The sequence below is a fragment of the Andrographis paniculata genome, unplaced genomic scaffold, assembly GCF_009805555.1.
Source record: "Andrographis paniculata isolate CXL003 unplaced genomic scaffold, ASM980555v1 Contig55END, whole genome shotgun sequence".
Classification (NCBI taxonomy): Eukaryota; Viridiplantae; Streptophyta; class Magnoliopsida; order Lamiales; family Acanthaceae; genus Andrographis; species Andrographis paniculata.
The window spans coordinates 1,253,896-1,321,205 of record NW_026137590.1 but is presented as its reverse complement, the minus strand read 5'-3'; the positions used below and the strand labels follow the sequence as shown (position 1 = coordinate 1,321,205).

Here is a 67,310-nt window from a genome sequence, read left to right as displayed (position 1 = left end):
GATCGGTGAATTTGGTTCTAAAGAGCAGCGAAGATGAAGGGAGCTATATGTGTATGTTCCCGGCAATCTCCAATGGCCGGTTAAGAGATTCCCATGAAGAATAAAACGATCAAACTGCACGTCAACTGTGATTTCTGTTCATTGCACCGTCATTTTTACCCTATAAAATGGTGGGAAATGTTAGCTCAAGAGGTTAATCAAAATTTCATTTTGATCTGTAAATTCATCGTTACGTTTGCTAATAATAGTGTGTCGAATTGCAATTTAGGTACTGTAATGAGATAGCAAGAAGTTGAAAACAGTACCTTTGAATTTGTTGGCAATGGCAGCTATCCATGATCGATCTTTATCAGTATATGCATAATCGATGTTAGAAGCCAACAGAACAAAGCCATTGCTTTTCTCTGTTTCGCCGGAGCCTGGTTTCGAGGCTTCGAGGATAGGTTGCACAAGAACAGATCTCGTTCCCCGGGGAAAAATCTCCTTCAGTTCAGATTCTATCATTCACACATTTCACAGATATTAAGATACAAGAAAAATCTCACGACTGTTTTCGATTGATATCTAGAACTAAATTCCACAAATCAGGACTATAATCTGCAAGCGGCATACTGAGAAGATCAAAACAACTCAGATAAAAACATTCTCTTCCATACGGAAAATCTCATGATTATGAAAGATCAGTTAAGAAATGTTTTATATTCGTGATACTCAGCACAACACTATCTGCTAGAATAGATCTCTTGACGATAAACTGTCTTATTGCAGCACGAGTTCATCCAACTAATCAAATTTGAAAGATAACAATCCACGAAATCAAATTCATTAATAAAATAACCACCTTTCCGTATTTCCCTGAAAGTTTTCAATGATCTTCAACATTCTTAAACCTTGCGGAATTCTATTTACCTTAAGAACTTCTAATGGCGGCTTTATCATTAGTTTCTACTTTCTACTAAGTTGGGCCATTGTGTTAGTGAAATTTTGTTAGCCATACTTCCTATCATGTCGACATACTTTAAGAACTTGTGAAACTATAGGTTTTAGCTTATTAAGAACAATTTCTTCATGCTTGGCTCTCGAGACAGGTAAATGCGTTCGGGGTGAGTGTTCAGTAATCGCTTTGCAACTTATGTGAGCAGTCTAAATAAATACATCTACTTATACACTAGAAAGAGAAGTAAAATCCCCACCATTATTGAACTACCTTGCTCCTTTTAATATAACCTGTCGAAGGTATTTTGGTTTGAAATACATATAGACCATCACCGATAATTTGCATTAGTATAAAAGTGACGTACCAGCAGCCTGTTGAAAATACATAGAGTCCTTCAGGTAGGATAATCCAACCCTTCGAATCTGCTCTCTAAACCAATCTGAAACATCTTGTTTTTGTAAATCTTTCGGTATGTTCCAGTAGCCACGCACGCATAATGCATCGCCAACTGAGATGAGCTACAAGCTTCAAATAGTTAGAACTATTATATAATGAAAGCAAAGATACAAATTTCCACAACACAAAATTTGATAAATTGTTGTCCTGATTATAGGCAAATTCAATCTTCAATCAATACAAGATTTTTAGTATACGATTGCATCGTACCACTGATATGGAGTTAGTATTCCGCAACAGTGCATATGTTCCCCAAGCCAAATCTTGCTTCAAACTATCACTAATTTCCTGTGACATGACGAAGATCTGCTCGGAACCTTCTGGAATGGTTTTCGGTTCAGTTAGTTTAGCCCCCTGCATAGCCATAGCAATAAACATTTTACAGCTGAATGCAGTGGCCTATGAACCAGCTCAATACTCACATGGAAAAAGAAATTAACAAACATTAACTTATGCTCAAATCGATATACACAAACCCTATGATCACTACATTCTTCAAAATATCATAATTGTGCAGCCATGGCATCTTTGCTCATCTTTAAGAGTGGTGTTTGTGCATCAATCAAACAAGATATAGAACAGAACATATATATACATGCATTTGAGTATGAAAATCTATCCATCTCCTAACAATTCCATACCAAATAATTCGCGTCATTCTACACAATTCAGAATACACCATGCTTACCTTGAGAAATTTTCCAACATAAGGAACAAAAGCAGAAAATGCAGCCAGAGATAGCCCTAACGCCTCTGTTCTCTAAGAAAATCAAGTGTCGATTAAAAACACAGAATAGGTATATTACCAAAGCTTCAACCAAGAACAGAAATAACAATTTATAGAAAAACTAAAAATCGAACGCATTACAAGCTGAGCTGGGGCAATTGATGAAGAATCCGAACGCAGAAAATGATTCGCAACTAAAAGCGCCCCAAAAGCATACCCAATGTATCTTGGCAAGTAAGATTCGTCCAATCCAGGTATCCCTAACACCAAAGAAACCGCATTTACCAATCAATGGCACAAAAAATTGACAACTCACGCCGCTATAAAACAATAAATTGGCGAAACGGATACGCACCAAGTGTGAAGCGAAGAACTGATAAATTAACTTGCTGCTGAGGATTATTATCCTTTGAGCAGCAAATTTTCGCAATCAACAATGGTTTACGAGCACCAAATATCGATGGAAAGTCGAATTTTGCTCTAGATGTCGAGAAAACCAACGAATTGAAGGCCATATTTTGCCTGCAACGATGGCCGAGATGAATCAGATGAAAAATGCAATATGCAGAAATGGGTTTGTCCTGTAAAATCCTTTGGACAGAAACGAAGCTATTTGGGCCAGCCTATTTACTATTTGAATTGGGCTGTCAATTGTTTCCGAAGGCCCAAAATATTTGGGAGTAACAAGTATTTATTATGATTAATATAAATTAATTTTATTAAAAATAAAAAATTTAAATCTAAATAAAAATATTTGTTTATTAAAAAAAGATTGAAATAAAAAAGATTTTGAGTGAATCATATTTATCATATGTTATAAATTTATTAAATTGATTTATAGTATTTGATAAATATATGTAAGATAAATATATTTATTAAAAACAAAAATATGTCGGCTGTTATAAATAGGGGTGAGCAAAAAAAATCGAATTGAACCGTCGAACCGTTGAACTGAACTAAACCGAACCAAATTTTTGGTTAACCGAGTAAATTCGGTTCGAATACAAATACTACATATTTGATATTTGCTCGGTTCGGTTTCAGTTTTTTATATTTTTTTTCGGTTCGGTTAACCGAACCAAATATATTTATGTTATTATATTTTAAAAATTATATTAATAATTATATTCGGTTCGGTTTCGATTCAGATATTTGAAATATTTGCAAATATTTTGATTTAATTATAATTTTAATTATTTTTTTATATATTATTTTTTAATTTCGATTCGGTTCGAATTATTTGCAAAGATTTTCGGTTAACTTTCGGTTCGAATACGGATTACGATTTTGGGCATTTGTTCGATTTAGTTAAGATATCAGATACCTGCATATTTGCAAATATATAAACCGTGTCCACCCCTAGTTACAAACAACTTAAAATAAAAAATATGTAAATTGTTACATAAGAAAGAAAATATTTATTTTTGTTATATCTAATGTTAAATTTAACAAATATTTCACCTACTAATAATAATAATAATAAATATTCCCTCCATCAAAGTAAGAAGTATAAAAATAATAACTTTATACATTTATTTTTGGCATTAAGTTTAAAAAATAACAGTGAGTAGATAAAAGTAGTGTAATGACATTTTTGTCTTTGGTTTAAAAGTAATGAGTTGATATAAAGTAACAGAATTTATAGAAGAGAAGTGAGATATTTAATAAAAAAATTACTTTGTAATTAAAAGTCACAAAATATAAGAAATATATATACTTTTTAGAGACTAAGAAAATATTATCTTACATCTAAGTATATATTTATATTTTCATAATAAATTAATAAATAATAATATTGTATTAGTTAATAATAATAATTTTTATTTTTATTTTTATTTTTATTTTTATTTTTTATTTTTTATTTTTTCATATCGTGTTCCAATTTACAATTCTACGTTTGAAATTGGGTTTGATTCATATTTGGATTTGAAATTTTATAATACCCAAAACTCAATTTAATATGAATATGACCCAAAATCACAAATTAATAATACAAGGGAACAAATTTCACTTTTTGAAAAGTCCATTGAGTAGATTACCCATTTTGCCCTTAGGTTAGAATATTACTATTTTTTTTAATTTTTTTTTGATGACACTAGAACCGCAGTCGCTATAAAGTGTGCACTGGATAAATCATCGGTCGAACTTAATACCTTGCAAATCAGGCGATAAACTGAAGTGTCGGGAGTTTGAACCCATGACCTCATGGTCACAAGTTGCGACGAAGTACTATAAAATTCCAATTGTAGAAATTAAAATGTGACGAAGTACTATAAAATTCCAATTGTAGAAATTAAAATGTAATAATATACATATATTTTTAATTGACTAAATTTAAGAAATTATATAATTGGTTTGTTTTCTCATTTTAATTTAAAAAATATTACTCCCTCCGTCCCACATACTATGTCCATTATGTCCGTCTCACATTCCATGTCACTTTCATTTTTTTAAAAATGATTACAAACTTTAATCTCATTTTAAACTTTTTAATTTATTTTTTAAATTTTTTTAATTAAACTAATTAGTTATATTAATCTTAATTTATAATTATTTATATTATAGGATAATTATTTTCACTAATACATTCTTAATTATCTACTAATTATATTTCTCCTAAAATATCGTATATACCGTGTAGCAGACACGGTACGTGGGACGGAGAGAGTAGTATTCTATTTGTACTATTCTCGGTATATATAAATATTATTTAAATTAAAAATAAAGTAAAAAAACTTACACTAAAATGAAACAAACCCATAAATTTTTATGTAAATAAAAGAATTAAAATATTTTTGATATTTTTTTTAATAGGAAAAAAAAGAAGTTATGAATAATTGGAATGTACAATCAAACACAACCTTACGTAAAGTTGATTAATAATTAAAACGCGGGATCAAGGTTCATCTTCTTTGATTTAATAATACATTATTTTATTTATTTTTAAGGTGAATTCTTGGAAGCTCCGGGACTCTCCCCACAGAATAAATCCCTACCGCGAATAAAAGCGTGGATCCCTTCTGGTGTTCGAAGTCCCTGGTGTAGATTTTGTCCCCCTTCGATTCCAAATATTTTACTATTATAATTATAATTAAGGGTGTAGATTCTTGTTAATACTCCCCATCCCAAACATCATGCAATATTTGTATTTGACACAAGAAGAATTTAGGTGGAGAGTATTAAATATAATAATTTGAGATAATTTGAATATTAAGTGATGTGATTAGAGAGATAAATAGATATTTGTTTTTTTTTTATTTGAGTGATGTGATGAGATAAAGTGAAATGCATATTAATATACGTATAAAATTACTATTAATTATTTTTAAATTTGAAAATATTGCAATGAATTTGAGACAAACAAAAAAGAAAATATTGCATAATATTTGGGACGGAAGGAGTACTTATTTGCTCAAATAAAAATAATATATACGGTATTAATTAGTTATTTTAATTTTAATTATAATTATTTTTAATATACAATAATTATTTTTATTAATTACTTATTATTTATACTCTTTTTAAATTCTGTCATCTACTGTAAAATAAACGTTATATCTATAACGGAGAGAGTACAACATTAAATTTAAATTTGTGTCTAAATGGAACGAATATATTTACTTGTAAAATTTTATTTTCGATTTTAGTATTTCAATTCTCTTTTTCTCCAAGAAAGTAAATCAAACACTTATTTTTTATTTATTATAATACACTAAAATTAATTTTTATATTTCTATATTTGGACTACAATAATACACACGGACACATCGCAGATCTAATCTCCGCCTTTAATTTTTGCGTGGACCCCACACTAATCAACGGCTTATATTCACCTGACGTTGCGGTTGTAAGGCAACCAAAAATAAATGTGGGTGCGATTAGTCGCCCATGTATCTCTGTACTAAAAATAATTTTATTAAAATTAAAAAATTATATGTGACTTATATAATACAGTATGCAGCTATTTTTATATTTTCTATACAATTTTTTTTAAATTTTTTATAAAAAAAAAAAATTTTACGATAATTTCACAAAACAAACAACATACATATTGAGCTCTTACAATGCAGCCTCCCGCACGCAATAACAGCCTCAAGACTTGCCTAATCCAACTTCCATTCTTCAAATCCAACGGACCATGGGCCCCGTCAAACCCAACGACCTCACTTCACCACCGTACGATCAATCTGTCACCGACTATTCACATACAACTTTCAACCGACACGTGTCCATTGACTCTCCGCCTCTCCGCGGTCACTCACGGTTCTGCCACAGGCTACAGCCGGTAGCTAATCCGCCTCGCCTCCCGCTCGGGTATATAACCACAGATCAGTGACGGAACAGTTCCCTTTTTTTTTTTCCCTTTTTTTTTTTTCTTCAAAATTGTCTTGGATTTCCTTCTCCCAAGTTTCCAGGTTTGCATTACCAATCTGTGTTCATGTTCCTTTTGATTGTTGTTTATGGCTATTCCTTAATTTAGAAATGGTTGTTAGAGCGATTTTAAAAAAATTGATGTTCCGAGTGGATTTTTCAAGGCAAAAAGCTTCCTTCTTTTTTGTAGATTGCAGCTGGAAGTGTAATTTTTTGTGGTTTTTGGATTGAGGTTAGTTAAGTACTGTGGTGATGTTAATTAGAAGCTTAATTTCATTGTATGAACTTGTAATTACCCTTTCGCGAGTGTAAGGGTGTAATTAATATTAGTTTCAGCTTGATTGCTTTTTGACATTGGAGACCTTAGATTGAGTGGCGGATGTTTCTAGGGCTAATTTCGTTGCTGTTATTTGACATGTTGTTTGATTCATCGCCTGCTGCCCAATTTCTGAGTCTTGTTCGTTAAGTATTCGTTCTTAATTGGAAAGTGGTTTAATCTCACTTGTCTTGAAATTAGGGTTTTATCGAATTGGTTTCTGACGATTTCGAAGTGAATTTTGTCAATTTTAGTGTCCAATTTTGAAAATTGATGCCCTGTAGTTCTTTCCTGTTTTGATTTCATATCTGGTGATGGGTATTGCCTTTTAACTCTATTTTTCAGATTCACATTTCATCTTCTACTGTTCATAGCAGAATCCTAACTGATTTCTTTTAATTTGTTTGTTGGATAATGTCATTGTGAAGCAGTAGTGAATTACATGAAGTTAAACTGTTGATTCTCCGTAGCCGGGACAATAATAATTGAAGAGCTATCACTTTTTTGAAATTTGGAGACCGATCATTAAGCTTGGTTGCTCCAATGGTGCCTTCTCGGGTGGCCGGGGGAATGCCACAGTCATCTTCAAGTTCAGGTATATTTTTTCAACCTGATGGGCAGTCGGAAGCTGCTGGAAATGCTCGGATGGCTACAAATTACGGCAACTCTTTGCATTCGGTACATGGAAGTATGCGCGCCAATATGGGACAAATTTCAGGGGATGTTAACAACATGGTCTTAAATGGCGTCGCCAGTTCTGGGCCTAGCATCGGGACTAGTTCTTTGGTAACTGATGCTAACTCGGGCCTTTCAGGAGGTCCCCATATGCAGAGAAGCGCGAGTTTTAATACAGATTCGTATGCACGCTTGCCTGCTTCTCCGATGTCATTCACATCCAATAATATCAGCATTTCTGGTTCTAGCGCAATCGACGGATCCTCTATGTTGCAGCAAGGCTCGAATCAAGAACAAGGCATAGGAGCGTCGAGCGTGACATCATCGCGGATTGGGCAAGTCCCGATTCCAGGCGGCGCTAGAGTCCCTAATTCTCTCATTCAGGACCCGACTTCGTTATCTCATTTACAGAAGAAGCCGCGATTGGATATCAAGCAGGAAGATATTTTACAGCAGCAGGTTTTGCAGCAGCTATTGCAGCGGCAAGATCCTTCGCATTTGCAGAATTTGAATCCTCAGTTGCAGTCGATTATCCAGCAGCAGAGATTACGGCATCAACAGCAACGTGAACAGCAGCTTCTTCAGTCGATGCCGCCTGTGCAACGAATGCAGTTATTGCAGCAGCAACAGCAACAGCAACAATTAAGACAGCAGCTTCTGCAGCAGGGAATGCAGCCTTCTTCTGGGATAAAACGCCCGTTCGACGGCGGTGTCTGCTCGAGACGACTTATGCAGTACATGTATCATCAGCGGCAGCGACCTACTGTGAGTTATCTAACAGGATCTCTTGGATCTTATGTATGTATTTATCGAATAAATATAACTTGTTTACTTTCAGGAGAATACTATTGCCTACTGGAGAAAATTTGTGGTTGAGTATTACTCCCCACGAGCGAAAAAGCGTTGGTGTCTATCCTTATATGACAGCGTTGGGCATCACTCTCTCGGGGTATTTCCGCAAGCTTCAATGGTAATTGTGTTGGTTCGTATGTTATTTTGCGGCTATGACTTTTACTTTTTAGTGGATCATATGCCGAAGCACCTCGTTATTGTTATGTGTCTCTGCTTCGGATTTACCCTGAAGTAGCCTTTTGTATATGTATGTATGTCTAATCGGCGGCATTTTTCGTTGGCAGGATGCATGGCAGTGCGACATATGTAATTCAAAATCAGGGAAGGGATTTGGTGAGATTGATATCATTTTATATACATGTTTTTGGTTCGTTTCCTCCCGTATGCTAGGCTCAGTTATTAACTGCTATTTCTGTAGCTTAATACCGGGTAGTGATGATTGAATAATATATTCTTTTTATGACATATTCTAGACTTTGAAAAATCCAAATTTGAATTACCTTTTAGAGAAAAAAACAAACGGCAACAATTCTGTTACCACTTCTTGTAAACTTTCTCGAACACCTGTGATTGCTTGATTTTTCTTTTATATTTTTTAGGCTTTAGTTAGTTTCTATATATATATATATATTTAAAGAAGTTACTTTTTCTTAACGTTTTTCGATGAGTGAGATGGCATGTACAACGACATATGGAATAAAGCTTACGAAATTTGCTTCACCTAAACTTTCAAAATCACCAAATTAAAAAGGGTTTGATACCATGTTGCTGTGCTTTTTATTTGTTCTTAACCAAACGTGAGTCGGTAAGTCATTTAAGCATCCCCGAGATGAACCTGTTTTGTAAGTGTCCATCTATGCAATCTAAAAATCGTCTTTTTTGTTTGTTTGTTTTGGATCAGAGGCAACTTTTGAAGTGCTCCCGAGGCTCAATGAAATCAAATTTGGCAGTGGTGTTGTTGATGAGCTGCTGTTTCTGGACTTGCCTCGTGAATCTCGGTTCCCTTCAGGAATGATGATGCTAGAGTACGGAAAAGCTATTCAAGAAAGTGTGTTTGAGCAACTCCGTGTGGTTCGTGAGGGGCAGCTTCGTATCATTTTTACTGCTGACTTAAAGGTAAATTATAAGGAATTGTTTGAAAGAACTGTTGGGTTAATGATATATCTACTCATTCGTATTAACTTTGCACATGTTATTTCGAACAATTTAGATATTGTCATGGGAGTTCTGTGCGCGCCGTCATGAAGAACTTCTTCCTCGTCGATTAATTGCACCACAGGTGGATTTCTGAAAATCTCAGCTGCATTTGTTCTCAAATTTATGATTCTGTTGTTATGAATAAATGCATGCTTTGATGATTTCATGAACTTTTGTGATAATTAGGCTTGATTGAGTTATCCGGATTTTATGCTAAATGCTGCGGTTGTTAGATGAAAACATTTTGTCCTTTTTCTTGTGTGGGCAATACATGAAAGAGATGAAAAGAAGACTTTTTTGGTCGTTAAATGAGTTCTAGTGAATGCAATTATAGCAGTCGGATAATTGATTTCTATTGATACTTCAATGAAAGATTTTATGTGAAATTGATCTCTACATATATAGATTCAGTTCAGATTTGAAATATGATCAACTGTCTCGATGAAAACATTCAAAAATTACCTTGTGACGACCCTAAGATGTGATTTCATGTAGCAAAATAGTCGATCGGGCGTAAATTCTGAGCTTGGAAATGTATTGCAGGTGAACCATTTACTACAGGTTGCGCAAAAATGCCAGAGCACAATATCCGAAAGTGGATCCGAGGGAGTTTCACAATCCGATTTACAGGCAAGCAGTGTAATGTAAGTAATACATCCTCTGCCATTGATCATACCTTGTCCAAAAATTAAAATGTAAATAGCAACAGATTTACGTCCATTAGAGAAAGTAGGCGGTCGTTTGGCTTGTGTATATGACTTTAAATAAATTTAGCAATTTTGTCGATGCTATTTCAGGGTGGTAACAGCCGGGCGACAGCTTGCGAGAAGCTTGGAGTTGCAGTCGTTAAATGATTTGGGCTTTTCAAAACGATACGTTCGATGCCTACAGGTATTCCTCTATTCTTTAGTATTCTTTTTTAGTTTGTCTGCTAAATTTACCTCATTATTAATTCTGGCAAAGTCAACATTTAACTATTATGTTTCATTCAACACTTATTTATAACAGATATACTACCTTTATTACATTATCTCCACATTTTCATTAATTTTAACTAAATTTTCAAAAATACCTCAAATTATCTTTTTACTTTGATAACTTTTTCAATAAAATATTTATTTTTCTTAAGTCGATAGCTCAATGTGTTTGTGTTTTTTGTTTTTCCTATGTATTCTCATCGTCTGTCGCTAATAATAGATCGCGGAGGTCGTCAACAGCATGAAAGATCTGATGGATTTTTGCAAAGAACAGAAAGTTGGCCCTGTTGGTAATAAATCGCTTTACTTTCATGTTCTTTAGCGCACGTAATAACAAGCCGATATTCATGTCCGGTTTCGTCGATGAGATATAAATTCGTGTTCATTGCAGAGGGCTTGAAAAACTTCCCCGGACGCGCCTCGGCGCCGAAGATTCAGATGCAAAAGACGCAGGAAACGGAACCCCCGCAAAATGATCGAAACGCACTCAACAAACTAATGACGAACAACGGAAACATGGCGAGTCGAGGCGTTCTGACCGGCTCGGCCCAGGCCGCGCTTGCGCTGAGCAACAACCAAAACATTCTGATGCGACAAAGCTCGTCGACAACGACGACCTCGACCCACAATAGCTCACATGCCCAAGAGGCGTCGGCATCGGCGCCGTCTGGTATTTCTCCGGCGGGCGGGTTTTCCGGAAGCCAGGCGATGCAGCAGCGGCAGAATTCGACAAACGAGAGCGGCGTGATGCAACAACAGCAGCAGATGATGATCCAGCAAATGTTGCAGGAGATGAACAGCAAAAACAACGGCTCGGAAATCCCTCATGGGGCGCAAAATAAAGATGGTCTCCCGGCAGCTGGAAGCAGAGTGGTGGCAGCAGGTGGTGGTGGGGGAGGAGAGCTTCCGAGCAATAACAATAGAGGTGGTGCAGGTGGTGGTAATGGGGAATCTCCGGTGGTAAGCCATAGCGGTTTCGGGCATAAAGTGTCGGATTTGGCGCAGGATATTCAGTTGCCGGATGAGTTCGTCTCGGATGTCGCCCAGGAGTTCGTTGCCAACGGTTTTTTCAGCAGCGAGTTAGACGACAACATGAGCTTCAGCTGGAAGGCTTGAATGGGTGTTTTCCGGCGGCGGTGGAGGTTTCCGGTGAGTGTTTGGAAGTGAATCTCTGATAGAGTTGGGGTTTTGTTTTGTATAGGCTGTTGAATTTTCAGTTATTACCCAAGAAGAAGAAACTATTGTATTGTGTGTTTATTTAATTTAGACTTGTGTTTTGTTTTAGGATTTTCGACTGATACATTATTACTATTATTATTATTGTGTTTGTTTTTGTCATTGTCATGCTCATGTCTGTCTTGCAACTGTAACTGTAATCTATATACTCTATAAATTTGGTTGCTTTTTAACTCTGGATCATTTTTATTTTATTTTATTTCTTTAATTTTTAATTCAGCAAGCAATAAGTATGATAAAACAAGTCACGTTATACAAACTATCTATGTAAAATCTGTACATAAAGAGCAGCAGAATTTGGATTTCATTTCATTTGAGGGAAGTTTCAGTTATCTACAATATCACGAAACCTTTCTATCAGATCATTCACTCTCCAACCCTTAAAAAGAAAGAAAGAAAAAAGAAAGTGGAAAAAAGGCGGGAAAACTTCCGGCCGGGCCGACTTCAGTTAGAAACACCGGAAATTATAACAGAACCGAACAAAATTTGCCGCTAACCAAAAGAAAAAAAAAAAAAACATACCGGCAGCAGCTAATCGAGCAACTCGTAATCAGAGTCATAGTCGTCGATCATCAGAGGGCCGGCACCCCGGAAAGTGTTGAGGATCATTTGCTCCCAAGTCCGAATACTTTCGCTGAACCTTTGCAAATGCGACCAGCTACTCGGGCCAGCCTCCAACAGTTGTGCAGGCGACGACAGGTTGAAGGTGCTTTCCGGGGTGTATTTCAGCGCACAATGTCCCTTTTCATTGATCATTTCGACATCAAACACCGGATAGAGTGGCCTGCCGACGACTTGGACATGATTGATGCTGCAGAGTGTTGAGAAATTCACAAAACAACTTTCAGACATTTATGGGAAAATGATTAAAAGAGTTCGAAGAAGAACCTTTTTTTGATCAAGCGCGCGCTCAAACAAGTGCAACTTACCATATGTAGTACAGCCCATCCATTTCTTGCGTTTGGACGCGGCCTAACAGCTCGACTTTCAGGATTCCACCGATGCAAAGTATCGGTTCCGGCAGCTTAAACTTTTGCAAAGAGTTATCCTAATTTGCATAAGAGAAAAAATTACGTTGACCAAAAAGAAGATTGCAATAACAACACTGCACTACTGTAAACATTTTTTGAGCTTTTCCATCGTAAACTAACAACTTCTGGTGAATAGCATGTAACCCTAAACAAGAATCTACCATCATAAATTCTGAACAATTTTTTTAAAATCTGTATCAACAACTGCCCATGTTCGTACATGTAATTTGAAATAGGAAATGATAAAAAAGCTATTCCCTCCGTCCTCCAAATTTATTTTCACTTTCCTTTTTAATCTGTTTGATAAATTTATCCCATTACTAATTTTCTCAAAATAAACAAATTAACATTTAATTTTTACCCAACATTCAACCTTTATTTACAACAAATACCACTAATTTTATTAAGTTCTTTCTTCATTTATTTTAATTTCCAACTAAATTTCCAAAAATACCTCCAACTATCTGTCACTTCTTCAGTAAAATATTTATTTTTAATCTTTTGCCGGATCCAAATAGGTTAATTTTAATGGACTGAGGGTGTAAGGCTTTGACAACTAACACTAAAAAAAAAAAAAAAAAAAAAAAGACATTATAGCTTCTCGAAGAAACTCACCTGAGCCATCGGAAACTCCGGGGAACAATAGGTCCATACAAACTTGTCGTCGGAAAAATCTTGAACATCCAGAAACCCTATTCCAACTTCACTCTCTATGTCTAAATTAACCTTGGCGTGGCCCATCCGAAACCTCACTGCCTTGGCTGAATATATCGGGAAACCAATTTGAAAATACGCTGCGACAAAAGGAATTCTCGAGTCAGATGGAACTTCTGTAGGGCGAATAAATAACTAAAGATGGTAAAAGATCAACCTTGAAACGGATGCACGTGAACTTCGGTAATCAGGCACAGCTGTGAAGCCAATCTATAAAGCAACGTCTCGGGGGCAGCAGGGTTAGCTGCGCCCTTGCTCGACCAATATGATGCCCTGTTGTCGAGCCTGTCGCTCGGCTGCAGAGTATTCTTGACGCTTTCTTCGGGATAGTTATCTGTACTCGATGCAAAAAGAGCATTTGATATGCAATTTTCTTCGCTGAAAACTGTTAAACATCTGATTAAGTACGAAAAGGCTCTATGTTCCCTCTGCAGACGCGCCGATTCAGAAGAATCATCAACCTCTGCTACCACAGGTTTGAACATGTTTTTAACTTCAATAACGCGAGTAAACATTGAGGTTTCCGGGAACATCCTCAGACACATACCCTTCGACAATCCATTAGAGATCACTGCGTGTATGAACAGAATTCAAATGTATGAGCGCAAAAATCGGACAAAAAATAAATGAAATGAAATGTAGAAAGCATGAAATGAAATTCATCTCCGACCTGCAAAAATCGACAAAAATATCAATCAAGATGTAAAATAGGGATAAGTCGCGGGACCATTTGCTTAATTAAACTCACAAATCAATATAGTTTAATTTTCTTTTGGCAAAAAATTGATCATAACCTACATATGATCACTCAAAAAGTTCACTAATTATCCATGGATTCTTTCCCCCTCTAGCAGCCAAAATGGATCGAAATTAAGCATAAAAAAGAGTCGATGACTCATCCATTGATCTCAACAAATAATACACAAAATTGATACACAAATCACCATCATTTCATACTCAAAAGGTTTGCTAATTGTTCTTAGTTTATTTTCCATCTCTCCAATGGCAGAATCTGCTCAAAATTAACCACAACACAATTCCATAATTCATCCATTTCTCTCGAGAAACATTCACACAAAATCAATACCAAATCGATCAAACTACAGAATATACACCGAAAAAAAACCTAGAATTGAAAGCCAAATCAAGACATTGAATATCAGAAAAGCAAGGTAGAAATTGTGGTTTCCTAAGCTCACCAAAATGGCGCCATGAACGAGAAACAGCACTTGCACGAACGAGATCAGAAGGATCTTCCAAACAATTGAGGATATTCACAGACATGTCCTGTCCAACCCATTCTATGAAATCCCTACTTTCATCCATCTTCTCCACCCTTCAAAACCTAAACCAAATTTACAAAATCAATACCTACGAATCAAAATTACTCGCAGCGGAAGAACCGATTCAAAATTACTCGCACAACCAAATTCAACCAAACGAAATACCGAGAGCTAGGAAGGGGAGATTTCACCTCGAAAGTTCTAAACCTAGCGTTAAAATTCCGGATCGACAACCGTCCGCGGATATTTCGTGCCCAGATAATTATGGGAAGATTGAACAAAATCAAGCGAAGGAGACGGAAGGTGAGAGAAATATCCTCGTCGATGATGGTATAAATTGGGTAAATCGGTGGACAGGAAAATTGGGGGCGGCCTTGAATGGATAACGACGAGTAGCAGTGTCGTGTTCATGGGGCGATCAGATTAGGGATTTGAGACATTAGCAGGCAGGCAGCAAATTGCCTCCTCCATCTGACATTGCCATCGCCATCGCCATCATTAAGCAAAGCTAATTGAAGAAACTGATTGGATTGAATGTTGGATTGGGCAAAATGAATTTATCTTATTAACTGTACAGACAGACCCCTCCTAACTACCTTCTCTCAAGCTTGTGTTTGTTTGTTGATTTTTTTATTTTTATTTTTATTTTTATTTTTTTTTAAAAAAATATATTTCATTTTTCTAAAAAGAAATGTTTGGATTTTGAGTTGAATGATACGACAGTGTTATAAATAGGTATTGTATTTTTTTTCGTTGGTTTTTAAGGCGTCTCATTTACCTGTATTTAATATTTAAAATATTCATATATTTGTATAATTTTTTTTTATAAATAATACTAATAAAAGTATTTTTGCACTTATTTCTTAATTTGTACTACTTGATATAATAATTAATATTTAAATATATAAAAAATAAAAGGATAAATATTTGATTCAATCTTTTTGAAAAAAAAAAATGATCGAATAATAAAAATATGGATAATCTTTGTAAAAGAATTTACCCTAAAGGGTTTGTTTCGTTTTCTCTTTATTTTGAATTTAAATTTTTTGTGTCCATAAGTCATACCCTAAAAATTCAGCACATGCTCAACGCTATGAAATCTTTTTTATATTAATTTATTATTATTTAATTATATTTAAAATATAATTAAAATTTTAACTTGTAGCTAATTAGCACAAATGCTGAATTAAAGCACATGATTTATGCCATTTTTTTTAATGTAAATAATAGGCTAAATTGCACAAAATTCACATGTGTTTTATAAAATTGCACCGTACTTTTAATATTGCGTCAAACTCCCTCGTGGTTTCATAAAATTTGCGTCTAATCCCCTTAGTGGTCCTTATTTAACGGTATTTGACCTTAATGCGCTCAAATTGCGAATAAATTTTAGAATCTCAATTTCTAAACCCTAAAATTACAAATATATTTATTTTTTATATATATATTTAGTCTAAAAAAATAATAAAAATAAACTCTTAGAAGTTGAAAATAACTATTTTTGAGTATATTTACTATTTTTTTAGAGTAAATATAAAAAATAAATAAATATATTTGTAATTTTAGGGGTTTATAAATTGAGATTCTAAAACTTATTCGCAATTTGAGCACATTTAGGTCAAATACCGTTAAATAAAGAATGGGGATTTGGTGCAATTTCATAAAACCACGTGTGATTTTTGTGCAATTTAACCTAAATAATATATTGATATAATATTTATAAAAAACATTTTTGAAAATTGTGGACTGAACCGATGGCAATTTGGATTTGAATCCAAATAAAAAATATGTTTGTTTGTTCGATTTTGATTTGAATTTTTTTTTTTTAATTTAAATAGTATTTTAAATTATGATTTTCTAATTTATTTATTTTTTAATTTTTTATCTATTTTCTTATTGATTGTAATATTTGATTGCATATTACTATATTTTAATTGATGTTATGTTTCGATTTCCTCCGTGTTTAAAATTATCGTTAGTAGAAATAATTATTGTATAATACAAATAATTATAAATTAAAATTAAATCAATTAAATAATTAAAATTAAAAATTATTAAATTTAAAATATAACTAAAATGTATAATAATTTTTAGAAAAAAAAAAAAAAAAGAGAAGTTATATAAAACGTTGGGAAAACAATGAAATTATTATTGAGTTGAATCTATATAAATCGTCAACCATGTGATATATTTGAGATTTAACAACAATTAATTATGTTTTAAATTATTTTTACAAATATATTACGTTATATTTATTACAAAATTCATTCAAACACCTTTTACTCTCAATAAGAAATATAAATGAGAATTTAAAAAATGATAAATTGATGACTGAAGACATCCTTAAAAATGTTTAATTTGAAACAATCTTTCCCAATACATGATTTTTAAATATTTCATTTAATATATAACAATAATAAAAACTACCCTATAAAAATGAAATAATTTTAAAAAATAAGTGATAAGTTTAATTGATACTACATGCAAAATTTAATGAAATATATAACAAATAGCAACATATTTGTAAATACAATATTTTCAAATTTGACATTTTCTAGAATAATTTGCTATACGTTTATTTTACAAATATATATATTGCATATACATATACTACCTCTGTCGGATTCTAAAATCATGTGCGTTGATATTTGAATATTAATTATTATATCAAAACGTATAAAAAATTACAAAAATACTAATAAAATGACATTTGTACAAAAATAATTATACAAATATAAGAATATTTTTAATGTTCAATGACGCCAAAAAAAAAAAAAAAAAGTGAATGCGACTCTTAGAGGGGGACGGAGATAATATTACATCATTGTATATACATATATTACATTACTATAGAGAAACTACCGATTTCTACCAACAGTGTATAGCTCAAGCGATTGAACCTTCCATCCGACATATTTGAAGTTAGAAGTTCAATCCCGTCGGGTGTGTACCCAAATAGGCAAGTCTCATGAATTCAAGCTTGATCGAACAATTGGGGAAAAGGGTGCATAGCCCGATTTGAAATCAGGCGAATATTGACACAAATTTTACATATTTGTCAAGATTGGAGAAAAATATATTTTCGCACTATCCATCAATAGCTCATTTACAAAAAAATCACATCAAATATCTATTTTTATTATTTAGAACGAATTCTCTGTTCAAAACATCACATCCAACGCATATTTAAGCTCGAGCAATTGTTCTATGACCAACCTACTATGCAAAAATGATCGGTTAGAGACACGGGGTGATATTAAGTTGGCGGAAGAATTGAGAGCTCATTACATGGAATGGTGGTCGGATGCCTAAAGGGCGGGCATAGTCGAACAAAATATTTAGTATCGTAATGATAAAAAAAGAGTAGGAAATATGAAATAAACATGTTAGCATACTTTTTTCGCTATTCGAATTTACACACAGTCAAGAACTACATAACAACTAAGTTACAAAAAATCCGAAAATAAGTCCCTAAAGCAATCCTCAATGTTCTTGTCTTATAGGGTTACGGTTAAACTAACAAGTTACTCGACAACATTTCCTCTAAATCAGAAGTCGAAAACACAAAGGTACTTCAAGATATCGATAAAAGAAAAAAAAGGCCATAAATAGCAATTCTCGACAATAGTAATAACATGCTAAGCAATCAATATAGAAAGCGTACCGAGAGGGCGTTCACGAGTTTACCGAGGTTCATTATAGAAAATATGTTGCATATCAATGATACGAAGAAGATAGCAAGCATGGATTCAGCATCATCATACTCAATTATCATCGTGTTCGATTATCCTTATGGATGGATCATGTTGAACTGGAACCGGGATAGCTGCTGGGGGATGGTAGAGATAACGGGCCCGTATCTCTGAAACAAATTAAAAACGATGATTTATGAAGAATGACCGCAACTTTATCATCGACTCGAGAATATACATATGCAGTAGCACATCTCAATTGCATTTGGCATATTGACGCACCTGAACATTGTCATAAAGTTCAAACAATGGAACGGCGAGAAGCTTCAAGTTTTTTGGCACAGCAAAGTACTCCCTCTCGGACAGATGAACAAGGAAAAGTTTCTTGCATTCCTGCAGCATCATCATTATAGTTAAGGCACGGGTTACGCCTGTAAGACGTGTTTGGTTGGGGGTTTTCTAAAATTTATCCTACAATTCACTACCCACCCCCCCCTCCCAAAAAAAAAAAGTTCAAAGTTCGGCAGTAAGGGTACATGAATGTATGTACATACCTTAGGCTTTTTAATGTGTGGCGGACAGTAAGGGTACATGATTGTTTCAAAGTTCGGTCTCCACCACATAGCCACACACTCACCGATCTGCCAAAAATTTAGGTTCTCATAGTTAGCATTGTGAACATAAAGATTTGACTGCACATTTCGAGCGAGCAAACGGACAATTCATGTTTATATGCTTACAAGCAGTATATCTCACGACAGTAAATAAGCTTTGACACCACAACTTTGATAGGATAACATTTGAAAGCTCCGGTTTCTCCAATATAGCTTCAGATTTTTATTTTATTTTATTTGAAAATTTAGTAAATTCTCTACATGAAAAATACAAGTAATGCATCGTCTATTACCTGCCAATTTGGCTGTAGAGATGGCGAATTAGCCGCAAGTTTGCTAGACAGCTTCCTTCTCAATCCCTCAATTTCTGCAAAAAATTAGATAAAACAGTCACCACATAATCGAAAAGATTAAAATGAATAAAAGCTATCATACCATTCTCTCCTGGTTTCAACCTGCCGCCTGGAAGTTTACAAAATGTGTTTCCAATTTGCAAAAGAAGAATATGGGGGTGATTATGCTCTTGCACCTGAGGAATTCGAAGAGAACAGTGAATCCATTAACTCTCCAAAACTTTGCAGTTTGCTCCAATCAAGCCAAAATTAATTGAATTCACCACGCATTGCAATAAACTCTTTCAATTTGAAAGTCATCATGATCAATGGATCAATTCGCAATTTATATTCAATCAAAAAAGAAACAGTTTTTTACATCCAACACAAGGCTTTGTTCACGTGTGATTTTATCCCTGCTTTTTTTTACTATTCGATCTACCCTTTTTTCTCCAAAAAATTAGCTCCAATGGCTCATTTTCCGTTAAAAAATCACATCGAACAATAATTTCCAAAACAAAAATAAAAACTCCTTATTATTATAAATAAATAAACATCGCCAAAAACAAAAAATACTTTTGAAACACAACAAAACACCGATGAATATCAAGATACACATCTTAACTCCAGACCAGAAGTTTAATGTAGGAATTCCACTAGCACAGAGGCAATAACCAGAATGAACATATATATCCATACATATACATACATACAAATATATATATATATAACAAGCATTGAATTCAATAGCCTACATGATATGTTCTTTCCACATTGATAGGTTTCATTCCACAGACTTCACTGGAACAGAAAATGAAAAGCATCGAACACTCACATCTAACAATACCGTAGATTCATAACAAACATAGCTAATTTACCTTGAATAATCAATCATTATCATGCTGAAAGCAAGGGGAAATTTGGGGAATCGGAAGAACAACAAAATCACTTACCAATAAAATCCCCTCGACACTAGTCCTCATTCCTTCCTTCATGTAGCTGCCGTCAAAATACCAAAACAAAGCTCAGAAATTAAACCAAAAATAGATATAAATCAAACCAAAGGACCTAAATTGAGATCAAGCGACAAACCCTAGACAGAAAGTTAGAATTTGATCGACCGCCATGCATATCAAACTAAAACCAGAAATTAAGCCAAAATAGAAGAGATTCCACATACTTCACTTTCATCCGAGCAAGGCGATCGGCGACGGAGGTATCCTTCTCCAATTTGGGCTCCTTGGTGCCGAAAGTGTAGCTCGAAAGAGGGTATGTGTTCACCACCTGCGACCCGACCATCGTTCTCTTCTTCTCCTTCTCTGGATCCCAATTCAGTCGAACTCTTCTTCTCCTCTCCTCTGTAGCCGCAGAGCTCTCTGGTCGAGCGGGGGAAGAGGGCAGAATGTTCTCAAGTCTCACCGGAGGAAATCGTGTTTTAATTGGAGGAACCGGACAAAGAAACACTGTAGAGACATACCTAGTTGGGCCATATTTGGGCCCTACTCATCGGGCCTATATTTTTAAGAATATAAGCTATGTTTATATATACATTTTAATTTTTTTTTATTATTTTTTAAAATTTTCTAAATTTCGAAACATAAATAGTCTAGTATATATTTTTTCTTATATGAATTTCTAATCGAAACATGTTGAATGATAATTGTATAATTATTATTAACTATTAATATTCAATTCTGGTGTAGTTAAAAATCTATAGGTGTTTTCAGTGGCATAAATTTTTCAATTTTTACTAATTAAACTCTACATTTTCGGAAAATCACAAAAATATTATATCAAATATTATATAATATATTTTAAATAAAATAATCGATGAATATAATATTTTATATTTTAAACATAACCAATAGCCTCAGTTCCCTCGCTTTTCTCTCGTGTTTCCGGCAAAATCTCGTTGCCGGGAATAGCTCTATTCGATCACGTCGACAGATCTCGATCAATGCTGCCGACGTTTTGATGGGTCTTGAAGCTTCAAGTCATTCTATTACTACCATGCATAATCTAGAAGAACAAACACGGACAATGGGTTACCTTTGAATTTTTTGTCACGCGTGTAAGCTCATTCGATGGTTCATTATGTCGATTTCCGGCATCCAGACGAGGCTGCAATGAGTAAAGCAGTACGTAAGAACAAAGCATCCCAATTCCAAAAACAAAACATCGAAAAGGAACATCTAAAGAATCACCAAAGCAAATCTAACCTCCTCGCTATCGGCATTTAGGCTTTTATACTTTCGATATTGATTGCTTAGAGTCAATTTTACCTCTTAAAGACGAGCATTCCGGTCCTAAAAATATTATCCACCTATGCTACTAATCCCGGCTCTTTTCCATATCCCTTTCTCCTCCATCAATCTCCTCGCCCTTTGGGAATCCGACCATCGACCCATAGAAGCAAGCATGTTCGATAAAAGCACATGAACTCCCGACTCTTTCGGATTCAACTCGTCAGCAATTCGCACAATCCCCTCTGCAAAATTAATATCGCCCCTTTCTTTGTACCCGGCGAGCAAAGCTCCCCATACTGCAGTATCTGGTTCGTCCTGCATCTCCTTCATCAGCACTTGGGCTTCTTCCAAATGATCATTTCTGCAGAGAAGGTCGATCATAGAACAAAAATGCTCGAGCTTTGGCCTCGTTGATGTATCTGTTTTCATATCTTCGAATATTTCTTGCCCTTCCTTCACTAAACCTCCATGGCTGCAAGCGAAAAGCGCCGCCAAATAAGTGTGTTCGTTTGGAGTCAAATCGCTTCTTTTCTGCATCAGACGGAACATTTTAATTGCTTCCGATGTTCTTCCGTGAAGGCCTAAACATTTGATCATTACATTGTACGAGAAAACATCTTTGTCGCCAATCTTGATAAATATCGTAAAACTTGTGTCGATATCTCCACAGCTTGCGTACATTTCTACCAAAGCAGTGCCGACAATTACACCCATCTTAGCCCAATCTCCGATCAATCTATGCACCCATTTCCCCGACTGGAGCTCGTTCAAGCTCGAACACGCCGTCAGCGCCGCAACAAATGTGAAAGAATCCGCCTGCACGTCGCGTTTCTGCATCTCGACAAAGAGATCCATCGTCTCGCGAAACTTCCCTATCCGATTATAACTTGACATCATGCAATTCCAAGAAACCACATTCTTATCAGGCATTTTGTCGAACACTATCCTTGCTGTTACAATGTCTCCTGCGCCGGCATACGCCTGGACCATTGTAGTCCAAGAAACCACATTCTTCTCCGGCATACACTCGAACATATTCCGGGCATTCGCTATGTCCCCGGCTTTAGCATAGCCGGAGATCATAGTATTCCAAGATACCGAATCTCTTTCAGGCATTTCATCGAACACCTTCCTCCCATTCGTCAAATCCCCTGTACTCATGTATTTCCAAACCATTTTATTCCACAATTCAACTGTTCTATCTTCCACGCCATCAAAAATCCTTCTAACATCATCCAAGCCCTCGTTTTCCCTCGATCTAAACTTTAATGACTCAGCCATTTTCACATACAAATCAAACAGAGCATTGCCGACTGAAAAGACATTCTCGAAACCTGATGTTATAACTCGGCAATGCACCTTCTTGCCAGCTCTAAAATCTCTTAATTTCATGCAGGAGTTCAACAGGTATGGGTATGTGAAGTTATTTGGTGTTAGACCTCTCACAGTCATTTCATCGAACAGAAATAAACAATTCTCACAGGGGCCATTATAGGCGTAGCCTCTGATCATGGCATTCCATAAGGTGACGTCGGAGCTGAATAATTCCTGCATTTTCTGGAAGATCAGCAACGGATACTCCATTTCCCCGAATTCAGTGGTGCGCCGGAGGAACTTTAGTCGAATTTCGTGGACTTGATTTAGAGATGCAGTGATGAGTAGGGCATGGATCTGCTTCAACTGCCTGAGTGTGCATTGCTGCAAATGATTCACAATTTTGGAGCTGTTGATCATGATTCGACGAGCACAAAATTTGATCAGATCGAATCTATCCAATATTGATTGGCTAAGATACTATCGATCGGATCATTCATTATCCAAACTAGCAAAGATGTTGGGCACCAGATTATGTCCAGATATTTGAACTATTGGATACTTCATATAATCAAATAGTTCAAAATGAAATCCAAGTCAAAACAATTCGCAGCTGAACTATCCGAAATTTTGGTATCTGAAGCAATGCCAACCCTAACATTACCTATAGACTTTCAAGATCAGTGACGGATACTTGAAAGGACACTTGATGTAACACAAGCCTTCAAAACACGAAAGAAAACGATAAAACGAAGATGTCCTGTCTAGGAGAACGACGTCGATGACCGGAGAAGAAAATTACGACGAATCCAGAAGAAGATGATGATGACGTTAGGAAAGGTTCCAGATGAATTTAGGGTTTCGAATTGAAATTGGAATTTGTCCGGCGAGTTTAGTGCAAAAAATAAAAATAATAAAAATTGGAATTTATTGCAAAAAAATTATTAAAATAATTATAAAAAGTTAATAGGAAAATTTTAAAAAATTAATAATATATATTTACTTCAAATTTAAATGAATTTTAAAAGTTCTAAAAATTATAAAAATATTTTACATAAAAAAAAAATAAAATTACGTAGTATATAATATAAATATATATAAAATATATTATTGTAGTATATAATTAATCTAAAGAAGTTTATAAAAAAAATAAGATTTTAATATATGAGTAAAATTTTACAATTGAAACTACTTTTCATTACAATTCATATCCAATTATATTTATCTAAATATATTTATATTTAATAATCTAAAAATGTGTTCAATTCATAATTTCAAGTTAAAATCAACTATTATCAAAATATTATTTAAATAAAAATTAAATTTCAATATATGATAAATAGTAAAAAGAAAATTAAAAATAAAAACTCCAAATCATAACATTTCAACTTACAGATGGCTCTTACATTTCATCTCTAATACTGGCTACGAACAGCCTCAGCTCCCTCGCTTTTCTGGCGTGCTCCGGCGACGCGCCGACGTCGGAATCGGTCAAATCGATCACGTCGACGGACCTCGCCCGATGCCGCCGACATTCCGGCGGCGGACTGATGAGATCGATGACCTCTGTTTCCGAAGAAGAAGCTTCCTTACAGATGCCGTCTTCGCCATCCTGGCCACCGGAGAAATTATGAATGTGTCGGCTTTGAAGGGCCCGGTCGATTCCGGCGACAGGCGACAGGATCTTCGTTGAAGATAATACTCCGAAACTAATAGCATTAGTCGCCGTCGTCCGAGCTTGATCAATGTCGAGAAGCAGTTCTTGAAGCTTTTTATCGAGTTCCTTCATCTCGACCTCTTTCGTTTTCGCTCGTGGTTTGCGCGCGGGTTTCTGTTTCCGAGCCTTTCTTTCAAAGAATTCGACAATCTTTTCGGGACAAGCACTGCAAAAAATAACGAGCAAAACGGGCGTTTCTTTTGAGTCTCTACAACTCTACGTTTCCCAAAAATATATATATTTTTTCTATCATAAAACATCAAATCAAAAATTATCGAAATAAAAATTGAAAGACGGTACCTTTCTATAAGATCGGCTGGAACCACGGATGATTCGAGGCCATCCATGGCTTCCCAAGAAACCTCGAAGTAGTCCCGACCCTGGATTTTCCGTTGCTTGACGATGCTAGAAACAGGGCATTTGACCGGCATCTGCATGAGCGAGCAAAAACTTTTACATACTATCGAAAATTCGGAGTAGGAGAAAATGTGGTGAGCGATCTTCGTACCTCTTCAATGGGAAGATTAAGCTGTAATGCAGATGATGAGGAACGAAGGTTAGCGAATCGCCTTAAGTTTCTTTCAGCGATCTTTGGAAGAATGTACTCATCTAAACAAAGAATCGAGAGTAGTGTTATTCATTGAATATGTATATGCATCGTGAAATTTGGCATAAAGATATCTAACCTGTCTTTTCGGGAGGCCACTCGAAAAACTTTGCGCAAATCTGATGGAGCTCGGAGCGATCAAATGGATAGAGAGCAAGAACCCTATACGAAAGAATGAAGCAAGAACATGAGAACAATTTAGTCGTAAAAAGAGTGACACTTTTAGTTACTAGCGATTTCTGATGCGCCGTAGACCTGTGCACGGCGACTGAGTCTGCTGAATGGCATTTAGGCCTCAGGTATGCATCGATCACTTGCAAAAACGGATTATCTGTTGGCAAATCATGTTCACGTCCTAAAATAATAAGTTACAACTCAGTTATTTTTTTAACATTATGTATCGAAGTTCAACAAAACTCGAAAAACTTGAGAAGAAATGGCAAGTCTCCAGTTGGTTCTAACTCACCTTTAACTTTTCTACGGTGATCAGCGTCGTTTTCTTTATTATCATGTGTTGAATTATGACTCCTTTTTGAGCCTTTTTGCTTCTTTGTAATTGACAAGCCCTCGGAGACAAACCGTTGAAGAACAGATGAGTCGCCAATGGCTTTCACGATCTGACAAGCCGACTCCTGCATCGAAAAAAATGAAGTGCGATGTACTTGAGAAACGATAAGTCACTGAATGCTATACAGAAATTTTCATTTCATCTCATATTACCGGGCCAAATCCGCGGACGCCTTGCGAATAATCACTGCCTAGAAGCACAGCAAGAGTAATCTGAAATATATGAAATCGAAAAGCACATTGTGTGTTTACAGAGAGTGGAATACACCAAATTATACACTCAATCTATCCAAATAACCGGAAAATTGATTCCCCAAATTGCCGTTGTTGCTAATTACAGTTTGGAAGTTCATGTAGCCACATGATTATTCGTGTCGTCAAAAACTATCATAGACTAAAAAACTTGCTGAAAACTCGACAAATATGGCAATGATCGAACAAATAGAAAATACCATATGAAGTAAAAATAAGAACTTGCTGAAAACATTCATTGTTTCGATGAACAAGTTTGAGAAGATTACCAATGAATTCCTGCCAAACCCAAGCTTCGCCTCGATATCGTCCATTTCATAACATACAACATATCCGCCATCCGCTAAAAATCAGAAAACTGCATCACCATATGCATATAAACATAAAAGAGTAGGGGGGGGGGGGAGGGGGGGAGAGTGTAAAGGTAAAAGAACTTCACAAACTCACCCAGACATATATCCCGATAAACTGTTCTTGCGCCAAATAAGAACACATCAGAATCTAAAGTGAAACATCCGTCCTGATGATTGCCGTAATTACAAAAAGAAAATGAAAATTGCAGCGTCGACTATCAGTCCCATGAGACAAGTAAATTTGAAAACAAGCATTTCATATATCATCAGAATATATCGATACAAAATAGGAGCTTCAACTTACACACAATGATTCTGAGTTTAAGAATGCACATTGAGCTTCAGCCTCTTCGATCCTGAGTGAATAGATAATGTGTCAAATTTCATTTATTTCGATTACGGAGAATTTAGAATGCTCATTCTGAATCAAACTTCTCTTTATCAGTGTACTAGTATGAGAAAGCGAGAAATGAACAAAAGGTAAATGTTTCGAACAAAGACAAATAGATATGACCTGAAGCAAACAAAAATTACAATCGAAGAGCGATCTTCAACTCACTCTTAAAGCCATTGTTGCCGATTCTAACAATTTGCAATAATATATACAAATTCTTACCATCACAGCCATATGTCCTTTTTTATTATTATTATTTTCATCAATTCCATCCAAATGTATACATACCATATTATAGTAAAAACAATCTCATGCTAATATCAAAATACCATTTAATTTTTAATTAAATTACAAAGATACCATTATATGGTTTTACAAATGTATACATACCATATTATAGTAAAAGCGATCTCACGCTAATATCAATATATTTTTTTATTTTTACATAAATTACAAATATACTATTACACTTGTTATTATTTTATACATAAAGTACAAAGAGACAAAATCGATGGTTAAATCTACTAGTTTTGTATGTAAATTGAACATGGACAATAAGTTACCCATCTAAGCACGGAATACCAAGGGCACCGCCGAGAAGCTTGGCATCTTTTATCATGCAGGAAAATTCAGATCCCATATTTCTTTTGACCGATGATACATTTTGTTGATTTCCAGCATCGCGATGAGGCTGCAACGAGTAAAGAAGTAGGTCAGAATAAACTATAAAGCATCACGATTTTAAAAATAAAGTATTGATAATGTGGAAAGGCACATCTAAAGAATGATCAGAGCAAATCTAACCTCACTACCAGCATTTAGTCGGCGCCTATAAGTAGACACTTTTATAGCAGGTATCGACCCATCTAGACAGCCAACACTAGGTCTGTAAGTCACGGAAAATTTACTGAACATAAAACACTTCAACAAAAATTTCTATAAGATACATTGCAGAAAGGCTTCCATGTAAGATATATTGCCTTGGTGGGGTTTGTTTGTGTTTTCGATATTGTTTTGGCACTGTGGAATCGACATAAATATATTTTTTTTCTTTCCCTAAAAAATATAACATTCATTACCTATTTTCCATTAAAAAAGCATTACAACTAACAAAAGTGTATTTCTCTATCTAAAATGTTATATCATAAACTTATTTTCTATTCAAAACATTTCGTATCCAAAACTGCCGAAAACACAAACGAACACACCTAGCTTCAAGACTTTTGAGATTTTGAAGCATTCAAATTGAAGCCATTTGAAAAAAAAAAAAAAAAATTGTTGAATTCAATGGCTTGAGTGCTTGTTTCACATCATACTTTTTTCATTTTGCAATGATCTACTAGAAAGCAATGCATTTATAGAGTCGAAAACACTAAACAACAGAATAAATAAGCCCCAACTAAAAATAATTGCAAATTTTTTAAAAAAGAATGCCCAAAAAGTAGAACCTCATCGATTTGAAGACCTAAACAATCTCGGAAGAAAAAAAAAGAATACCGTACATACCATACATCATGAAAGTATGGTGAAATTTTATTTCCTTTCAATAATCCATTCTGAATGCAAAACATTATGGCCATAAAAAATGAAAAAATAAAACCCTCTTTCACTCAATTTAAGATAGGATTACCAACTTACATCGACACTTCTGTAATTTTTTATACTATTCACCAAGAATGACTTCTCCAAAAAAATAAACATCAAACCAAATTCCAGTGTTATTATTCTCAAAATTTTCCCAACTCCATAATTCCAAAACTTCTATTTAAATCCAGCCAGAAATTAAAGAACTAGGGTTTAGCAGGGTACCAGTAACGAAGATGAGGCTGCAATTCAAAGCGATTAGAGCTCTAAGGCGATGGAACAGACTCTTCAGATAGAGCTTTTCTTTAACCACACAATGAGATTTATTCGCATTGCAGAGTTGAACTATCCAACACGACAGATCCACACACACTCGCTTGTTCCTAATCGATCATCCAAAAGCAAAATGGAGCAACAATTATTTCGAACTGTTCACAAAATAATAACAATGGCAACGAATCGAAACCCTAAAATGAAACTGACTCACCGGAGATGGTGAAGAGGAAGCCGTTTCTTGCAAGATTCCAGAATATCCCAAAGATTCTTCACCCCCATTTTTCAAAAAACGACGATCCAAGCCATCGGAGAGACACGAAGATGTTCTTGTTGCCCTCTGATTGAAAGCGCAAACCCTAATTTTGCAGCAGTAGCGTCGAGGAACGGATTGGTCCGAGCAGTTGGTGAGCTCAGGAACACGAGTTTCGTTAGGGTTTGGGTTCAGACATTTTTTCAAATTTAAAAAATGACTTCAAACGGAACTCCCCGCCCGCGATGGTTGTTGGTATGTAGCCCGATCCGGATCCGTTTAAGGTTGGGCCCAACAGTGGGCTTGTATGGCTAAATTGGACTCGATTGATTGGGTCGGGCCGGGTTGTATGTTAGATTGTTGCATTCAGCGGTGCTTAAGATGTTAATTAAAACTAGTAAGTACACAAGCTAAATAGTTTTTTGAATAAATAAATAAATAATTGATTAATTTTTTTTCTTTATAATTATTTTAGACAAATTGTTATCTTATTTTTGGAGTGATAGATTTATTATTTATACTTTATTAAATAATAATCAATTTGTCATTATTTCTTTTATATATTATATCATATTTTTATCTATCATTTAATAATTTTTATAATATCTTTATTTTTTTACATATTCTATTTTATATAGTTATACATATTCTATTTTATATAGTTATTTTTATTTTTTAATATTAGAGTAAAAAACAAAATGATATTGGTGGTGAGTTTAGTACAATTTTAATTTTGATTTTACTGTTTCAAATTTGTTTTCTCTATCTATTTTCATTAATCATATTGCTCTAAAATTTAATTTTATATTAAAAAATCACGTCAATACATATTTAGTCAAAAAAAAAAATTCAATTCAAAATTTTATTATTTAAAATCAAAATACTACAAATAAACACATTAATATAAGAATGAAGAAAATAATCAGACTTTCATTCAACATTTTTCAACGACACAATTTTCATAAATATTGTTAAAAAAATATAAGGATACACACATTAATAAAATATATATTATCCATTCATAAAAAATCAATCGTTCAACAAAAAATATAATTTTTTATATCACCAATGCTATATATTATTGAAGCGGTGAATATGCATGACTATATATAATTATTTTATAAAATATTATATAAATTTAAACTCTAATTCAAATCAGTCGAACAAGCAAATGCATATATAATTTTATCTTTCAAAAAGTGATATATAATATGTAATTATATATATGAGTTATATTGTAAAAATAAATTAAAATTGGGGTGTAATTTATATAAAAAAAACTTATATAAAATAATATAAAAGAAGAATATACAGAGAATATACGTTTTAGAGTGAAAATTGAAGTTTATAGTTAGAGTAAAATTACTGTAGATTAATTGCATTTTTTTTTATTATAGATTTGTTAGACCATTTTTATTACTGAAGTTTATAGTTAGAGTGAAAATTGAAGTTATATAGTTAGAGTAAAGTTGTATTTTTTTATTAATATTATAGATTTGTCAGACCATCTCCAATCCATTATTTCATTATTATTATTATTATTATTTTTTCAGTAGCTACAGTAAAATTATTCTAAATCAACTGCATTTTTACTGTATTAAAAAAAAAATAACAAAGTAATAAAATAATGGATTGAAAATGGACTGACAAATCTATAATATTAATAAAAAAAAAATACAACTAAATTATTAATTATAGGAGTACACATATTTTTTTTGCTCCTCGCGCGACTCATGCGATTATATAAAGCATATTTATGCGGCCTCCGATGGTTGGAATATTCCAGAATTTAGTAGTATATATTAACAGGTCCAAAATGCATCAAGTGGGATATTATTTATTTATTTATTTATTTTAGCAGTTTATTTTGAACATACACAATCTTAAGAATTCAATTCAATATTACGGTTTATTTATATGATGTAAATTGAATAAGACTCAAATAATAATAATATTTAACTGATATAACAAAATAATAAATATCAGATTAAAAAAACCATAAAATATAAAATATAAAAGGTATTTCAACAATCCCAATAAAAAAAATTTAAAAAATGAAAAATCAATGGAGTATTTAATGTAATAATTAATACTAAGATTTTGTCGTAATTAGCAAACCAAATTAGACTAAAACTATCTGAAACAAAAGATATAGCACAGGTTTTCTAGAAAATTATTCAATTCCAAAGACTCCCGGACTTGGAGTCCTGATAAATCTACGCCCCACAATTAAAACATCAACGGCAATAAGTCACCAAGGCTTCAAGATCACAGGAGCCAATAAGATAACCACGTATTCATTTCATTCACAAGAACTCCTGGATTACAAGTCCTGAACAATCTACACCATCCATTTAAACCTTCAACGGCAGTGATTCAACTAAGGCGTTGAGATCGAAGGAGCTCTCGAGAATCCCCATAAATTTGAAAATCCCCAATTCCAGTCCCGCAAAATTCCACAAATTCGATTTCAATTAATCTTTCGCCATCGATTCCCCCTTTTTAATCGACGTTTCAGCTCGAAATCTCCTCAGTCCTTCACAAAAATGGCGACTCAATTGTGGGAGGCTCTGAGAGAATCCATCTTCGCTTACACAGGCCTGTCGCCGGCTGCTTTCTTCACAGCCATTGCTGCAGGACTCGCTCTGTACCACGTGTGCTCGAATTGGCTGTCGCCTTCGGCGGCTTACGAAGTGGAGCGCGACGGCGGAGAGGAGGAGGAGCAGTCAGTGCCTCTGCCGCCTCCGGTAGAGGTCGGAGAAATCACCGGCGAGGAGCTGAAACAGTACGATGGAACTGATCCGAATAAGCCTCTGCTCATGGCTATCAAGGGCCAGATCTACGATATCTCTCAAAGCAGGTATATATATTTATATATATAGTTTATAATTTTAACGTAATTGAATTTATTCAAAATCGAATTGCATGACGAGCTATAATATGAGTTTGGATATTGATTTTAGTGTAGTCGAAATTTATTCGAAATCGAATAATTGTGACAAGCTATAATATGAGTTTGGATGTTAACTTTAGTGTAATCGGAATTTATTCGAATTCGAATCATTATGTTGAGCTATAATACAAGTTTGGATATTAAGTTTTCGACTTTTTCAAAAAATCACATCATATATATTTATCTCTTACAAAATATTACATCAAATACTGATTTATTCGAGACCTAATCTTTTTGTCGAGCTAGTTTGGATATTAATATTTTCAGTCTTTACCATTGCATTCGTATGAAAACAAGATCGAAAACATAAACGAACATGGCTTTGAATACGTTCTTCGTATATTAAGTTTTCGTGCGCACGCTTATGATTTTTCTTGCTACATATGTAGTAACGATGATTTACTTCGAGTAAGTGTTCGAAAAAAGCAATCAATACAAAGAAACCTTCAATATCGCGGTTGAAATTATTTTGTCGCGTTTGCAGGATGTTTTACGGACCAGGCGGACCGTACGCTCTATTTGCAGGAAAGGATGCGAGCCGAGCTCTTGCGAAGATGTCTTTCGACGACAAAGATCTGAACGGCGATCTTACAGGCCTCGGCGCTTTTGAACTCGAAGCATTACAGGATTGGGAATACAAATTCATGAGCAAATATGTAAAAGTTGGGACTGTCAAGAACGATCGCAATCGATCGACAGAGACTTCTGAGGCTGTCGAAAATGGCAATGCCGATGTCCGAAAGCCGGAAGAAGAGCTGACAAAACAATCAATAGTCGATGACAAAAATAAAGCTTAGATTCTTATTCGCCTTGTAATAAATACACGAACTTAAAAAAAAATGTATTAATATAATACAAAGACTAAATAAAAATAGATCTTCAATGTACCTTTTTCTAAACATACACTTTGAAGGGTAAATTTTATTTACCGTCGACTTTGGCGATGCCCCGCCGCGGGGCTGCCGGAGCAGAACCTCGGGGCCTGGCACCAGTAGGAATGTCGACAGTCGGCGTCTTGTCTGAAAATGGATTGTCCAAGACCTTCGCCGTCAAAGCCGAGGCTGGATTAGGCGACGCAAGGCTAGGACAATATCCCGTTCTCGTCAATACCTCCTCGACGTAGATTTTGTCGGCCAGAACCTTGTAAGCAAATTCGATGCACGGTTCCGACAAAATTTGTTGCAGCAATGAATCCGGCCGCAGATTTTCGACGCTGTTCTTGCCATCCTGTTTATCGCTGTCGGTTTTCACTTCGGTGGTGTCAATCTCGGGCATTTTCTGTTCATTTTCGTTTCTTCCTTAGGGGAAAATCAAGGGCCTTTTCGGACCATCGTCGTTGTTGTTGTTCCTTTCCGCGTCGGATTTTCCCTCATTCGATGCTGCGGCTTTATGAGTAGCTTTGGCGGGTTTACGGTTAAGAGGATGTGCTTCGATTTCGACTTTGACGCCGGCGAGTCTTTTCGAAGTTCTCCGAGGCAACTCGATTTCCGACTTTCTTTTCGACGTGTTCGGCACGGTGGTGGTGGTGGTGACGGTGTTCTGAGCATTACCTCCTGAGTTTGCAGACAGACAGCATTCGAAGACAATTTTTTTAAGGTTACGATAAATATCGATATGGGATTTTAAAAACGCTCGTAAAATACATCAATAGACATCTTATTTACCTGTTTGGGACAACGACGAGTCTTCCATGCCACGGTCTTTCAGTTTATTCGCCACCAATCTTAGACTCCTTCTCCTCTCTCCCGTTTTGACAAATGTCGCTTTCGATCCTAAAGTGTAAAATCGAATCGCGACAACATCAGCCAACTAGAGGAATTATAGAAAAATGCATTTTGTTAAAAAGCGCTGACGGAATTCTATAATCTAGGAGCATAATTCGGACAAGCGCACGTTAGGACATGCGTATTACCTGACTCTCCCGAATTGACGCACAAAAAACTTTCATCGGCTTTCTGGCTTAATGACGTTTGTCCTTTAGCCACATTTGTCGCATTGTATTTGACATCGGTGGCAAGTTTCAGACCTGAATGCAGGTAACAAAATGCAGACGCCGTTACATAATCTAGGAGTATTATTCCGACAAAAAGCACACGTTCAGACAACGAAACATAGTACCTGACTTTCCCATCTCATCGCCCGATAAACTTTCATCCACATTGTCGCTGATTGACATTTGTCCTTCACCCTCAACACACGACTGGGGAGAAAAACACAAAGCAACATAAGTTCTAAGAAGCTTCCACAACATTTATTTCTATCTAACATTGATCCAAAAAACGACATAAACCATAATGTAAGCATATGTACAAACAACATACCTTATTCGGAACGTTGGGGTTATCATCCTTTGTAGAACTTTCTAGATAACGAAGCACCTCAGGCTTCGAACTGAATTTGAGGCCATCGACGGGATTGATGTAATACTAGAGCAAATCCAAAGAACATAATTTATTACAACACAAAATCTAGAAAACTATAAAAAAAACTGAAGATTAAGATTCGCCGTAATCATGCCATTTGGGAATAAAATCTAGCAAAACTACAAAGACAGACAATTAGCGGTAATAATGCTATTTGCGGATTAGTTCCATTTTCAGTAAGTGATGAATAGCAAAGCACAGATCAAACAACACACATGATGTCATAATCCAATTCAAGACAATCTACAAACACTTGATGCTCATTCGAACTAAGATGAAATCGAAATTAACAAAATCATTCTAACTTCAACATTAGCAACAATTCCTCTACACGCAAATTCAATCCAATCCAAATCTACAAAGGCAGCAGAAATATACCCGAAACCCGATCATCATCTACATCACCATCATCGTCTTCATCATGTGTTGTTCCAATTACCCTAATCTAAAGTTCTTCAAGTTTTCCACATTTCACATTTAAATTCAACCACATAACACAGAACTAAGCAAGCATTTTCAAGCCCTAAAAACACTAAATTCTCAATCTATCGCAAAAACAAAGAATCCATAAAACAGGCAAAGCATACAGATCTTCAATCATCAAAATAAAACCCTAAATCTCAACCAAAACAAGGTCATCAAATTTCGATTATCTTCCAACACAATTACACGATTACTTACCTTATCTTTCTTCCCAGAGCTTCGAATCTTCACTCTAACTTTCCAACCAGCGGGAAGCCAATCAGGGTGTTCGCAGCCCATTCCCAAATTTCACTCCGATGAACTCTAAATCCCAACTCCACAAACCAAGAAAACTCACCCAACAACACCAACAGCAAGGGGCAACCACTAGAATCAAGCAATTTCGCAATTCTCCACTCCAATCGAGAAATGCGCGATTTGAAAACTGAAGAGTAAAGCAAGTATTCACCAGAAAACATATATATAAAGAGAGAAATGAAAGGGCTAAGCAGTGGCGAGGGTGGTGTGAACGATGGAGGGTGGGCTCGCACAAAGACGCAGAGTGGCGACGGCCACGTGTAGCTAGCACACCGGGAGAGCCGCCGAAACGGTTCCGACAGGATTCCATTAAATAGGGGCGTCATGGTTTCGATTTTCTTGAATTCTCCCAATCCCTGATTTCGTTTCTTCTTCTGTCTGCTCTGGATTTTGCACAATCTCTGTGAATTTAATTTACCCTGTCTGCCCAGATACCATCGACCCTTTGTCGATTCACGAAATTAAAGAAAATATATGAGCAGCAAAATTAGGTTTTCTTTCTTTCTTCCTTTCTTTCTTTCTTTTTTGGATTTCGAGACAACTATGGCTGCCTTCGATTTCGACCAACAATGTGTAATTTGTCCGAGGAGCGTTAACGGACAAAATGAAAATTGCGGAGAACCTGAGAAGACGGGCAGGCAGAGCACGCCGATCTGGAGGCGGTTCTGTACGGAGGGTTGGCTTTCGATCATTCCATGGAGCTCCACAATTGCCCATACTGAACAGCTGCACTTCACCTGGATCTGCATTGCTGCTTCGCGATCTCAGTTTATGTAATGACGATTGAGATTTCTATCACTTTCGACCTGGCAATTTGGGGGAATTTTGAAATTAGGGTTCTTAATAATTGGGGGAGGGAAGGCGATTGAAAGTTTTTGCGGGAGTGCGGAGTCGAGGGTTGCTTTTAAAATTAAGGCTGTGTTTGTTTGAAGTTTTCGTATATTTTTAACTATTACTGAATTTACAACAACATTAATTTTAATTATTTATTTTTTATATTATCTTAAAATTAATTTTATATTAAAAATATTATATTAATATTAATTTATATCATATCAAATAATATTTAAATTAAAATTTTTGTTACTAAAATTTACCTTAAAATTCAAATTTTTAAATAAATATTTAAAATTTATATCAATACTCATATTTTATTTTCTATACTCTCGTTATAATTATAATAATAGTAGTAAAAAATTTTATTCTTATATATTTTTCTTAAAACTCATCTCCGATCAAATGACCACACAATTGGATAAAGGAGAGTACTTCCTGTCCCATAATAAAAGTTTTATTTTTCATTTTATTCCGTTAAAAACAAAAATATTATTTTGTGAATACCATTTTTATTGTACTATTTATCTATTGTAATAAAACACAATATTAATATAAATATTTTTGTTTTTATTTTTACTCCAAATCAATATTATATTAATATTAAAAAATATAGATAAAAAAAATGCTATTTTTTTAGTAAGACCGAAAAAGTATCTTTAACTTGATATATTATTTAATTAACATGATATATATATATATATATAAAAACTTAAGTATATAAATTTAATTTACTATGAAATTATACTCCCTCTGTCTTATAACTATGTATGCATTTGTTTTTTGAGTATTTGTAATATTAGTTAGATAATACATTTACTTTTAAAAAAATGAATACTTTATTACGAGTCAGACCAAAATGAAAGAAATAGATACTTTGTTATGGAATAACGAGAGTATTAGTATTATATATATTAGTTACTAAATCAATACATACCAAACACTAAGCACAAACAAGACTACTAGTATAAAGAAACTCATCTTCTTAATTCTATCTAAAAATTTAAATTTATATTAAATCCAAATCAAATAGTACATATTATTTATTTACTTTTTTAAAATAGTACATATTATTATAATATATAACAAATATTTTAATAACAAATTATTTATCAAAATACATGCGAATCATTAAAAATAGCCCAAATTTCTAATTTTTTCATCTGCACAAGATGTAATACATTTTGTTTCAAATAAAAAGCTACCAAACAAGTCATGAGAAGAGATAATTTACAGCGCTTGAAATTATTACACTCAGCTGCAATAAGAGTAACTGTGCATGCAATCCAATTTTACCAATATATATTCAATTTTACCAAACAATTCAAATTGAAGTTGAAAAAATCAATTTTTACCCGTGCGCACTAGCGGTCGCAGATTTTCAAGTCAAAAAAAAAATAAAAATCAATTTTTACTACTGTGAATCATTTGTCTTACCCTGTCCTTGATCATCCCCAACGGCTGGTGATTGTGATTGTGAATGTGTGATTTCACAGCATCACCACCAGCTTGAGCGAACTTCTCGACCGGAATTTCACCGGTGAGAATCTTGACAGCGAAGGCGATGCAGGGATCCTTCATCAGAATTTGCTGCAGCCTTTCATCGCTGGTCTTGCTGCCATCGATCCAAGGCAGATGCGGTTGATTATCATCCGGAATAATTTTCCCCATCATCAGTGTCGATCTGGGCATTTTCTGTTCATCGTTGTTCGCCCCTTCGGAGACACTCAATGCCATTTTCTGATCATCGTTGTCGTTTCTTTCAGTGTCAAGCTTTGGCTCATTTGATAGCAACACAGCTTTGCAAGTAGCTTTGGCCGGCCTAAGAAGACATGCTTCTAAATCGACTTTCACACCAGCGAGTCTTTCCGAAGTTCTCTGAGGAAAGTCGCTCGCCAATTTTCTTTCAGAGCCCTTCGACTTCTTGATTTGCACTGAAAGACTCGAACCCTAGTGACCTTCCGCAGAAATCTGTTCATTTTCTGTTGCCATTGGCCTGTTCATCATCGGAGGCGCAGTCAGTGTTCTGTACAGCACCTCCTGAGTTTGCAGACAGACAGCATTATACGACAACTTTTTAAGGTTACGAAAAATATCGATATGGGATTCTAAAAACACTCGTGAAATACATCAATAGACATCTTATGTACCTGTTTGGGATGACGACGAGCCTTCCATGGCATGATCTTTCAGTTTATTCGCCGCCAATCTTTGACTCCGCCTCCTTTCTCCCGTTTTGAGTAAAGCCGTTTTGGAGCCTACAGTTTAAAATCCAAATGCAACAACATCAGCCAACTAGAGGAATGACGGAAATGCATCTCGTAGATAAATGGAACTCATTACACACTAAACATAATGCAAAATAATGACGTGCTAATGTCTGTTGAAGAACAGACACTACGGCGCCTGGTGTTAAGTCTTTCCAAGTTTTTATCTACTCTCCTGTTTGCCAAGTTATAAGTTTCCTCGTTGTATTTTATCGCTACTTGTCTATTTTCCAGTTGCACGTTGTCAGAAAGCTTCATTTATGATTGCCTGGTTTTGTTGCTTAACATTTTAAATCGGTAGCAAGATTCAGACCTAAATGCAATAAAAAAGCGCAGCTGCTATTCGGTAATCTAGGAGCATAATTCAGACAACCACGCATTAAGACAGGCATATTTTACCTGACTTTCCCATATCGTTGCACAACAAACTGTCATCCTCTTTCTGGCTTATTGGCATTTGTCCTTTAGCCATATTTGTCGCATCGCATTTAACGTCAGTGGCAAGTTTCAGACCTAAATGCAGGAACATTGTTCAGGAAAAAGGCACATGTTCAAGAAACAAAATGTAAATGCCTAATTAATACCTGAGTTTCCCATCTCATCGCGCAATAAACTCTGATCTACATTGTCGTTGATTGACAGTTGACCTTCAGCCTCGGCACACGACTGGGAAAAAAGCACAAATCAAGATGAGTTGTAAGAAGCTTTCACAACATTTATTTCTGTCTGGTATAGATCCAAACCGCGCAATAAAGATAAAAGAATTATACACTTTTTTAAAAAGCCGAATTAATGAGGACCCACCAAACCTTCGACGGATACCAAATCAGTATAAACCATAAAGAATGACATAAATATACTTCGTTTTTGAAAAGCGACAACCATAATGTAAGCATATGTACAAACATACCATATTTGGACCATTGGGATTATCATCCTTTACCGAACTCTCTAGATAACGAAGCACCTCTAACTTCTAGCTGAATTTGAGGCCATTGGTGGGATTGACATAATACTAGAACATATCCAAAGAACATAACTTATTACAAAACAAAATCTAGCAACTACAAAGACGAAAGATTCAGATTCACCGGAATCATGCCATTTGTGAATTAAATCTAGCAAAACTACAAAGACAGAAGTTTCCCCGTAATAATGCCATTTTTGGATCAGTTCCATTTTAGAAAGTGATGAATGGCAAAGCACAGATCAAACAAAACACAGAATCCAATGAAAGACAATCTACAAACAGTTCAAGCTCCGTCGAACCAAGATTAGAATTAGGAAAATCAAAATCCCGATAACTTCAACATAAGCAACAATTCTTCTACATACAAATTCAATCCAAATCTAAAAAGGCAGCAGAAACAGTAGACAAAAGCTAATCTTCATCATATGTTGTTCCAATTGCCCTAATCTAAAGTTCTTCAAGTTTTCCACATTTCACATTTAAATACAACCACATAAAACTGAACTAAACAAGCACTTTAAATCCCTACAAATACCAAATTCTCAATCCATCGCAAAAATCAAAGAATCCATAAAACAGGCAAAGCATACAGAACTTCAATAATCAAAATAAAACCCTAAATCACAACCACAACAAGTTCATCAAATTTCGTTCATCTTCCAGCACAGTTACTTACCTTATATTTCTTCCCAGAGCTTCGAGCCTTCACTCTAACTTTCCAACCAGCAGGAAGCCATTCAGGGTGTTCGCAGCCCATTCCCAAATTTCACTCCAATTAACTCTAAATCGCAGCTCCACAAACCACGAAAACTCACCCAACAACAACAGCAAGGGGCAAACACTAGAATCAAGCAATTTCGCTATTCTCCACTTCAATCCAGACTTGCGCGATTCGAAAACTGAAGAGTAAAGCAAGTAATCGCCAGAAAATATATAAATCAAGAGAGAAACGAAGGGGCTAAGCAGCGGCGGGGGTGGTGTGAACGATGGAGGGAGGACTCGCACAAAGCCGCAGAGTGGCGACGGCAACGTGTAGCTTGCACACCGAGAGAGCCGCCAAAACGGTTCCGACAGGATTCCATTAAATAGGGGCGTCATGGTTTCGATTTTCTTGAATTCTCCCAATCCCTAATTCGCTTCTTCTTCTGTCTGGTCTGGATTTTGCACAATCTCTGTGAAATAAATTACCCTATCTGCCCAGATACCATCGACCCTTTGTCGATTCACGAAATTAAAGAAAGTATATGTGCAGCAAAATTAGCTTTTCTTTCTTCCTTTTCTGGATTTCGAGACAACTATGGCTGCCTTCGGTTTCGACCAACAATGTCTAATTTGTCAGAGGAGCGTTAACGGACAAAATGAAAATTGCCGAGAACCTGAGATGACGGGCAGGCAGACCACGCCGATCTGGAGGCAGTTTTGTACGAAGGGTTGGGCTTCGATCTTTCCTTGTAGCTCCACAATTGCCCATTCTGCGCAGCTGCATTTCACCTGGATCTGCATTGCTTCTTCGCGATTTCGTTTATGTAACGACGATTAAGATTTCTATCAATATCGACCTGCCAATTTGGGGGAATTTTGAAATTAGGGTTCTTAATAATTGGAGTGTTGAAGGTTAGCAGTCAGATGGAAAGTTTTTGCGCGAGTGCGGAGTCGAGCCTTTCTTTTAAAATTAAGGCTGTGTTTGCTTGACATTTTCGTACAATTTCAACTATTACAGAAAATTTAACAACATTAACTTTAATTATTTTTTTAAAAATTATTTTATATTATAATAAAATTAATTTTATATTTAAAATATTATATTAATATTAATTTATATTATATCAAATAATTATTTAAATTTAAAAAATTATTATTATTAAAATTTATTTTAATATTCAAATTTTCAAACCAACTTACCAACATTTTATTTTATTTTTACTAATATAATTTTTAATTATTTATTAATTAAACAATATTTAAAATTCAAAGTCTAGACTTAAATGAGACAAAATAGTTGAAACAAATATAGTATTTAATGTACATACAATACTATACCAAAAATTGGATATTTTTCAAATAGAGTATGTACCTCCATAATACTACTACCCATCAATTCTCCGCATTGGCATTACATCCAATCTTTGTTACCAATGAATTCAAATTTAAGTGAAAAAATAAGAATAAAAATAAAAATCAATTATTACTACTGTAAATCCTTTCCCTTTCCCTTTCCCTGTCCCTGATCATCTCCAAGGCCTGGTGGTGATTGTGAATGTGAGTTCACAGCATCATCACCACCTTTAGTGAAATTCTCGACGGGGATTTCGCCGGTGAGAATCTTCACGGCGAAGGCGATGCAGGGATCATCCATAACAATTTGTCGCAGCTTTTCGTCGCTGTTCTTGCCGCCATCGTCCTCCTCTTTATTGCCATCGAGCCAAGGCAGATTGACTTCATTGTCATCCAGATTTTGCCCGTCATCAGTTTTCCGTTGAGTGTCGATCTGGGGCATTTTCTGTTCATCATTGTTCGCAGTGTTGGTCCCTTTGGAGTCAATCGCGGGCATTTTCTCATCATCGTCCTCTGGCTCCCTCGATGCCGCCACAGCTTCGCGACTAAGTTTGGCAGGCCTAAGATATGCTTCTATGTCGACTTTGATACCCGCCAGTCTTTTCGAAGTTCTCCGGGGCAGGTCTCTTGCCCACTTTCTTTTAGATCCCCTCGTCTTCTTCTTCTTCACGGAGAGTCTCGAATCCTGCTGATCATCCACCATGTTGCTGACGGATTAATGTTATTAATCGAAAAAGAAACAGAAAACGTAATGATGACACAGATTACAGAGCCGAGCCTGTTTGCCATTTATAGCATAAGTCTATGCCAATAATATACAAATCGTATCTCTAAATCAGTATATAATATCTAATATCCAATTCATATCTCTAAATTTAGAATATAATATCTAATATCCAAATCATATCCCTAGATTTAAATCATATCAAACACGCCAAAATCTGTTCGTTTTCTATTGGTAATGGCCTTACAGGCAGACACACAGACAGCATATGACAACATTTTAAGGATACGATAAATATTACAGGATTCTACAAACATGCATAAAATGCATCAATATTCAATAGACATCTTATGTACCTGTTTGGAACAACGACGGATCTCTACTTGCGCCATCCTTCAATTTATTCGCTGCCAATCTCGGACTCCATCTCCTTTCTTCTGTTCTAAGTAAAGCCGCTTTCGAGCCTAAAGTTTAAAATCCAAACACAACGACATCAGCCAATTAGAGGAATGACGAGAAAAAATGCATCTCGTCAATAAATGGAACTCAATACACACTAAACATAATGCAAAATAACTAATGTGCCAATGTCTGGTGAAGAACAGACACTACGGCGTCTGCTGTTAGTCTATCCGAATTTTTATCTACTTTCATGTTTGCCAAATTATTAATTTTCCACGTTATATTTTATCGTTGTGCTTTTCTATTCTCCGGTTGCGGGCTTTCAGAAAGTTTAATTTATGATAGTCTGGTTTTGTTGCAGAACATTTTAAATCGGTAGCAAGTTTCAGAACTAAATGCAATAAAAAAGTGCATAATTCAGACAACCGCGTAAGGACAACCTTATTACCTGACTTTCCCTTCTCATTGCACGACAAACTCTCATCGGCTTTCTGGCTTATTGGAATTTGTCCTTTAGCCACATTTGTCGCATCGCATTTAACATCGGTGGCAAGTTTCAGACCTAAATGCAGGAGAATTGTTCAGTAAAAAAAGCAAAAGTTCGGGCAACGACGCATAAATGCCTTTAAGACATTCCTAATTAATACCTGAGTTTCCCATCTCATCGGGCGATAAACTTTCATCCACATCATCAGTGATTGACATTTGTCCTTCAGCCTCGGCACAAAACTGGGAAAAAATAAAATCAAAGCACTATAACTTCTAAGAAGCTTTCACAACAATTATTTCTATCTGATATTGATCAAAATAACGGCCCGAGAAAAATCTAAGTATACATTTTTTTTATAACGCTGACTTAATGTGGGCCACCATAGATTCAATGCGTCCCAAATCAGTATAAAGCATAAATAATGACATAAATATCTTTTCCTTCATGTCGGAAAAGTGACAACCATAATGTAAGCATATGTACAAACATACCTTATTTTGATCATTCGGATTATCATCTTTTCAGAAACTACAGCAAATCCAAAGAATATAACTTATTACAAAATAAAATCTAGAAAACTATAAAAACGGAGGATTCAAATTCACCATAATCATGCCATTTGTGAATAAAAGTCTAGCAAAATTAATACAAAGACAGACAATATGCCATAATAATGCCATTTGCGGATCAGTTCCATTTTAGTAAGCGATGAATGGAAAAGTAAAGATTAAAAAATAAAACAATATTCAATTCAAGACAATCTACAAACAGTTCATACTCATTCTAGCAAAGATCAAATTGAAATTAGCAAAATCTCTCTAGATTAAGCTTTAGAAACAATTCAAGACAATCTAGGAAAACTACAAACACTGAACATTCGCAATAAAAATGCCATTGGCGGATCAGTTACATTTTAGTAGCGATGAATGGCAAAATAAAGATCAAACAAAGCACAGATCAAATTCAAGACAATCTACAAACAGCTCATGTTCACTTGAACTAAGATCAAATCAAAATTAGCAAAATCATTCTAACTTCAACATAAGCAACAATCTCAACACACAAATTCAACCCAAATCTACACAGGCAGCAGAAACAATAGCCAAGTTTCCATTGTTTTCATCATCTGTGGTTCCAATGCTCCTAATCTCAAAATTTCCACATTTCACATTTCAATTCAACCACAGAAAACAAAACTAAAAAAGCATTTTCAAGCCCTACAAACACCAAATTCTCAATCTATCACAAAATCAAAGAATACATAAAACAGGCAAAGCATACAGAAGTTCAATCCTCAAAATAAAACCGTAATCTCAACCACAACAAGCTCATCAAATTTCAATCATCTTCCAGCACAATTACTTACCTTATCTTTCTTCCCAGAGCTTCGAGCCTTCACTCTAACTTTCCAACCAGCAGGAAGCCATTCAGGGTGTTCGCAGCCCATCCCCAAATTTCACTCCAATTAACTCTAAATCCCAACTCCACAAACCCCGAAAACTCACCCAACAACAACAACAGCAAGGCGCAAACACTAGAATCAAGCAATTTCGCAATTCTCCACTCCAATCGAGACTTGCGCGATTCGAAAACTGAAGAGTAAAGCAAGTAATCGCGAGAAAAAAATATATATATAAGGAGAGGCTAACCACTGGAGAGGGTGGTGTGAACGATGGAGGGAGGGCTCGCACAAAGCCGGAGAGTGGCGACGGCCACGTGTAGCTAGCACACCGGGACAGCCGCCAAAACGGTAACGACAGGATTCCATTAAACAAGGACGTCATGGTTTCAATTTCCTTGATTTCTCCCAATCCCTAATTTCGTTTCTTTCTCCTGTCTGCTCTGGATTTGCACAATCTCTGTGAATTTAATTACCTATCTGCCCAGATACCATCGACACTTTGTCGATTCACGAAATTAAAGAGAGTATATGTGCTGCAAGATTACCTTCAGTTATTCTTTCTTTTTTTGGGATTCGACCATTCACTGAGCTCCACAATTGCTTATTCTGCACAGTGCTGCACTTCGCCTGGATCTGCATTGCTTCTTCACGCTTTCAAGTTACGTATCGACGGTTAAGATTTCGATCCCTTTGGACCTGCAATTTGGGGGAATTGGTGAAATTAGGGTTCATAATAATAATTGGGGGAGTTGAAGGCTAGCAGCCACATTATTGAAGTTTTGGCGGGAAAATTAAAAGGTAAATGCGGCGAATCGAAGCGAAGTACGGAATCGAGTTATTTGTTTGCTTTAAGGCTTGTTTGTTTCAGTTTTTCAATAGATTTTTTTATTATTAACATAATTTTTTTAAAAAAATCAAATTAAATATTTTATTTTTTATATTAAAAATATTGTATTTTATATATTTATATCATATTAAACAATTATACAAATTAACAATTTTCTATTCAAATATTAAACCTAAAACTCAAACTCAAAACAATATCCTAATTTTGTTTTATAATTTTTATTTTTAATTTAAATACAGTATTTTACTCTCTTTGTCCTCACATAATTTGTCTTTATTTTTTATTTTCGTCTGTCTCGTATAATTTGTTTTTTTTTTTTGAAATATGATTATACACTTTAATACATTTTATATTTTATAATATTTTAAATCTTAGTTAAGCTATTTATTTATTTTAATCTTAATCAATAATTATTTCTATTATACAATAAATATGTTTATTGATATACTTTTTAATTACTTAATAATTATACTTTACCTAAACCTAAATTCTCGTATTTAGCTTAATAGACTCATATTTCTTGGGACAAAAGGAGTATGATTTTTTTTTCTTAGTAACATATATATATATCAAAATTAAAAATTAATAGTATTTAAATAATAATTTGTTATATTTTTGTTTGTAAATTAATTACATTGACATAATAATATAAATTTAAAAATATTTATAATACTATAATATGATCAAATTTACATATATATATATATAATAAACTATTTACTTTATAATTAGAGAGAATCATGAGTAATAATTTTTTTATATATAATAACTATAATTATAGATTTAAAATTAAATTTTAAAAATACTTCTTAAGGTAGCTAATCTCTCTATGATATCAAGCATAATATTTTAGATATTCATATTACAAATATTTTAATTTTGTTTATTTTATCAAAAAATTCAGACATATTTTTCTAAAAAAGTAATATATTACACATATTTGTAATTTTTATGCTATCTAAACAATATTTTGTCATATCACAGTGAATATATAATATGATGTTTTACCATCTTGCCATCATCGTCACCATCGCGCCTCCTTGCTTTTTTGTAGTCTTCTCATGCTATGACTATACACCCAAAAATATATTTCCAGTTTCTAGGCTTCATCGGCACAAGATATAATGCATTAGTCAGTAAGGGATGACCTGTGAAGATTGGACTTGTGACCATGAGGTCATGTGTTCAAACCCCGACGTCTCAGCTCACTTGTCATACATGGTTCGCTCTTATGTGTCAGGTCTAACTTGCAGGGTATTAGGTTCGACCGGAGATTTACCCAGTGCACACTTTCGGATAGCAATTGCGAATTCTCACGTCATAAAAATAAAAAATAAAACACTACCAAACAAGTCAAAAGAAGGAATAATTTACAGTGCTTGAAATTAAAATCAGCTGCAGTCATGTAACTGTGCATGCAATGCATGCATCCAATTCTACCAAACAATTTTACTACCCATCTGTTCTCCGCATTGGCATTGCATCCAATCTATGTTACCAATCCATTCAAAATCCAAATTTAAGTTAAAAAAAAATCAATTTTACTACTGTAAGTCCTTTCCCTGTCCCTGTCCTTGATCCCCAACGGCTGGTGACTGTGAATGTGATTTCACAGTGTCAGCACCACCTTTAGTGAAATTCTCTACGGGGATTTCGCCGGTGAGAATCTTGACGGCGAAGGCGATGCACGGATCATCCATCACGATTTGTCGCAGCTTTTCGTCGCTCTTCTTGCTGCCATCGCCCTCCTCCTCTTTATTGCCATCGATCCAAGGCAGATTCGGTTGATTATCATCCGCGTTTTGCCCATCATCGGTTTTCCGTTCGGTGTCGATCTGGGGCATTTTCTGTTCATCATTGTCCGCAATGTTGGTCGTTTCGGAGTCAATCGGGGGCATTTTCTGATCATCGATGCTTTCCCGTTCAGCATCGTGTTCTGGCTCCTTCGATGCCACAGCTTTGCGATTGACTCTGGCAGGCTTAAGATCTGATTCAATGTCGACTTTGATGCCAGCGAGTCTTTTCGAAGTTCTCCGGGGCAGGTCGCTTGCCCACTTTCTTTTAGAGCCCCTTGTCTTCTTCGCGGAGAGACTCAAACCCTGCTGACCATCCACCGGAATCTGTTCAGTTTCTGTTGGTTTTGGCCTGTTCATCGTCTCAGGCACGGTGATGGTGGCAGTGGTGGCGGCGACCTTCTCAGCAGCACCTCCTGAGTTTACAGGCAGACACAAAGACAGCATACGACAATGTTTTAAGGTTACGATAAATATTACGGGATTCTAAACACATGCATAAAATGCATCAATATTCAATCGACATCTTATGTACCTGTTTGGAACAACGACGGATCTCTACTTGCGCCTTCCTTCAATTTATTTGCAGCCAATCTCGGACTCCGTCTTCTTTCTCCTGTTCTAAGTAAAGCTGCTTTTGACCCTACAGTTTAAAATCCAAATACAACGACATCAGCCGATTAGAGGAATGACTGGAAAAATGCAAATCGTCAATAAATGGAACTCAATACACACTAAACATAACGCAAAATCACTTATGTGCCAATGTCTGGTGAAGAAAAGACACTACCGCACCTGCTGTTAGTCATTCCGAATTTTTATCTACTTTCATGTTTGCCAAATTATTAGTTTTCCACATTATATTTTTATTGTTGTGCTTGTCTATTTTCCAATTGCGGGTTGTCAGAAAGCTTAATTTATTATCGCCTGGTTTTGTTGCAGAAAATTTTGAATCGGTAGCAAGTTTCAGAACTAAATGCAATAAAAAAGCGCATCATTCAGAAAACCGGGCATTAGCACAACCGTATTACCTGACTTTCCCATCTTGTTGCACGACAAACTCTCATCGGCTTTCTCGCTTAGTGGCATTTGTCCTTTAGCCACATTTGTCGCATCGCAATTAACATCGGTGGCAAGTTTCAGACCTAAATGCAGGAGCATTGTTCAGTAAAAAAGCACAAGTTCGGGCAACAACACATAAATACCTTTAAGACATGCCTAATTAATACCTGAGTTTCCCATCTTATCTGGCGAACTTTCATCCGCAACAACAACGGTGATTGACACTTGTCCTTCACCCTCGGCACACAACTGGGAAAAGACAACAAACCAAGTTCTAAGAGGCTTCCACAGCAATTACTTATATCTGGTATTGATCCAAACAACGGCGCAAGAAAATTCTACGAAGTACACATTTTTTAGAACGCCAAATTAATGAGGGCCGCCATAGTGTTGATGGGTCCCAAATCAGTATAAACCATAAATAATGACATAAGTATTCTTTCCTTCATTTCCGAAAAGCGACAACCATAATGTAAGCATATGTACAAACAACATACCTTATTTGGATCATTGGAGTTATCATCCTTTACAGAACTTTCTAAATAACGAAGCACCTCCAGCTTCGAGCTGAATTCTAGGCCATTGGCAGGATTGACGTAACACTAGAGCAGATCCAAAGAACAAAACTTATTACAAAACAGAATCTAGTGAACTATATTAACGGAAGATTCAGATTCGCCGTAATCATGCCATTTGTAAATACAATCTAGCAAAACTACAAAGACAGAAGATTCGGCGTAATAATTCCTTTTTCGGATCAGTTCCACTTTAGTAAGTGCTGAATGGCAAAGTAAAGATCAAACAAAATACATAATCCAATTCAAGACAATCTACAAACAGTTCATGCTCAGTCGAACTAAGATCAAATCAAAATTATCAAAATCAAAATCTCTCTAACTTCAACACTAGCAACAATTCCTCTACACACCAATTTAATCCAAATCTACAAAGACAGCAGAAACAATAGCCAAACCCCGATCATCATCATCTTCATCATTTATGATTCTAATTGCCCTAATCTAAAGTTCCTCAAGTTTTCCAAATTTCACATTTAGATTCAACCACAAAAAAAAAATACAGATCTAAACAAACATTGTCATGCCCTAGAAACACCAAGTTCTCAATCTATCACAAAATCAAAGAATTCATAAAACAGGCTTCCGATCAAAAAAAAGAATCCATAAAATGGGCAAAGCATACAGAAGTCCAATCCTCAAAACTAAAAACCTAAATCTCAATCACAACAAGTTCATCAAATTTGATAATCTTCCAACACAACTACTTACCGTATGTTTCTCCCCACTGCTTTGAGCCTTCACTTCAATTTTCCAACCCGCAGGCAGCCATTCAGGGTGTTCGCAGCCCATCTCCAAAATTCACTCCAATTAACCCTAAATTCAACTCCACAAATCACGAAAACTCCACAACAACAACAACAAAAGGGCAAACACCGAAATCAAGCAATTCCCCTATTCTCCACCCCAATCGCGAGACTTGAGCGATTCGCAAACTGAAGAGTAAATCAAGTAATCGCCCGAAAACAAATATATAAAGCGAGAATCGAAGGGGCTATGCAGTAGCAAGGCCGGTGTGAAAATGGTGGGAGGGATGCAGAAAGAGACAACCACGTGTCGGAAACTTTCTGTAGCACGCCGAGAGAGCCGCCAAAACGGTCCGTTAAATAGGGGCGCCATGGTTTCAATTTGCTTGAATTTTCCCAATCCCTAATTTCCTTTCTTCTTCTGTTCGCTCTGGATTTTGCACAATCTCTGTGAATTTAATTACCCTATCTGCCCAGATTGTATCGACCCTTTGTAGATTCGAGAAATTAAAGAGAGTATATGTACAGCAAAATTACTAAATCTTTCTTTCTTTCTTTTTTTGGGTTTCGAAACAACTATGGCTGCCTTAAATTTGGACCAAAAATGTATAATTTATCAGCGGATCGTTAACAGACAAAATGAAAATGCCGAGAACCTGAGAAGAAGGGCAGGCAGAGCACGCTGCTCTGGAGGCGGTTCTGTATGGAAGGTTGGGCCTCGGCCATTCCTTGGAGCTCCAGAATTGCCCATTCTGCGCAGTTGCCCTCTCCACAGCTGCACTGCACCTGGTTCTGCATTGCTTCTTCGCGCTTTCAATTTACGTATCCACGGTTAAGGTTTCGATCCCTTTGGACCTGCAATTGGGGGAATTGTGAAATTAGGGTTCTCGATTTTTTTTCTTTTTCTATTTTCAATAACTGGGGGAGTCGAAGGCTAGAAGCCACGTTGATGATTTGGCGGGAAAATATGAAATATATATATATATATATTTTTTTTTTTTTTCTTTCTTCAATTTTTGGTATTATTTTTTTACCTCATCTTCTATTATTCAATATATTTATTTTAGTAGATCATCCACACACAATTTTACTTGAAATATTGAAAAATATATGTATAGTTAAACATATTAAATATTTGAAATAAAAATAAATCAATATTAAAGTTAATAAAATAATATTAGTAAAATAGTAGATACAAAAAATATATATACATATATATAGGCATATAAATTTATTCACACACAATAAAAAAACATAGTAGAACCATGTATCAACGAGTGAAAAAAAAAAAAATTCAACTTAATATTGCCAAAAGTTTAAAATTAAAATTGATCAAATTTTAATACTGCAAAAAAGAAGTTTCAATTAGTGCTCAATTTTCGAAAATCCAATCACCAATTAAAAAAAAAAAAATGAATACCAATCCGTCTTAATTTTTCTATTCAATTTGTTGATGCTTCTAAAAAGTTTAGAGAAGTTGTAATCTGCAAATGAATAAAAAAAAAAAAAAAAAATTGAAATCGATAAGAAAGCTATCCAACAATTGGAAGTCGGTAAGCTTTGTTACGATGAGTTGGAGTACGACAAACAATACTTGAAGGTGTCGGAATTTGAATCAATGATCTTACGGTCACAAGTCTATCCCTACACTACTAAATTATCTTTTACGAAACACAAATTTGTCATTTATTCTTTTATTTCCTTGCATTTTTCCTTCTCTTGTTTTGTAGATTAATGTGATTTGATTTCTAATAAACTACGGGTGTGTTTCTTTTGATAAATTTGGAAAAAATTTAGTTTGAATTTGATATGAAAATAATGTTTTTATGTAATGTTTTGCGAGTCGAGAAAAATAAAATTCAAATAGTAAAATTTAGGGAAACTGTGATAAAAAAAATCGATCCAAAAATATTTAATTTTTAAATAAAAATAATCAATAAAAAAGACTTAATCAAATCAAAAGTAAGATAACAAATCTCATATTGATTGAATCAAATCAATATAATTATAATCTCTCACAGTTAATATACATAATAAAAATAGCGTATATCTTACATCAAAATACGATATTTGTTGTGTTACTAAACACTATATGGTGCATTATAAATAATACTTAATTGTCTGTTCACTGAAAATATAATTGTTTATTTTTTTCACACAAAATTTTAAAATAATTGTATTTTATAAATAATAGAGTAATATAATTTAATGATAAAAAGATACTTCTACTTTTAGACTCATTTATTTTTATTAGTATTTATTGTAATATTATATAAAATATAAAATAAATTTTATTAAAATAAAAAATATAATTACTAGAAACGAGATATATACTATCTATTTTATTAATATCCTAATTGACTCAAATCACAAATCCGCTGATAATATAATATAAATATGTATTAATATAATATTTTGGATGTAAAATCAAATTTTAGTATAATATAATAATAAATAAATAAATAAATATTCAATTTCATATTTAATAAAAAAATCATAATGTAAAATTTCATTAGTACACAAACACATGAAGATAATTTACAGTACCCGACGTTACGCATCCAATTTTACCAAACAATTCTACCACCAATCAATTCTCTTCATTCCATCCATTTTTACCAATCAATTCAAATTTAAAATAAAATTAATTTAAAAAATAACAACTCCTATTATAAATCCTTTCTCTGCCCCTTATCCCCAACGCCCGGTGACTGTGTTTTCACAGCATCCCCTCTGGTAAATGAACATTTTGAAGGGTAAATATTATCTACCCTCGACGTCGCCGATGACCGGCCGTCGCCTCGCCGGAGGCTAATCTCCGGCTGCGACGAAGTAGGCGCATTTCCAGTCAGCGTCTTGACGGCGAATTCGACGGAGGGATCGCCCCAGATATTGGCAGAAGGCGCCGTGGATGCCGAGGCTTGATTAGGCGACGCCAGGGACGACGTCGGGCTGACACCTAAACTACGACGGTAGTCCGCTCCCGTCAATTCCTCGACTGGGATTTCGCCCGTCAGAAGCTTGAAGGCGAACGCGATGCACGGGTCCATCAGAAATTGTTGCAGCAACGCATCCAGCCGCTGCTTTTCGTCGATGTTCTTGCCGCCGCCGTCGATTGACGGCAGACTGAGCTGATTATCATCCGGGTTTCTCCGATCGTCGGTTTGCCCTTCGGTGTCGATCTCGGGCGCCATAGATTTGCGAGTAGCTTTGGCGGGTTTAAGATCTGATTCGATCTCGATTTTCACTCCGGCGAGTCTTTTCGAAGTTCTCCGAGGTAAGTCACTTGCCGACTTTCTTTTAGAGCCCCTCGACTTCGATGTCGAAAGACTCGAATCCCGCTGGCCTTCCACCGCGCTTTCTGTCGGATTTGGCCTGTTCGTTGTCTCAGGCACGGTGATGGTAGCGGTGGCGGCGACGGAGTTTTTTACAGCACCTACTGGGTTTGCAGACAGACAGAATTCGACAAACGGTTACGATAAATATCGATATGGGATTTTAAAAAAGCTCGTAAATACATCAATAGACATTTTATGTACCTGTTTGGGACGACGACGAGTCTTCCACGGCATGATCTTTCAGTTTATTCGCCGCCAATCTTAGACTCCGTCTTCTTTCTCCCGTTTTGAGTAAAGACTTTTTCGAGCCTACAGTTTAAAATCCAAAAACGCAACGACATCAGCGAGGAATGACGGAAAAATGCATCTCGTCAATAAATGAAACTCAATACACACTAAACATAATGCAAAATAATGTGCCAATGTCTGGTGAATAACAGACACTACGGCGCCTGGTTTTAGTCTGTCCGAAATTATATCTACTTTCTTGTTAGCGGAACATTTTAAGACAGTAGCAATTTTCAGGCTTAAATGCAATAAAAAAGCGCAGACGCTATTCTGTAATCTAGGAGCATAATTCAGACAACTGCAGCACTATCTAACTTTCCTATAATGGTGCACAAACATTTTAACATCGGACACAAGTTTTAAAACTAAATGTAGGAAGTAAGAAGCAGACGCCGTTACATAATCTAGGAGCATTATTCCGACAAAAGGCACATGTTTGGGCTACAAAACATAAATGCCTTTAATACCTGACTTTCCAATCTTATCGCGCAATAAACTTTCATCCACATTGTCGCTGATTGACATTTGTCCTTCCGCCTCGGCACACGACTGGGAAAAAAGCACAAAGCAAGATAAGTTGTAAGAAGCTTCCACAACATTTATTTCTATTAAATATCGATCCAAACAATAATATCTAGGAAGCATAAAGAATGACAAAAATATACTTCATTTTCGAACAGCGACAACCATAATGTAAGCATATGTACAAACATACCTTTTCCAGACTGTCGGCATTATCATCCTTAACAGAACTTTCTAGATAACGAAGCACTTCCAGCTTTGAGCTGAATTTGAGGCTATTATCGGGATTGACGTAATACTATAGAAAATCCAAAGGACAGAAGTTATTACAAAACAAAATCTAACAAACTACAAAGACGGAAGATTTTCCGTAAGTGCTGAATGACAATGTAAAGATCAAACAAAACATAGAATCCAAGTCAAGACAATCTACAAACAGTTCATGCTCAGTCGAACTAAGATCGGATAGAAATTAGCAAAATCATTCTAACTTCAGCTTTAGCAACTTTCCAAAACAATCTTTTTCTAGCAAACTACAAAGACAAAAGATTCGTAATAATGCCATTTGCGAATGCCGGCAGCAGTTCCATTTTAGTAATCGATGAATGACAAAGTAAAGATCAAACAAAACACCAAAATCCTAGACAGGACAATCTACAAACAATTCATGCTCATTCGAACTAAGATCGAATCGAAATTAACAAAACCTCTCTATCTTCAACTTTAGCAACAATTCTACACACCAATTCAATCCAAAAATAGCCAAGAACCCAATCATCACCATCATCGTCTTCATCATCAGTTGTTCCAATTGCCCTAATCTAAAGTTTTTCAAGTTAAAGTTTTCAACATTACACATTTCGATTCAACCTCAGAAAACAGAATTAAGCAAGCATTTTCATGCCCTAGAAACACCAATTTCTCAATCTATCGCAAAATCAAAGAATCCATAAAACAGGCAAAGCATACAGAAGTTCAATCCTTAAAACCATAACCCTAAATCTCAACCACGACAAGTTCATAAAATTTCGATCATCTTCCAACACAATTACTTACCCTATCTTTCTTCCCATAGCTTCGAGCCTTCACTTTAACCTTCCAACCCGCAGGCAGCCATTCAGGGTGTTCGCAGCCCATCACCAAATTTCACTCCAATAAACCCTAAATCCCAAATCCACAAATCACAAAAACTCAACAACAAAAGGGGCAAACACCAAAATCAAGCAATTCCCCTATTCTCCAACCCAATCGACACTTCCGCGATTCGAAAACTGAAGAGTAAAGCAATCGATCGCCAGAAAATATATAAAAAAGAGAGAAACGAATGGGGTAAACAGTAGCGAGGACGATGTGAAAAATGGTGGGAGGAATCGCACAAAGACGCAGAGAGGAGACAACCACGTGTAGGCAGACTTTCTATAGCACACCGAGAGAGCCGCCAAAACGGGTCCAACATGATTCCATTAAATAGGGGCGTCATGGTTTCGATTTTCTTAGAATTTTCCTAATCCCTAATTTCGTTTCTTCTTCTTTCTCCTCAGGATTTTCCACAATCTCTCTGAATTTATTTACCCTATCTGCTCAGATACCATCGACCCTTTGTCGATTCAAGAAATTAAAGAATATGTGCAGCAAGATTACTTTTTTTCCTTTTTGGATTTCGATTTTTTTTTTTTTTTTGTTTTCTGCAAAGTTACCTCCTTTGTTGCAATTCAATATCGATTTTCTTTGAATTTGATGTAATATAATAAGCGTTGTCGATATTGTGGGCTCAAACTGGAACCCACCGATATCTAAGCATTGATTCTGCAAATAGAAAGTGTCATTGTCATCTCAAGGCAATGAAATCTTGTGGATTTTATGTAGGATAGTTGAAATCAATATGTAGTGTATAGTTATGATTAAATTCAAACTTTACATAGTGTAGCCGTTACTTTTCGCACCAGTAATCCAACTTAGCTTTTTATGTATATATACATAACTAACACACTCAATATTTTTTCATATTTTCTACTATATGTAGACATTAATTAATTATTATTTTTTTTTAAGAAAAATATATCAAATTTTCTATTATTTGTCAAATTTATACAGAAATTTGACCCCATGATCACTAGACTATTCAGTATAATTTGCGAAATTTTCTGAAAAGATTTTCTGGACCTAAAATTCTATTTCATTTATTTGCAGTTCAATTAATGTTGTAAATTTTATTTATTTATTAGTATATAACGAAGATTGTACCATACACTTAAGTTACGTGTATTATTACAAAATTATAAATAGCAAAAAATGACTTGGTGAGCAATAATCCGAATATTTCTATACTTGGTTTGAGAAAAAATGTCATCTTATGTTATTCATGATGTTGTAATAACAATCTCTATTTCAACGCATTTGCAACAATATTTGTTATTCATGATGTTGTAATAACACTCTGTTTCAAAGCATTTGCTACAATATTGGTTGAGTACTAACATAATGAATAATTATTGTAATATTATTTGAACTACAAGTAAATATAATAAAATTTTGGCAAAATTGTCCATAACTTTCCTTGTGGTTTTCTAAACTCAGCGTAAATCTTCCCTCTACTTTAAAAATTGCATGACACCGCTTTATACTTTAAAAAATATTACATGAAATCACTCTGTGGTTTCGAAACTTAGCATAAAATCCTACTTTACTTTAAAAAATTGCATGACGATCCCTTGTACTTTAAAAAATATTGCATGAAATCCCCCTGCCATGCAAAACATATAGATAAGAAATCATCCTTTTATCTCATGAGGAAAGTTTCATGATGGTGGAATTTCATGCAATATTTTTAAAGTATAAGGGGGTATCATGCAATTTTTAAAGTATAGGGAGATTCTACGCTGAATTTCAAAACCACAGGGGAGTTATAAACAATTTTACCTAAAATTTTCAGATAAAATGACGTTTTCAACAAATTTCGCAAATCACAATTTTACTTATTTATTTTCTTATTTTGCCTAATTATTATACAGGGACGTCATATTTAAAAAGTACTATTTGTTTGTACATTTTTAATAAAACAAAAGTGTATGATTTGTGGTGGCGGACAGGGGAATGTGAGATCAAACTCGCAATCTTTTTTAGTATCAATTGTCACAATTCGTCTAATATAATTTTTCTAATCAGATTCAATTTCCATGCTACTAGGTTTGATCGAAATTTACCCAAAATACACTTGATAAGTAATGCCCGCAAATTTCCTTGCTATAATAATAAAAAATGTATAAAAAGTTATATATAAAGATAAACATTTTATTAATTAAATATATAATTATATAAGAAAATTAGAAATTTTTTTAAATTAATTTATAAGTTTTTACTACAATTATAATTTATAACATATAGTACTATTTTTTTAATTAAAAATAAAACTGTAATTTGTTTGTTTGAAAGTTTAAATTTAAATAAATTAACATTAAATTATTATAGGAGATACAAAAATTAAGAATTAAGGTAAAATATAATTATTAAATAATTAAAAAAATACAATAATAATTGCGAACGAGAATTTGCGCATGGGCGCCGACGAACTTGCGTAATCGCGAGAAGTCCAGTAAGTCTTATCGTTTAAAGAAAAGAGAACACGTAACAAGGATTCTATAGGTGAACCTGCGGAAGGATCATTGTCGATGTTTGTCCCGGCAGACAACAGCGAATTTGTGACCCGATATACAAATGCCGGTCAGGCCGTCCATCGAGACAGAGTGGGCGCCCCAAAAAACTCCTGCGCGGATTTTCGTGAAGATGTAGGCAGCGAAAAGAGATTTCCTACGATGCACGTCGCCGCAAAAAATCGCGAGCGACGACCTTATCCGCCGTTCACGGACCCGTCGTCCAGCCGTATATTGCGAACGAGGATTCGCGCACGGGCGCCAACGAACCCGCGTCAACGCGAGAAGTCCAGAAAGCCTTATCGTTTAGAGAAAAGAGAGCACGTAACAAGGATTCTATCGGTGAACCTGCGGAAGGATCATTGTCGATGTCTGTCCCGGCAGACAACAATGAACTCGTGACCCGACGTACGAATTCCGGTCAGGCCGTCCATCGAGACATAGTGGGCGCCCCAAAAAACTCTTGCGCGGATTTTCATGAAGATGTAGGCAGCGAAAAGGGATTTCATGCGATGCACGTCGCAGCCAAAAATCGCGAACGACGACCTTGTACGCCGTTCACGGACCCGTTGTCCAGCCGTATACTGCGAATGAGGATTTGCGCACGGGCGCCGACGAACCCGCGTCAACGCGAGAAGTCCAGTAAGCCTTATCGTTAGAGAAAATAGAACTCGTAACAAGGATTCTATAGGTGAACCTGCGGAAGGATCATTGTCGATGTCTGTTCCGGCAGACAACAACGAATTCGTGACCCGACGTACGAATGCCGGTCAGGCCGTCCTTCGAGACAGAGTGGGCGCCCCAAAAAACACATGCGCGAATTTTTGCAAACATGTAGACAACGAAAAGGGATTTCCTGCGATGCACGTCGCTGCAAAAAATCGCGAGTGAAGACCTTGTTCGCCGTTCGCGGACCCGTCGTCCAGCCGTATATTGCGAACGAGGATTCGCGCACGGGCGCCGACGAACCCGCGTCAACGCGTGAAGTCCAGTAAACCTTATCGTTTAGAGAAAAGAGAACAAGTAACAAGGACTCTATAGGTGAACCCGCGGAAGGATCATTGTCGATGTCTGTCCCGGCAGGCAACAGCGAATTCGTGACCCGACGTACGAATTCGGTCAGGCCGTCCATCGAGACAGAGTGTGCGCCCAAAAAAACTCCTGCGCGGAGTTTTTAAAGATGTAGGCAGCGAAAAGGGATTTCCTGCGATGCATGTCGCGGCCAAAAATCGCGAACGACGACCTTGTCCGCCGTTCACGGATCCGTCGTCTAGCCGTATATTGCGAACGAGGATTCGCGCACGGGCGCCGACGAACCCGCGTCAACGCGAGAAGTCGAGTAAGCCTTATCGTTTAGAGAAAATAGAACTCGTAACAAGGATTCTATAGGTGAACCTGCGGAAGGATCATTGTCGATGTCTGTCCCGGCAGACAACACCGAATTCGTGACCCGACGTACGAATGCCGGTTAGGCCGTCCATCGAGACAGAGTGGGCGCCCCAAAAAACTACGGCGTGGATTTTTAGGAATATGTAGGCAGCAAAAATTGATTTCCATTTTTTGGGGTGCCCACTCTGTCTCGATGGACGGCGTGACCGGAATTCGTACGTCGGGTCACGAATTCGCTGTTGTCTGTCGGGGCAGACATCGAAAATGATCCTTTCGCAGGTTCAGCTACAGAATCTTTGTTACGAGTTCTCTTTTCTCCAAAAGATAAGGCTGACTGGACTTCTCGCGTTCACGCGGGTTCGTCAGCGCCCGTGCGCGAATCCTCGTTCGCAAATATACGGCTGACGACGGGTCCGTGACCGGCGGACAAGTCGTCGTTCGCGAATTTGGCCACGACGTGCATCGCAGGAATTCTATTTTGGCTGCCTACATATTCGCGAAAATCGCGCAGGAGTTTTTTGGGGCGCCACTCTGTCTCGATGGACGGCTTGACCGGCATTCGTACGTCGGGTCACGAATTCGCTGTGGGTTGTCGCAGTAGACATCGAAAATGATCCTTTCGCAGGTTCAGCTACAGAATCTTTGTTACGAGTTCTCTTTTCTCCAAAAGATAAGGCTGAGTGGACTTCTCGCGTTTACGCGGGTTCGTCAGCGCCCGTGCGCGAATCCTCGTTTGCAATATACGGCTGGACGACGGGTCCGTGACCGGCGGACAAGGTCGTCGTTCACGAATTTTGGCCGCGACGTGCATCGCAGGAATTCTATTTTGGCTGCCTACATATTCGCGAAAATCCGCGCAGGTGTTTTTTGGGGCGCCCACTCTGTCTCGAAGGACGGCCTGACCGGCATTCGTACGTCGGGTCACGAATTCGCTGTTGTCTGTCGGGGCAGACATCGACAATGATCCTTTCGCAGGTTCAACTACAGAATCTTTGTTACGAGTTCTGTTTTCTCCAAAAGATAAGGCTGACTGGACTTCTCGCGTTTACGCGGGTTCGTCAGCGCCCGTGCGCGAATCCTCGTTCGCAAAATACGGCTGGACAACGGGTCAGTGACCGGCGGACAAGGTCGTCGTTCACGAATTTTGGCCGCGACGTGCATCGCAGGAATTCTTTTGGCTGCCTACATATTCGCGAAAATCCGCGCAGGTGTTTTTTGGGGCGCCCACTCTGTCTCGATGGACGGCCTGACCGGCATTCGTACGTCGGGTCACGAATTCGCTGTTGTCTGTCGGGGCAGACATCGACAATGATCCTTTCGCAGGTTCAACTACAGAATCTTTGTTACGAGTTCTCTTTTCTCCAAAAGATAAGGCTGACTGGACTTCTCACGTTTACGCGCGTTCGTCATCGCCCGTGCGCGAATCCTCGTTCGCAATATACGGCTGGACGACGGGTCCGTGACCGGCGGACAAGGTCGTCGTTCACGAATTTTGGCCGCGACGTGCATCGCAGGAATTCTATTTTGGCTGCCTACATATTCACGAAAATTTGCGCATTAGTTTTTTGGGGAGCCCACTCTGTCTCGATGGACGGCGTGACCGGCATTCGTACGTCGGGTCACGAATTCGCTGTTGTCTGCCGGGGCAGACATCGACAATGATCCTTTCGCAGGTTCAACTACAGAATATTTGTTACGAGTTCTCTTTTCTCAAAAGATAAGGCTGACTGGACTTCTCGCGTTTACGCGGGTTCGTCAGCGCTCTGTGCGCGAATCCTCGTTCGCAATATACGGCTGGACGACGGGTCCGTGACGCGGACAAGGTCGTCGTTCACGAATTTTGGCCGCGACGTGCATCGCAGGAATTCTATTTTGGCTGCCTACATATTGGCAAAAATCCGCGCAGGAGTTTTTTGGGGCGCCCACTCTGTCTCGATGTACGGCCTGACCGGCATTCGTACGTCGGGTCACGAATTCGCTGTTGTCTGCCGGGGCAGACATCGACAATGATCCTTTCGCAGGTTCAACTACAGAATATTTGTTACGAGTTCTCTTTTCTCAAAACGATAAGGCTGACTGGACTTCTCGCGTTTACGCGGGTTCGTCAGCGCTCGTGCGCGAATCCTCGTTCGCAATATACGGCTGGACGACGGGTCCGTGACCGGCGGACAAGGTCGTCGTTCACGAATTTTGGCCGCGACGTGCATCGCAGGAATTCTATTTTGGCTGCCTACATATTGGCAAAAATCCGCGCAGGAGTTTTTTGGGGCGCCCACTCTGTCTCGATGTACGGCCTGACCGGCATTCGTACGTCGGGTCACGAATTCGCTGTTGTCTGTCGGGGCAGACATCGACAATGATCCTTTCGCAGGTTCAACTACAGAATCCTTGTTACGAGTTCTCTTTTCTCCAAAAGATAAGGCTGACTGGACTTCTCGCGTTTACGCGGGTTCGTTAGCGCCCGTGCGCGAATCCTCGTTCGCAATATACGGCTGGACGACGGGTCCGTGACCGGCGGACAAGGTCGTCGTTCGCGAATTTTGGCCGCGACGTGCATCGCAGGAATTCTATTTTGGCTGCCTACATATTCGCGAAAATCCGCGCAGGAGTTTTTTGGGGCGCCCACTCTGTCTCGATGGACGGCCTGACCGGCATTCGTACGTCGGGTCACGAATTCGCTGTTGTCTGCCGGGGCAGACATCGACAATGATCCTTTCGCAGGTTCAACTACAGAATATTTGTTACGAGTTCTCTTTTCTCTAAAAGATAAGGCTGACTGGACTTCTCGCGTTTACGCGGGTTCGTCAGCGCCCATGCGCGAATCCTCGTTCGCAATATACGGCTGGACGACGGGTCCGTGACCGGCGGACAAGGTCGTCGTTCGCGAATTTGGCCGCGACGTGCATCGCAGGAATTCTATTTTGGCTGCCTACATATTCGCGAAAATCCGCGCAGGAGTTTTTTGGGGCGCCCACTCTGTCTCGATGGACGGCTTGACCGGCATTCGTACGTCGGGTCACGAATTCGCTGTTGTCTGTCGGGGCAGACATCGAAAATGATCCTTTCGTAGGTTCAGCTACAGAATCTTTGTTACGAGTTCTCTTTTCTCAAAAAGATAAGGCTGACTGGACTTCTCGCGTTTACGCGGGTTCGTCAGCGCCCGTGCGCGAATCCTCGTTCGCAATATACGGCTGGACGACGGGTCCGTGACCGGCGGACAAGGTCGTCGTTCGTGATTTTTTACCGCGACGTCCAACGCAGGAAATCTATTTTAGCTGCCTACATATTCGCGAAAATCCGCGCAGGAGTTTTTGGGCGCCCATACTGTCTCGATGGACGGCCTGACCGGCATTCCTACGTCGGGTCACGAAATCGTTGTTGTCTGCCGGGGCAGACATCGACAATAATCCTTTCGCAGGTTCAACTACAGAATCCTTATTATGAGTTCACTTTTCTTTAAACGATAACGCTGACTGGACTTCTCGCGTTGACGCGGGTTCGTCGGCGCCCGTGCGCGAATCCTCTTTCGGAATATACGGCTCGACGAAGGATCCGTGACCGGCAGACAAGGTCGTCGTTCGCGATTTTTGGCCGCGACGTGCAACGCAGTAAATCTATATTTGCTGCCTACATATTCGCGAAAATCCGCGCAGGAGTTTTTTGGGGCGCCCACTCTGTCTCGATGGACGGCCTGACCGGCATTCGTATGTCGGGTCACGAATTCGTTGTTGTCTGCCGGGGTAGACATCGACAATGATCTTTCGCAGGTTCAACTACAGAATCCTTGTTACGAGTTCTCTTTTCTCGAAACGATAAGGCTGACTGGACTTCTCGCGTTGACGCGGGTTCGTCAGCGCCCGTGCGCGAATCCTCGTTCCCAATGTACGGCTGGACGACGGGTCCGTGACCGGCGGACAAGGTCGTCGTTCGCGATTTTTGGCCGCGACGTGCATCGCAGGAAATCTATTTTGCTGCCTACATATTCGCGAAAATCCGCGCAGGAGTTTTTTGGGGCGCCCACTCTGTCTCGATGGACGGCCTGACCGGCATTCGTACGTCGGGTCACGAATTCGTTGTTGTCTGCTGGGGCAGACATCGACAATGATCCTTTCGCAGGTTCAACTACAGAATCCTTGTTACGAGTTCACTTTTCTCTAAACGATAACGCTGACTGGACTTCTCGCGTTGACGCGGGTTCGTCGGCGCCCTTGCGCGAATCCTCGTTCGCAATATACGGCTGGACGAAGGGTCCGTGACCGGCAGACAAGGTCGTCGTTCGCATTTTTGGCCGCGACATGCATCGCAGGAAATCTATTTTTGCTGCCTACATATTCGTAAAAATCCGTGCAGGAGGTTTTTTGGGCGCCCACTCTGTCTCGATGGACGGCCTGACCGGCATTCGTACGTCGGGTCACGAATTCGTTGTTGTCTGCCGGGGCAGACATCGACAATGATCCTTTCGCAGGTTCAACTACAGAATCCTTGTTACGAGTTCACTTTTCTCTAAACGATAACGCTGACTGGACCTCTCGCGTTTACGCGGGTTCGTCGGCGCCCGTGCGCGAATCCTCGTTCGCAATATACGGCTGGACGAAGGGTCCGTGACCGGCGGACAAGGTCGTCGTTCGCGATTTTGGCCGCGACGTGCATCGCAGGAAATCTATTTTTGCTGCCTACATATTCGCAAAAATCCGCGCAGGAGTTTTTTGGGGCGCCCACTCTGTCTCGATGGACGGCCTGACCGACATTCGTACGTCGGGTCACGAATTCGTTGTTGTCTGCTGGGGCAGACATCGACAATGATCCTTTCGCAGGTTCAACTACAGAATCCTTGTTACGAGTTCACTTTTCTCTAAACGATAACGCTGACTGGATTTCTCACGTTGACGCGGGTTCGTCGGCGCCCGTGCGCTAATCCTCGTTCGCAATATACGGCTGGACGACGGGTCCGTGACCGGCGGACAAGGTCGTCGTTCGTGATTTTTTGCCGCGACGTCCAACGCAGGAAATCTATTTTAGCTGCCTACATATTCGCGAAAATCCGCGCAGTAGTTTTTTGGGCGCCCACTCTGTCTCGATGGACGGCCTGACCGGCATTCCTACGTCGGGTCACGAATTCGCTGTTGTCTGCCGGGGCAGACATCGACAATGATCCTTTCGCAGGTTCAACTACAGAATCCTTGTTACGAGTTCACTTTTCTCTAAATGATAACGCTGACTGGACTTCTCGCGTTGACGCGGGTTCGTCGGCGCCCGTGCGCGAATCCTCGTTTGGAATATATGGCTGGACGAAGGATCCGTGACCGGCAGACAAGGTCGTCGTTCGCAATTTTTGGCCGCGACGTGCATCGCAGTAAATCTATATTTGCTGCCTACATATTCGCGAAAATCCGCGCAGGAGTTTTTTGGGGCGCCCACTCTGTCTCGATGGACGGCCTGACCGGCATTCGTATGTCGGGTCACGAATTCGTTGTTGTCTGTCGGGCAGACATCGACAATAATCCTTTCGCAGGTTCAACTACAGAATCCTTGTTACGAGTTCTCTTTTTCGAACGATAAGGCTGACTGGACTTCTCGCGTTGACGCGGGTTCGTCAGCGCCCGTGCGCGAATCCTCGTTCGCAATCTACGGCTGGACGACGGGTCCGTGACCGGCGGACAAGGTCGTCGTTCGCGATTTTTTGCCGCGACGTCCAACGCAGGAAATCTATTTTAGCTGCCTACATATTCGCGAAAATCCGCGCAGTAGTTTTTTTGGCGCCCACTCTGTCTCGATGGACGGCCTGACCGGCATTCCTACGTCGGGTCACGAATTCGCTGTTGTCTGCCGGGGCAGACATCGACAATGATCCTTTCGCAGGTTCAACTACAGAATCCTTGTTACGAGTTCACTTTTCTCTAAACGATAACGCTGACTGGACTTCTCGCGTTGACGCGGGTTCGTCGGCGCCCGTGCGCGAATCCTCGTTCGGAATATACGGCTGGACGAGGGATCCGTGACCGGCAAACAAGGTCGTCGTTCGCGATTTTTGGCCGCGACGTGCATCGCAGTAAATCTATATTTGCTGCCTACATATTCGCGAAAATCCGCGCAGGAGTTTTTTGGGGCGCCCACTCTGTCTCGATGGACGGCCTGACCGGCATTCGTACGTCGGGTCACGAATTCGTTGTTGTCTGCCGGGGCAGACATCGACAATGATCCTTTCGCAGGTTCAACTACAGAATCCTTGTTACGAGTTCGCTTTTCTCAAAACGATAAGGCTGACTGGACTTCTCGCGTTGACGCGGGTTCGTCAGCGCCCGTGCGCGAATCCTCGTTCCCAATGTACGGCTGGACGACGGGTCCGTGACCGGCGGACAAGGTCGTCGTTCGCGATTTTTTGCCGCGACGTCCAACGCAGGAAATCTATTTTAGCTGCCTACATATTCGCGAAAATCCGCGCAGGAGTTTTTGGGCGCCCATCTGTCTCGATGGACGGCCTGACCGGCATTCCTACGTCGGGTCACGAATTCGTTGTTGTCTGCCGGGGCAGACATCGACAATGATCCTTTCGCAGGTTCAACTACAGAATCCTTGTTACGAGTTCACTTTTCTTTAAACGATAACGCTGACTGGACTTCTCGCGTTGACGCGGGTTCGTCGGCGCCCGTGCGCGAATCCTCTTTCGGAATATACGGCTGGACGAAGGATCCGTGACCGGCAGACAAGGTCGTCGTTCGCGATTTTTGGCCGCGACGTGCAACGCAGTAAATCTATATTTGCTGCCTACATATTCGCGAAAATCCGCGCAGGAGTTTTTGGGGCGCCCACTCTGTCTCGATGGACGGCCTGACCGGCATTCGTACGTCGGGTCACGAATTCGTTGTTGTCTGCCGGGGTAGACATCGACAATGATCTTTCGCAGGTTCAACTACAGAATCCTTGTTACGAGTTCTCTTTTCTCGAAACGATAAGGCTGACTGGACTTCTCGCGTTGACGCGGGTTCGTCAGCGCCCGTGCGCGAATCCTCGTTCGCAATGTACGGCTGGACGACGGGTCCGTGACCGGCGGACAAGGTCGTCGTTCGCGATTTTTGGCCGCGACGTGCATCGCAGGAAATCTATTTTTGCTGCCTACATATTCGCAAAAATCCGTGCAGGAGTTTTTTGGGGCGCCCACTCTGTCTCGATGGACGGCCTGACCGACATTCGTACGTCGGGTCACGAATTCGTTGTTGTCTGCTGGGGCAGACATCGACAATGATCCTTTCGCAGGTTCAACTACAGAATCCTTGTTACGAGTTCACTTTTCTCTAAACGATAACGCTGACTGGACTTCTCGCGTTGACGCGGGTTCGTCGGCGCCCGTGCGCGAATCCTCGTTCGCAATATACGGCTGGACGAAGGGTCCGTGACCGGCAGACAAGGTCGTCGTTCGCAATTTTTGGCCGCGACATGCATCGCAGGAAATCTATTTTTGCTGCCTACATATTCGTAAAAATCCGTGCAGGAGTTTTTTTGGGCGCCCACTCTGTCTCGATGGACGGCCTGACCGGCATTCGTACGTCGGGTCACGAATTCGTTGTTGTCTGCCGGGGCAGACATCGACAATGATCCTTTTTGCAGGTTCAACTACAGAATCCTTGTTACGAGTTCACTTTTATCTAAACGATAACGCTGACTGGACCTCTCGCGTTTACGCGGGTTCGTCGGCGCCCGTGCGCGAATCCTCGTTCGCAATATACGGCTGGACGAAGGGTCCGTGACCGGCGGACAAGATCGTCGTTCGCGATTTTGGCCGCGACATGCATCGCAGGAAATCTATTTTTGCTGCCTACATATTCGCAAAAATCCGTGCAGGAGTTTTTTGGGGCGCCCACTCTGTCTCGATGGACGGCCTGACCGACATTCGTACGTCGGGTCACGAATTCGTTGTTGTCTGCTGGGGCAGACATCGACAATGATCCTTTCGCAGGTTCAACTACAGAATCCTTGTTACGAGTTCACTTTTCTCTAAACGATAACGCTGACTGGACTTCTCGCGTTGACGCGGGTTCGTCGGCGCCCGTGCGCGAATCCTCGTTCGCAATATACGGCTGGACGACGGGTCCGTGACCGGCGGACAAGGTCGTCGTTCGCGATTTTTTGCCGCGACGTCCAACGCAGGAAATCTATTTTAGCTGCCTACATATTCGCGAAAATCCGCGCAGTAGTTTTTTGGGCGCCCACTCTGTCTCGATAGACGGCCTGACCGGCATTCCTACGTCGGGTCACGAATTCGCTGTTGTCTGCCGGGGAGACATCGACAATGATCCTTTCGCAGGTTCAACTACAGAATCCTTGTTACGAGTTCACTTTTCTCTAAACGATAACGCTGACTGGACTTCTCGCGTTGACGCGGGTTCGTCGGCGCCCGTGCGCGAATCCTCGTTCGGAATATACGGCTGGACGAAGGATCCGTGACCGGCAGACAAGGTCGTCGTTCGCAATTTTTGGCCGCGACGTGCATCGCAGTAAATCTATATTTGCTGCCTACATATTCGCGAAAATCCGCGCAGGAGTTTTTTGGGGCGCCCACTCTGTCTCGATGGACGGCCTGACCGGCATTCGTATGTCGGGTCACGAATTCGTTGTTGTCTGTCGGGGCAGACATCGACAATGATCCTTTCGCAGGTTCAACTACAGAATCCTTGTTACGAGTTCTCTTTTTTCGAAACGATAAGGCTTACTGGACTTCTCGCGTTGACGCGGGTTCGTCAGCGCCCGTGCGCGAATCCTCGTTCGCAATCTACGGCTGGACGACGGGTCCGTGACCGGCGGACAAGGTCGTCGTTCGCGATTTTTTGCCGCG

At 37.8% G+C, this 67,310-nt stretch overlaps 11 protein-coding genes and 1 pseudogene across 19 annotated transcripts in view; 2 read left to right on the top strand and 10 right to left on the bottom strand.

Annotated features, from left to right (window-relative positions):
* The window catches only part of LOC127256106 (protein COFACTOR ASSEMBLY OF COMPLEX C SUBUNIT B CCB2, chloroplastic), a 3,023-nt gene extending 360 nt beyond the window's left edge, over positions 1–2,663 (bottom strand). The window contains exons 1-7 of the mRNA XM_051281940.1: positions 2,476–2,663; positions 2,262–2,380; positions 2,082–2,153; positions 1,604–1,747; positions 1,302–1,455; positions 306–497; positions 1–160 (exon numbers count right to left, since the gene is read on the bottom strand). The exon at positions 1–160 is cut by the window's left edge and continues 360 nt beyond it. Coding sequence (XP_051137897.1) covers positions 156–160; positions 306–497; positions 1,302–1,455; positions 1,604–1,747; positions 2,082–2,153; positions 2,262–2,380; positions 2,476–2,635 — 846 coding nt within the window. The 5' untranslated portion in view covers positions 2,636–2,663 and the 3' untranslated portion in view covers positions 1–155. The remainder of the gene's footprint in view (positions 161–305; positions 498–1,301; positions 1,456–1,603; positions 1,748–2,081; positions 2,154–2,261; positions 2,381–2,475) is intronic.
* A 3,803-nt stretch (positions 2,664–6,466) lies between these two features.
* LOC127256287 (probable transcriptional regulator SLK2) lies at positions 6,467–11,917 on the top strand. Of its 4 annotated transcripts, none has more exons than XM_051282204.1 (10): positions 6,467–6,535; positions 7,236–8,247; positions 8,321–8,464; positions 8,619–8,667; positions 9,236–9,450; positions 9,545–9,613; positions 10,075–10,175; positions 10,329–10,422; positions 10,729–10,798; positions 10,900–11,917. In XM_051282204.1, the coding sequence occupies exons 2-10, from the start codon at positions 7,351–7,353 to the stop codon at positions 11,622–11,624; spliced, it is 2,364 nt and encodes a 787-aa protein (XP_051138161.1). In that variant the 5' UTR covers positions 6,467–6,535; positions 7,236–7,350; the 3' UTR covers positions 11,625–11,917. The 4 variants fall into 4 exon arrangements, with proteins under 4 accessions (XP_051138161.1, XP_051138162.1, XP_051138164.1 ...); XM_051282205.1 differs by having other exon boundaries at positions 6,471–6,535; positions 7,239–8,247; XM_051282207.1 differs by lacking the exon at positions 6,467–6,535 and having other exon boundaries at positions 7,239–8,247; positions 8,321–8,431.
* A 108-nt stretch (positions 11,918–12,025) lies between these two features.
* LOC127256288 (F-box protein At4g00755-like) lies at positions 12,026–15,320 on the bottom strand. Its single transcript, XM_051282208.1, has 6 exons — positions 14,964–15,320; positions 14,689–14,834; positions 13,647–14,060; positions 13,391–13,569; positions 12,674–12,792; positions 12,026–12,555 (listed from the first exon to the last, which is right to left on the bottom strand). The coding sequence occupies exons 2-6, from the start codon at positions 14,813–14,815 to the stop codon at positions 12,276–12,278; spliced, it is 1,119 nt and encodes a 372-aa protein (XP_051138165.1). The 5' UTR covers positions 14,816–14,834; positions 14,964–15,320; the 3' UTR covers positions 12,026–12,275.
* A 3,010-nt stretch (positions 15,321–18,330) lies between these two features.
* LOC127256286 (pre-mRNA cleavage factor Im 25 kDa subunit 2) lies at positions 18,331–20,836 on the bottom strand. Its single transcript, XM_051282203.1, has 7 exons — positions 20,591–20,836; positions 20,364–20,409; positions 19,514–19,607; positions 19,372–19,445; positions 19,019–19,105; positions 18,747–18,857; positions 18,331–18,634 (listed from the first exon to the last, which is right to left on the bottom strand). The coding sequence occupies exons 1-7, from the start codon at positions 20,707–20,709 to the stop codon at positions 18,563–18,565; spliced, it is 603 nt and encodes a 200-aa protein (XP_051138160.1). The 5' UTR covers positions 20,710–20,836; the 3' UTR covers positions 18,331–18,562.
* A 142-nt stretch (positions 20,837–20,978) lies between these two features.
* On the bottom strand, positions 20,979–23,846 carry LOC127256285 (pentatricopeptide repeat-containing protein At3g29230-like). 2 transcript variants are annotated; one of them, XR_007839829.1, is made up of 2 exons: positions 21,630–23,846; positions 20,979–21,531 (listed from the first exon to the last, which is right to left on the bottom strand). XR_007839829.1 is itself a non-coding variant. In XM_051282202.1 (2 exons), the coding sequence occupies exon 1, from the start codon at positions 23,388–23,390 to the stop codon at positions 21,726–21,728; it is 1,665 nt and encodes a 554-aa protein (XP_051138159.1). In that variant the 5' UTR covers positions 23,391–23,846; the 3' UTR covers positions 20,979–21,531; positions 21,693–21,725. The 2 variants fall into 2 exon arrangements, 1 of the variants encoding a protein (XP_051138159.1); XM_051282202.1 differs by having other exon boundaries at positions 21,693–23,846.
* LOC127256284 (single-strand DNA endonuclease 1) lies at positions 23,263–29,159 on the bottom strand. 2 transcript variants are annotated; one of them, XM_051282199.1, is made up of 15 exons: positions 28,932–29,159; positions 28,670–28,827; positions 27,665–27,726; positions 27,424–27,551; positions 26,771–26,822; positions 26,561–26,633; positions 26,383–26,456; positions 26,015–26,074; positions 25,761–25,926; positions 25,550–25,649; positions 25,374–25,456; positions 25,196–25,296; positions 24,988–25,118; positions 24,377–24,853; positions 23,263–23,354 (listed from the first exon to the last, which is right to left on the bottom strand). In XM_051282199.1, exons 1-15 carry the CDS (start codon positions 28,997–28,999, stop codon positions 23,333–23,335), a joined length of 1,755 nt encoding a protein of 584 aa, XP_051138156.1. In that variant the 5' UTR covers positions 29,000–29,159; the 3' UTR covers positions 23,263–23,332. The 2 variants fall into 2 exon arrangements, with proteins under 2 accessions (XP_051138156.1, XP_051138157.1); XM_051282200.1 differs by having other exon boundaries at positions 25,550–25,625.
* A 2,289-nt stretch (positions 29,160–31,448) lies between these two features.
* LOC127256279 (membrane steroid-binding protein 2-like) lies at positions 31,449–32,810 on the top strand. Its single transcript, XM_051282196.1, has 2 exons — positions 31,449–31,830; positions 32,408–32,810. The coding sequence occupies exons 1-2, from the start codon at positions 31,517–31,519 to the stop codon at positions 32,718–32,720; spliced, it is 627 nt and encodes a 208-aa protein (XP_051138153.1). The 5' UTR covers positions 31,449–31,516; the 3' UTR covers positions 32,721–32,810.
* Positions 32,811–32,869: 59 nt separating this feature from the next.
* LOC127256278 (uncharacterized) lies at positions 32,870–35,986 on the bottom strand. Its single transcript, XM_051282195.1, has 6 exons — positions 35,028–35,986; positions 34,245–34,349; positions 34,042–34,123; positions 33,836–33,949; positions 33,588–33,695; positions 32,870–33,476 (listed from the first exon to the last, which is right to left on the bottom strand). Exons 1-6 carry the CDS (start codon positions 35,106–35,108, stop codon positions 33,223–33,225), a joined length of 744 nt encoding a protein of 247 aa, XP_051138152.1. The 5' UTR covers positions 35,109–35,986; the 3' UTR covers positions 32,870–33,222.
* A 1,103-nt stretch (positions 35,987–37,089) lies between these two features.
* On the bottom strand, positions 37,090–40,848 carry LOC127256283 (uncharacterized; annotated as a pseudogene).
* Positions 40,849–41,794: 946 nt separating this feature from the next.
* Positions 41,795–45,008, bottom strand: LOC127256280 (uncharacterized). 2 transcript variants are annotated; one of them, XM_051282197.1, is made up of 6 exons: positions 44,816–45,008; positions 44,518–44,710; positions 43,026–43,107; positions 42,827–42,940; positions 42,333–42,440; positions 41,795–41,937 (listed from the first exon to the last, which is right to left on the bottom strand). In XM_051282197.1, the coding sequence occupies exons 2-6, from the start codon at positions 44,650–44,652 to the stop codon at positions 41,894–41,896; spliced, it is 483 nt and encodes a 160-aa protein (XP_051138154.1). In that variant the 5' UTR covers positions 44,653–44,710; positions 44,816–45,008; the 3' UTR covers positions 41,795–41,893. The 2 variants fall into 2 exon arrangements, with proteins under 2 accessions (XP_051138154.1, XP_051138155.1); XM_051282198.1 differs by lacking the exon at positions 44,816–45,008 and having other exon boundaries at positions 44,235–44,660.
* Positions 45,009–46,476: 1,468 nt separating this feature from the next.
* LOC127256277 (uncharacterized) lies at positions 46,477–50,162 on the bottom strand. 2 transcript variants are annotated; one of them, XM_051282194.1, is made up of 7 exons: positions 49,950–50,162; positions 49,259–49,363; positions 48,470–48,574; positions 48,140–48,221; positions 47,942–48,055; positions 47,446–47,553; positions 46,477–47,326 (listed from the first exon to the last, which is right to left on the bottom strand). In XM_051282194.1, exons 2-7 carry the CDS (start codon positions 49,337–49,339, stop codon positions 46,662–46,664), a joined length of 1,155 nt encoding a protein of 384 aa, XP_051138151.1. In that variant the 5' UTR covers positions 49,340–49,363; positions 49,950–50,162; the 3' UTR covers positions 46,477–46,661. The 2 variants fall into 2 exon arrangements, with proteins under 2 accessions (XP_051138151.1, XP_051138150.1); XM_051282193.1 differs by having other exon boundaries at positions 49,259–50,162.
* Positions 50,163–51,801: 1,639 nt separating this feature from the next.
* LOC127256110 (methyl-CpG-binding domain-containing protein 13-like) lies at positions 51,802–55,139 on the bottom strand. 2 transcript variants are annotated; one of them, XM_051281945.1, is made up of 5 exons: positions 54,498–55,139; positions 53,635–53,739; positions 53,387–53,468; positions 52,833–52,940; positions 51,802–52,732 (listed from the first exon to the last, which is right to left on the bottom strand). In XM_051281945.1, exons 1-5 carry the CDS (start codon positions 54,576–54,578, stop codon positions 51,963–51,965), a joined length of 1,146 nt encoding a protein of 381 aa, XP_051137902.1. In that variant the 5' UTR covers positions 54,579–55,139; the 3' UTR covers positions 51,802–51,962. The 2 variants fall into 2 exon arrangements, with proteins under 2 accessions (XP_051137902.1, XP_051137903.1); XM_051281946.1 differs by having other exon boundaries at positions 51,802–52,729; positions 54,498–55,138.
* Between the last annotated feature and the right edge of the window lie 12,171 nt (positions 55,140–67,310).

Excerpts from the sequence above, each read along its gene's own strand:
- LOC127256287 (XM_051282204.1), top strand. The coding sequence starts at position 7,351 with ATGGTGCCTTCTCGGGTGGCCGGGGGAATGCCACAGTCATCTTCAAGT. Across the intron at positions 8,668-9,235 it reads AAAATCAGGGAAGGGATTTG|AGGCAACTTTTGAAGTGCTC; the intron begins GTGAGATTGATA and ends GTTTTGGATCAG. Across the intron at positions 9,614-10,074 it reads GTCGATTAATTGCACCACAG|GTGAACCATTTACTACAGGT; the intron begins GTGGATTTCTGA and ends AATGTATTGCAG.
- LOC127256288 (XM_051282208.1), bottom strand. The coding sequence starts at position 14,815 with ATGGATGAAAGTAGGGATTTCATAGAATGGGTTGGACAGGACATGTCT. Across the intron at positions 14,061-14,688 it reads TCGTTCATGGCGCCATTTTG|TGATCTCTAATGGATTGTCG; the intron begins GTGAGCTTAGGA and ends TCATACACGCAG. Across the intron at positions 12,556-12,673 it reads GATGGGCTGTACTACATATG|CATCAATCATGTCCAAGTCG; the intron begins GTAAGTTGCACT and ends AACACTCTGCAG.
- LOC127256286 (XM_051282203.1), bottom strand. The coding sequence starts at position 20,709 with ATGGTCGGGTCGCAGGTGGTGAACACATACCCTCTTTCGAGCTACACT. Across the intron at positions 19,106-19,371 it reads CTCTACAGCCAAATTGGCAG|ATCGGTGAGTGTGTGGCTAT; the intron begins GTAATAGACGAT and ends AATTTTTGGCAG. Across the intron at positions 18,635-18,746 it reads AACTTTATGACAATGTTCAG|AGATACGGGCCCGTTATCTC; the intron begins GTGCGTCAATAT and ends AATTTGTTTCAG.
- LOC127256285 (XM_051282202.1), bottom strand. The coding sequence starts at position 23,390 with ATGATCAACAGCTCCAAAATTGTGAATCATTTGCAGCAATGCACACTC.
- LOC127256284 (XM_051282199.1), bottom strand. The coding sequence starts at position 28,999 with ATGGGGGTGAAGAATCTTTGGGATATTCTGGAATCTTGCAAGAAACGG. Across the intron at positions 27,727-28,669 it reads CAGCCTCATCTTCGTTACTG|ATGGGTCGATACCTGCTATA; the intron begins GTACCCTGCTAA and ends TTGGCTGTCTAG. Across the intron at positions 25,650-25,760 it reads TCACCGTAGAAAAGTTAAAG|GACGTGAACATGATTTGCCA; the intron begins GTGAGTTAGAAC and ends TTATTATTTTAG.
- LOC127256279 (XM_051282196.1), top strand. The coding sequence starts at position 31,517 with ATGGCGACTCAATTGTGGGAGGCTCTGAGAGAATCCATCTTCGCTTAC. Across the intron at positions 31,831-32,407 it reads TACGATATCTCTCAAAGCAG|GATGTTTTACGGACCAGGCG; the intron begins GTATATATATTT and ends TCGCGTTTGCAG.
- LOC127256278 (XM_051282195.1), bottom strand. The coding sequence starts at position 35,108 with ATGGGCTGCGAACACCCTGATTGGCTTCCCGCTGGTTGGAAAGTTAGA. Across the intron at positions 34,124-34,244 it reads ACCCCAACGTTCCGAATAAG|TCGTGTGTTGAGGGTGAAGG; the intron begins GTATGTTGTTTG and ends TTTTCTCCCCAG. Across the intron at positions 33,696-33,835 it reads CGTCAATTCGGGAGAGTCAG|GATCGAAAGCGACATTTGTC; the intron begins GTAATACGCATG and ends TTTACACTTTAG.
- LOC127256280 (XM_051282197.1), bottom strand. The coding sequence starts at position 44,652 with ATGACGTCCTTGTTTAATGGAATCCTGTCGTTACCGTTTTGGCGGCTG. Across the intron at positions 42,441-42,826 it reads CAATGAGAAGGGAAAGTCAG|GCTCGAAAGCGGCTTTACTT; the intron begins GTAATAAGGTTG and ends TTTAAACTTTAG. Across the intron at positions 41,938-42,332 it reads TCCGTCGTTGTTCCAAACAG|GATTCGAGACTCTCCGTGAA; the intron begins GTACATAAGATG and ends GATGATCAGCAG.
- LOC127256277 (XM_051282193.1), bottom strand. The coding sequence starts at position 49,339 with ATGGGCTGCGAACACCCTGAATGGCTGCCTGCGGGTTGGAAAATTGAA. Across the intron at positions 48,056-48,139 it reads AGATAAGATGGGAAACTCAG|GTCTGAAACTTGCCACCGAT; the intron begins GTATTAATTAGG and ends TCCTGCATTTAG. Across the intron at positions 47,554-47,941 it reads CAACAAGATGGGAAAGTCAG|GGTCAAAAGCAGCTTTACTT; the intron begins GTAATACGGTTG and ends TTTAAACTGTAG.
- LOC127256110 (XM_051281945.1), bottom strand. The coding sequence starts at position 54,578 with ATGGGCTGCGAACACCCTGAATGGCTGCCTGCGGGTTGGAAGGTTAAA. Across the intron at positions 53,469-53,634 it reads ATGCCGACAGTCTGGAAAAG|TCGTGTGCCGAGGCGGAAGG; the intron begins GTATGTTTGTAC and ends CTTTTTTCCCAG. Across the intron at positions 52,733-52,832 it reads CTCGTCGTCGTCCCAAACAG|TAGGTGCTGTAAAAAACTCC; the intron begins GTACATAAAATG and ends CTGCAAACCCAG.